Below are 51,679 nucleotides of genomic sequence, written 5' to 3'. Positions count from 1 at the left end.
TTTCAGACCGCCAGGGGCTATGGGAGGTACATTAAAATTGAAATGAAAACAATAAAATGAAAGTGCAAATAAGGTCCGTGTATCTTTCGTTAAATTGTTTTCCATTTCCTGCAATAGAAAACGTTTTGTAAGTTATCAGCAGTACCAAAGAATGTAGATTTTTTTTCTTCAAACGCATCAAAACACGAATACAGGGAATATTAGACTCGAATATATTTTGCTTTTAGTACACTATAAAATGATATTTGGTTTATTCATACCTAAACGTCACTGTTCTGCTGCGGTTTCGTAAACTTAATTTTAGAACACCGTCTCCGGACAACCATGTCCCCAACGTGCACAGATATCTCAGCATATGTTACCCGTCCTTCTTCCTTTTCAATTTTTTCCGTTCTATTGCAGGATTAGAAATGGAAAACCAATTAACGAAAGGTACACGGACCGTACATTTTGGTTATTATATTTTCATTTTAAAAACAGATATTAAACAATGAAAAACGGAGGGAAATTTTCATTTCATACTCCAAATCCATATGATGTTAAAACGAACTATATATTTGCCCCTTTAAAATAAAATATGATTTAAAAAAAAATAACAAACAGAAACAGTCCGTCGTTTTATTTTTCTCAAACCGTAGTTTAACACAGTGGACGAGGAATTAGTACCAAAAAAAAAAAAAAACAATCACTGCAATACGACAAGAAAAAACCGTTATTACATTGTTTTCATGTTGCTTGTCATCTCTGTTGAAAAACAGTGCACAGTGATTTGCTATTTAAATATTACATGCTGAATTAGTGTCAGAATTGAACACAATCACCTCGAAGTGTAATCAGCACACAACTGTCTTGCTTTACATCACGAGACACTTAAAAAACGTCTCATTGAAATACACGTGAGATTACTTTTAAACACAGACATGCGGAAAACGTGCCATAATGAAAAAATAAATATACATTGATTTAATGTCACTCTTTCTCTCACCAGAAAAAACAACACGTGTCGATTTCCATTTAATGAATGCTCAATTAGTGTCAGAATGTCAACTGTGTGGCGCTGTGAACATACTAAAGCAAAATACAAAGCAGGGATTGCATTTCAGCTGAGAGCAATGCTTTATTCGTGCCACAATTGAAAAGCAACCACTATCCAATCACAGTCCTCTACCGAATTTGGGGCGTGGTTCTTCAAGGCTCATGGATGTCAGGGGCGTAACCACGGCTGGGCCTGGGCGGGACAGTCAGCCAGAACTAATTCCCCGGGTGCGAGTTCACGTTCGCGGGTACTCTCATGTCTGACTGTTCTGCACAAACACATTCCTGTGTTCAAAGCTGGAGCGCTTTGAAACTGTTTGACGGATTATTTGTTTGAGACACGCGGATACTCCACAACTTCGAAACAGAGAACGCGCTTCTCATTGGCCGTCACCACTTATTAAGCCAATGAGCAGCCAGAGTTGGCTGTCCTTCATTCAGTGCTGTGGCCAATGGAGTCTCAGTCCCTCCTACAGGGGTTTGTTTTGCAATCAGCTCAATTGTATTGTATTCTACTGCGTGGCGCTGTGATCGCAACGCAAAATACAAAGCAGGGATTGCATTTCAGCTGAGAGCAGTGCTGTGTTCGTGCCACAACTGAAAAGCAATCACTGTCCAATCACAGTCTTCTATCGAATTTGGGGCGTGGTTCTTCAAGGGTTCTTTAATAAAGTTCATGGATGCCAGAGGCTTAACCACGGCTGGGCCTCGGCGGGCCAGTCAGCCAGAGCTAATATTAATAAATCTATTTTATTCCTTCATTTTTTTTATTTTTGTTTGATTTACTTTTTATTTATTTATTCGTTTTTCATTTTTTAATTTCTGTATTTCCTTCTCAATATATGCTAATGAAGGGGGCGTGTTTTTCACGTTCAGCCTCAGCAGTCGAGTCCAGAACAGTGCAGTTGAATCTAATAGAAGTGTCAGAGAGCCAGGTTTTACATCGAGATGCGCTATAGGTATATCAAGGCTACTATTACTATACCACCGAATATTACTGATGGAGCAAGACATGTATAGTTGATCTATGGCATCAGGCATCAATCAACAAATCATTGATGGACAGCCCCCTTATTATCATATAAGAGCAAGGAAAACATGGAAAAAAATAATTTGGGAAATAAATGAATGAAAAAAAAATAGTTATAGAAATAAAAGGAATAAATAATAAAATAATACATAAAAATGAGAAAAAAATTAATTAATTCAGTCATTGTTTGTAACCACTTATCCAGTTTGGGGTCACGGTGGGTCCAGAGCCTACCCAGAATCACTGGACGCAAGGCCCAGCCCTCCAAGGTGTGTTCCTGCCTTGCGCTCAGTGACTGGAGAAGCCTCTCGGGCTTGTATGTCATGTTATGTTTATCTTTTTATTATTTTCATGAATGGTTTCACGTGAATGTCAGGGGATTCACCAGGGGGACATTTTTTTCTGCTCATGATACACTTTTAGGTAAACATTTATTGAAATAATTCTATAAGTAAGAACAGGTAAGGCAGGTACTGAGAGCACAGGGAGCTGTAGATTCATCGAACAGACTGAACAATAATCTGTTTCAATCCAGCCCACATATTGCTGTGAAAATCATGTTCAGTATTCCTCATAAGTTTCAGAGATCTCCAGGTCTTTTTTTTTTTTTTACTATACATGCTGTTCTTACTTACTGCATGTTCTGAAAGTCATAGCCAGGTTTATACTGGCAGTGCAATTAATGTTGGCAAATTAGACCTTCAAATAAATCTTTGGCTGTTGTCTGTAGCTTCAGGAAAAGGTGATGTTAGTGAATTGTCCTGATGTTCAGTCCGGGTTCTGTGCTGTCTGGAGTGCCCTCCATTGAGCTGAATATTTTTATCTTTTGCAGCTCAATCATAACACGACTGGATCCTGGCCACTAGAAGTTTATCGAAAAAACAAGGTAAAGGAGTACAAACCCTATCAAGACTTTTTCATTCCTTATACAGTCATTGGATATTAACAATTCTTTTTAAATGTCAGACAGAATATTCCAGTCTAGATGAAGGTTGATGACCGTTGTTTTCTCAAGCGACTGGTAAGTTGTAAGTCCCACCATCCAAAATCACACATTGGCAGGTTGATTGGTGACTGAAAAGAGTGTGTGTGTGTGTGTGAAGTATCACAAAATTCAGCCAAAAGAATCAGAGGTGGATTGTTTAGGTGGCTGTTAAACCAGCAGTCGTATCAAGGTTGTGGATACAGAGGCCTGAAGGGCCATAACTTCAAAAGAGGACACATCCTGTAATTTACAAAGGCTAATTTTATATAGTTATGTGACTGTTCTTACAGCTGAACTAGGCATTTCAATGTTCATTTTGCATACTTTGCTGTAGCCTTCACAATGTGAAATGTGAATGTTTTTTTTTTTATTTTTTTTAATGTTGAATTGTAATGTGGGTAATGTAGTTATTTTATAATTACCTGTTTTGTTTCAATTCTGGGTAGGCTCCAGACCCACCGTGACCCTGAACTGGATAAGCCGTTTCAGACAATGAATGAATGAATGATTTGTTTCAATAAAAATACTGTAAAACAATATCTATCTATCTATATAATCTGCTTCTGTGATGTCTTTCAAAGAAATCATCATTTTCATCTAAAACATTGCAATGTTTAAGGTGGAATGTAAGATTGTCACCCATGGAGCAGATGCACTCAAAGAAATAAAAAATAATGAGCAATTAAGTTTGTTTGCAGCCTATAAAAATCCACTGTGCCCTGCTCCCAACACAGCTGTCTCAGACCCTCCGAGCTGTGTGACAGGGTGGGTCTACCCAAATTAGGAAGTGTGTCTGTCTCCATTATGCAATCTCTATCAAATCTGACAGCATGGAGCAATTTTAGCTTAATTTCTATGGAATGGAAGGGAATTGAGGATGCCACCCATGTTTTTACAGTCATTTGGTTGTACCATTGTGGATGAGATGGTGGGCCAAACAAAACCTAACATCACATTCCAGTATGGACAGCTCTAATATATAAAGTAAATCTTATGTATTTATGGGTTCTACATCTGTGTTTTCAACAAATTGGTAATGTAAAACAACGTATATATTGTGAATGTGGTACATTCAGGATTTCGATTTAAAGAAATTTCTCTCTCTCTTTGGGTGTATGCATATATTAATTTGTACACAAATGAAGTGGCATGAAACAATGTCTTTTCCACTAGACCACCTGCATGTCCAGCTTGTCAACTGCCTTGACCATCAGCCATCATTTTAGACCATTAGATACCAGCTACCAACATAAAAATTAATGAAAAACAAACACTATTTATTATGACACCGTTCTATGTTACCTAAAACATTAACAATACACATTTCAATTTTAACATATCACATAAAATAAAACATCAATTAATTCAGAAAAAAATATTTTATTAACAAATGGCCTGGTTACACAGGAACATGCTATAAATACATCACATTAAAATTATAATTTGCTACATAAAGAGTACATAATTAGCACAATGAGTGCACACAGCACCCAACAGTGATTTACTTTTTTTCTAACATCAGAAAGAGTTTGTGGATTTTTTTCTCAGACACACCTGGTTTCAACTCTGCAGGAACTTACCAAGTTTAGTTAATTTATTTGAGAATATCTTGAAATGAATCCTATGCTGTAGAAACAAAGCACTATTTTGTGAGGTTTCTCAATTGTGCCTTGATATTTCCATTTCTCAAAGAGGCTCTCAGAGCAACCTCCCTGTGCATTCGGACGAGCCGCAGCAGCAGAGCAGCAACTTACCCTCCACGCTGCCCACTTCATAACCATAATCCCAAGTTAGTTCTGTGCCAGCCCTAATCCGTCTAAGAGCAAGAGAAAATGGGGAAGAAATTTTACTCTAGATTGCACCTAAATGTTTATTTTCAAAATGCTTTTCAAATATATCTCTAGGACAGCATTAAAAAAACAACGTGCGAAACAAGGCTTCTACTCACTTGCTGCTAAAAAATGCGACCCAAGGAAAGCGGAGATCATGTGTGTCCACAAATACATTCTGGACAAACAAGTTAGGACTGCAGCTGTGCTGTTGAGAGTAGGAGAGGGATCAGTTAGTATGCATTCTCATAAGGTATGAAAAGGCTTTTTATGGGGGGAAAACATGTTATTCTTGTTTTTTTTTTTTAAATACATATTAAATACCATAGTCCTAAAAATGTACATATATACATTACACACACACATTTATACATAAGTTGCTGCTGCACAAATGTGTACAAGGGAGTCCCCTCTCAAGGAGGCACACAAGATAGACCAGAGCTGCCCAGACAAGGGCACAAGAGGATTCACCTGGGGTCCAACTGGTCCGTGTCAGATATTCAGGCCTAAGCACCACAGGAGGACAATTTGATTTCAAGACCACTGACACATCATCCAGTCCCTACCCAAAACACTCATAACTGACAGAATCTGACATACAGCTCACAAACATGCTTCACAGTGGCCACAGCCAACAACTTGAGACCAATCCCATCCAGAGGTTTGAATAATTCTCCCCATATGTACTTTAGTACTCGAGTACTAAAGTCCCAAAAGGGAGGACAACTCCTACGAGGTCTGAGCCCCTCTGCACCCTTCAAGAAGGCCACAATTTTCCACTCAGGATCAGACGGCTTGAGAGGCAACATAGGAGGACTGGTGTGGTATCCGCAACCAGATTTTCTAACGGGGAGAGGAGATCTTTCCGCACGATCTTTCCCAAGAAACACCCCTGAGCAATGACAGCATTAGTGGAAACCATGATTGTCTGGGCCAACATGGCACCACCAGAAGCACTATGTGAATTTCCTCTTGTATTCTGACGAGGAGTGAATGAAGAATGGGAAGAGGAGGGAACATGTATGTTCCGAGAACCACAGACTGCAATGAATGGTGTCTGACAAGGCAAAAAAGTTGAACATTTGTCTGGCTGAAACGTTTCCATATTTTCCCGATGACCACTGTATGAAGTTTCGAGTGGCTGGAACACAGTGTCTGGAAAGCATATCTGCTCTCTGATTGGATGTTCCCACTAGATGTACTGCCTGCAGAGATAGAAACTGCTTGTGGGCCCACATCCACAATTCCTCAACCAGGTGCAATAGAGGTTTGGATCTAGTTCCGCCATAATGATTTATGTGGGAGATGGTCATTAGGCTGTCTGTATGAACTAGCACGTGCCTGCCATGCAGATGTGGAAGAGAGAAGTCCAGCACCAGCTTTACAGCACGCAACTCGCAGACATTGATATGTTCCCAGGCATGGTCCACTGACCAAGTGCCCTAAACCCTTCTGTGCCTCCACAGAACACCCCAACCAGTTGCTGAGGCATCCGTCGTCAGAAATACTAGTTAAGGAGCCCATGCCTGCTGTCGACAGGAGGAAACTCAGAGAATGACTCAGTGCTACTAGACACTTGTTTTAAAAATGGCCCTTCACATGCCTGTGGTGCACAGGGCCCAATCTGAAGGATATTACCCAAATACGGAAGCGCCTCATATAAAGTTTGCCCAGAGCGATGACTTGAGCAGCAGCAGTGAGGAGACCCAGGAGGCGGAGTAGAACGAGGTACTGTACTCTTCTTCCTAGTTTCAGATGACCAATAGCCTGAACATGCTCCTTGGGCAGTGAGACCATCATTGCATAGGGATCTTCAGACCTTGGCCAGGAAGTGGTTTGAAGGCCACGAGCATGCATTTTGAAAATGTTCTTGGGGCTAGAGACAATCCGAAATGCAAGACTTTAAGTTGGTACACGCTGCCATGAAATGCAAAGCGGAGAATGTGTCAGTGTTTTGGAACGACTGGGACATTAAACTACGCATCCTGGAAATCCACCAGCATAAACCGCTCTCCTATTGTGATACTGTGGAGCATTCGAAAGGGAAGCACATTCAGATGTGAATTTAGGTGATAAAATTGGACGAAACCCAGTCCTTTTTTGGAACAAGAAAATAGGTTGAATAGAATCCCTCTGGCTGAACATGGGGGTCTACAATCTCTATTGCAACTCTCATTGCAAGTCTCCTTTGGAGAGGAGCTGAATAGAGGCAGATGAAGAAACTGCAGCCTGTAGCACAATGGGCCTGTAATGCAGCTCCTCCAATAGACCATATGACTAAACTCATGCAGTTGCACCATCAGCGGCGATCATGACTGGCACCTCCCTTGAAACGGGAGTGTTGTGCCTCTGGTCTAGCTCCCTGCACCTCAAACTGTCGCTTGAAGTCAGAGTTACAGGGGATGGTGTTGGATGACTGGGAGCTCTGGGGTGGCGCAAGCACTGAAAGGCTTCAGAAAGGGCAGAATGGCAGTCCACAACTTCTTTTACAGAAGGGCCAAATACATGGCCAAGGACTAGAGGCAACGATTTAACTGTTGGCCTACAAGTGTCACAGAGTGAAGACTGCACCACACTTGTCGTCCATGAAGTACGGACCACACCAGCCTTCCATGCCCACGACCCAGGTATCCAACTGACTGAAGTGCTGCGTTCAGCAGTTTGTTGAGCGATCTGTTATTCTCAAGGCCTTGAATCGAAGTGTGCAGAGCTAGCAACAAAACGGAAAGAGAATTCACAAACTTTGCCCTTCTGATCGCTGCATCATGTGCCTTGGAGAGGAGCTCATCTGAACATCTACACTCCGCACTGCGGCAACGTGAATTTGGGTGAAGTGCCTCATCTGGAGAAACCACCATAGAAGCAATGGGCGAGCCAACTGCTGGCATGCAATCAAGACCAAAAGCAGCCATATTTGTCACTGACATCAGTGCCAATTGTGCTGTGCTTGCTCTATTTCTTTGACTACTTAAACAAAGGCCAGCTGCAAATTCAGCAGCGAAATCATCCCCAGTGGGAACTGAGAAGTCATCTATCAGGGCTGCATGCAAAAGAACCTGCTGGTCTGCAAGTCCAAGTGCTCCAACAACACTAGGGACCGTTTCTTCTTTTTCTTCAGGGACCTCTCTGGGACATCCGTATGTCACTTGAGAGCCTTCTTTTCAGTCTGCTGTGGCACTGGCAGCATAGCATCACTTCCTGCTCCTAACCCTGCAAGTCATTCACAAAGTCTGTCAAGTGGAATAATAGCACAATTCATGCATGGGTTAACCAGGGCATTAAGAAGGTGCTCGAGCCCAAGACAGGAGGGGAACAAATCATGTCCATCTTCTAGTGAGCCTAGTGTGGAGCGTGACTGTGACCAACAGCCTTGAGAAAACATCCTGGGAGTGTTGCTGGAGAGAGTATATGAGCTGAACACAGAGTAAAAAAAACTCTAGGTGATGATCACAGTAGCGGCATTTCGACCAGCTTCAGCAGGCTGGAGTGTGCTACTACTACTTATCTAAATGTAATTATCCTGTTGGAGAAGAAAGAAATCCGATGCTGAGCCAACAAGCACAGTATAGAATGTAACAGCTCGTGAAAACTTTAGCTCCAACGAAGTGTCATAGAACTGAAATAATGGTCTGAGGCAAGGCAAGACGAGAAAAGAGGCAGTTTGCCCTGAGTCACACATGAATAATTTGGTATACATTCTCCGTCTAGAGCGCGCACGTACGAGGAACATCCACTCAGTAAGTACCTCCTTGGCGGTCAGGAGATATGAAACATAATCTCATTTTCACACAAATCCTGACCACGGCTAAAGAGGACCCAATTAAATACATGTGAAAAAAATATTATATTTGTTTGTTTATTTATTGAGAAAATTAATAAAATATTGTGTGTGGCAAAAGAGTAGCTAAACTTTCTCTGTGTCTGCAAAATCACAAAGGACACCAGTGTAATTTCTAAGTAATCCAACGTCTTTCTCACATTTGCTAATGTTAATGTTAATGAGTTTACCATCAGAAGAACCCTGGACAACAAATGGTATGAATTGCAGTGTTGCAAGAAGGCCAATATTGTCCAAAAGATAATTAATAAATAAATGATCTTGTATAATATTTTTGTCTTATTTCTTAATTTGGTTCTCTTTATCCATTTCTAGAACTGAAGAAACAGTGGCTATTTGTTTCTGTTTGCTGGTAAACTTCTCTACAGACTAATAAAAGTGGTAAAAATTGGCAGAGAGAAACAAAAACAAATGAGAAGTAGAACAATTTACTGGAGTTTGTCCTCTTGTATTTTACAGCTATGAAAGCTATAAAATCACTGTAAAGACACCCTGTACAGTAACTGTCCTGAGAGGACTCACTTCCCCCTTTTTGTCATTTTACTCACATTGATGTAGCGTCCGATATTGCCCTCCTGTTTGGTGTCAATAAGGTAACAGGAGTTCTCATCATTGAACAGACAGCGGGTGCTACGTCTGCGTCGTGGGGCTGCCTTCTCTTCAGGCTTTTCCATGGATGCTTCTTGCGGCTTTACCCTGTGGGTGGACTTGATAGCAAAATTGCGTGTTGATTTTCGGGCAAATTCTGTCACAGCCTCCCCTGGACCTGAGAAATCAAGGGACATATTATCAATATTATAACTTCCCAATTTGTTTGAAAAAGTACACAAATTGCTTCCAAAAAACAGAGAGCCTGACCCTTTTTCCTCATCCATTTGGCCATGGAAGGTGAGACCTCTGTTTGGTCCTTATGTTTCAGAGGTAAGGGTGTATGAATGTCTGTGAGTAAGCCTTCATTAACTGGATGAGCATGAAGGAGAGAAAACAGGTCAAATGTCAAAGTCTTTTATTTTTAGGCACCTTTCCACTAGGCAGTGCAGTACAGTTAAGAGCAGATTGTACCATATTTTTGTACACTGTTTTCTTACTGCACTTGTGCAAGTAGGCGGGGTTCTCTGAATTTTGTGATGATGATGACGACAATCGAGGTCTTTTAGGGCCCATAATTTACACATTGTCAGAAAAATGTCATGCAATCCAAGGATATATCTGAAAATCTATGTGATCTATCTGTTTCAAAATATAAGTCACAGCAAGGATATTAAACAATATCTAAAGTTTTCCATGTTTTCAGGAAACAGTAGCCTCTAATTTTATAATGAAAAAAGCTGGCTAAAGCCTTCAATCTTCCTAGAGTTTGTCAGCTAGTCAAACTGGGCATCTGACAAAGAAGAGCCTTGGTCTGGGATATAAGTGAGATGAACCCAAATTTTACTCTAAAAATCTCTTTAAAAAGGTCCTGTGCAGAGAGTGAAGAACCTTTTGGATGGACAGTCAGAGAGGTAAGACGGCAGAGAGGCCACTGTCAAGAATAAAGCATATGAGGAACTTAGTTTGCTAAATGGTATATAAAAGACATGCCAAGAGGAGTCAAAATATCTCTGCTCTGATTACAACGATATTATTTGCAGAACAAAAACACAATGTTTGGTTAAATACATGCACTATATATCACTCTAATAGCAACAATCATGCTAATATTATCCCTATAGTGAAACATGGCGGTGGCATAGGTAAAAACTATAGGGCACAATTCACATTTTCAAAAAACGAAATGAAAAAATGGAATCTCTCTGAAAATTAAGCATATGGACAAGCAATTTAATTGTCTATACTCTGCACAGTAGCTCAAAACAGCAATTGCTGTAAAAAAATGCATAGTATTTTCTCATTAGTTAGTTGTGTGAAAATAGAGCTTTTCGAACTAGTCCCTTGATTTTGATCCAGTCGACAAACAATTGGTTTTGTTGTGATGTTGTTGTAGAGAGTCTGGAGGTAAACAGTTATCAAAAAAGGTTCAACATTTGGACATGCTGTTGCCTCACTATATCAATAAATCGATGTGGGCGGAGTTTTATACATTCTTTCAAGTCTGTTTGAGGTTGTAACTCAAACAAATTATGCCCAATCCAAACCAAATTTTACAGACTTGAATAAAGCATGTGCAATATCACCAAAATCCACCAAAAGAGGGTTTTTGTGATATAGCGCCATCTAGGAATGCAGTGGCACCACTATTTAATCATGTCATCTGATACTCATATTGATCAATCTTGTGAAGTTTCAAAATTTTTGGGGAAGTGTTTGAGTTATAGGTCTCCCATGGGCCCACCACCTGTGGGAGAGGTAGTAATCTGGGTCTGGTGCATTGTGGATTGGGTGGGGGTGGGTGTCTGGGGCCCTGGCGTTCTGATCCTCGGTTACTGAAACTGGCTTTAGGTGCATTTATGTGATTTGTGGAATTCATGCTGGATCTCTGTTATTGGGAGAAATGTTATTAGGTCCTTAGGATTCGGCTGATACCACATATGTCCATGTTAGAAAATAGCCATAGAGCAGTAAGCACTCAAAAATATCTGTATGTGCATTTCTAATATGAATGGCTGTAAATGCTCATCAACAATATGGGAAAATAGTAAATTATTGAGCCACCAGATGGCACTACAAGACTAAATATTGTTAATCTTCATTGGGTTTGAGACCCTATTCAATTTCACATGTTATAATATATGAACATAAATTGTTTATCATGTTCAAGTAGAGTGCTCACCAGTCATAGCAAAAAATATATAATAAATTCCTTTTGATAAATTTTGACTTTCATTAACTTTTCTTACTCACTGTGAAAATAAGACACATAGCTCATTAGTGTTCATGAAGCCTTACTGGCCCAAACTGCTTATGGCCTCTTTGTGCTGATTCTTGCTTACACCAACACTGAAATTTGTATTGGCACTGAGAATTTGTGATGTATTTTCTATGCACATGAAAGCTTATACATAAGCCTACTTGCAAACTTAGCGAAACACGAGTCAGTTAGGCATCAATAAAGCTAAGGCCTCACTGTGCAGATTCTTGCTTCAATTGATACCTCGTTGACACATGGTATGCAGGTACTGAGTGATGTCCTGAATCAGATTCAATGGTGATGTCATATTAGAAAAAACATCTGCGATTTGCCATTGAGGTTTAAGCAGCTCTTTGACAAACTCAATGTTCAATCATCATGAAACTTTAATAGTGTGTCCATGGGGGCACTTCTTAATTACACAAAACATATCATAATCATAGTCACTAGGTGGTGCTATGACAACAACAAAAACTTTACACAACACCAAATTGTCCAACTGACATGCAGGTACTGAGTGATGTCCTAAATCAAATTCTATGACGATGATGTCATATACGAGAAAATATTGCCGCCATCGGTAAATCAGGTTTCCACAGCTCTTTTACAACCTTCCAATCATCCCAAACTGTAAGGAATACAGACTTAATACTTGGTCAAAAGGTAGTAACCCCTCCTGCTACACAAGCACAAATTCAGCTTGATTGGCCTTAAGGGGGCACTACAACAAAGCAAAATGCTTTCATTAAAAGATTTTCCACCCCATGAGGCATAGAGAAATTTAAAAAAAAAAAAATAATAATCCTTGGGTCTCGAATAAAACAAAGGTCGATACAACCACTAAGCTCCACCCACTTAGTTTTTTAAGCTAATTTGCATAATGTCTAAAACTCTTGCAAACTACACCCTGGATTTCTGCCTGATTCTTGCAAAATTGGTGTCAACAGATTCAAAAGACACTGAGCCTTATAATTATTAAATACACCTTGACATTTGTAAATTATATTGCTGCCACAAACCAGTAAATGTTTCTACATTAAACCATAATTGACTAATATGTTTGGAATTCATAAACGCTTTTTTTGATTCTCACAAAACGTAATATTTGACATCAAATGCTCTTCATTGCTTCTGTATATTTTAACTTGATTTGCATAATGTGCAAAACCTACTTCTGCGAACTAGTTCTGAACTACTTAATATATCATCACAGCGTAAAACCTAAGCAGCCTCTGTGCTTCCAGTATGCTGATTTGATGCATTCGTTGAAAGGCTACAGCATTGGGGGCAGCTCCACGGTTGCCTGTTGGGCAAAACTCAGGAAGCAAATGCTATCGCTGCTAGCGGATATTTATTTTTAGAATGATTAGCAAACAATTCATTGTTTCTGTCAACTTTATATTAAAACTTAACTATAAACAGTGATAACTGTTGTAAATTGCAAAGAAATACTTCATATATACAGCTACTTCGCGGTTCATCTTTCGCAGATTCGCTACTTTTTGGGTTTTTTCAAGGGGGCTTATGGCCACTATAATCGCCTAAAAATATCATTTTCTTATGGTATGTAAATTAAAAGTATTTTTTTTTATTATTTACATGTATTAGACTAGGCCTGTAGGTGACAAAATATATCATTTACAAGTATTTCTTACATGTATTGTTCATGTCCACATCTGAGTGAAATTGACTAAATCGCAGTTTAGGAATTACTCTATTAAAGAAACTGGTAGGATATTACATGTAGTTCCAGCTGAAAAACATTATAGAATGACCGTTTAATGCAAAAGGTGGGTTGTTAACAGTACAGTACAGGGAGGGTTTTAAAAGTCCAAATACTCGTTAAATAATTTAAAAATATATTTCCTCTCCTTCGCAGAAATTTGTTTTTCGCGGGTGGTCTTGGAACGCATCCTCTGCGAAAAACAAGGGATCACTGTATTTAACATCTTTAAGATAAGCCGTGAAAATTTTTAAAAAGCTCTAAAAATGTTACCTTTCAGAATCTTGACATTCCTTCGTGTGTTGTAGTCCCTTTGGCAATCAGTATCCCTGCGTTTAGATCTTACACCAGCTTCATCAGCGCTTACTTTATAATCTTCGTCATCCATGTCATCTTCATAATCTTCATAATCTTCCTCTTCAGAACTGTCATTTTCATCTTTCTTTTTTTCCTGCTTCTGACTCCTGGTTATCTTGTTCTTTTCGGTATTCTCTTGATTTTCATTATCCATTTCTAAAGGAACAGAAAGAGAAATGTAACAGAATATAAAAGAAGAACGAAAATCTGTGTATATTTTAAAAACTTCAGACATCCAACACTACCTTCACCGCTGCTAGAGTCCCCTGTGAACATGTCATGCTTCTTTAACGATCCTGTTGTCATCTTTACGAGACTCTTCTTTTCATGTTCGTCTTCCTCTGTCTCAGAGCAATAGGCTTCACTCTCATAATCATCTTTCAGTTTCTCCACTTCTTCAATGTAATCCAAATTAGCCAAGTACTCATTGTCACACTTGGCAGCATCCACACTAGCCATGTCATCGGTGACAATTTTACCTAGAGAAAATAAGCATAGAATAATAAAATAAATTAACTCTTTGTAAAAATAATTGTTTGAATACAGACTCAAAGTATCTATTATTAAAGACTGATCTCCCTTTGATGTTGCTGATAATACAATTCTCATAGGCTACAAAAATGTGTTGGACTTCAATGATTTAGCTCATATCTGCAAAGTAAGAATTACTGTGTTGATATTGAACACATGATGTTTGAGAGAGATCCAGTGACCTTTGGTGTCCTCTGGGGTTAGATTCTTAAAACAATATTATTACATACACAATTCCACTAGGCAAAATTGTATTATATTTGATGAATATCATATCCCAGCAATACAGATGTTACCTAGATTTATGTCGTAATCTTGGCATACAAATGGACATAGATCTCAATTACAGCAGTCATGACAAAGCAGTTACCAAAGCCTCATTTCATCATATTAGGAATGTCAGCAAGATCAGATTTCCTTACTAAATCAGACACGGAGAAGCAAAACATTATCTTTTTTTCCAAAAGTACCGATTACTTTACTGGACTCCTAACTGGACTTTCAAAATATACAAATCAAACAAATTCAGTTGATTTAAAATGCAGCAGCTAGAGTTCTCCATAGAAGTAAAAGAAGAAAACCGATTACTCACATACTTAATTCGATTTACAGGCTTTCCATATGCTTGATGTAAATTTAATTAGTACTTTAATTTGCTAAAAAAAAATGTATTTAATGGTTCAGGGGCCAGCCTGTCTACAGGATATGCTACAGCACAAGTCACTGTATATAAGTCACAACATTACCAGACCCCTGTTTATTAGTCCTGCCTAAAAGAAAAATAAATCAAATAGAAGTGGTCCGAATGAATAAAAGGTACTACATAAATAAACATGCTTTGTCTTGCCTTTTGATCAATAATGGTATCAACTGAGCTTAATCTTGAGGTACATTATACTTATAATTTCATCCTACCTGTGAAACCACAAACAAATGTTCCCTTGGAGATGTCATCCAGGCAGCGGATGCCCCAGCCTTTGTGCTGAGTCATGAAGACCTGCAAACGAAGCTGTTGACCATGCTGCACCAACCTGTTACTGCACATCCAGGGGTCACAACGGCACAAAGGGTTACATTCGTACACCCTGCAGAGGGACACAAGGGATAACATTAAACGTTTTGGCCACATAACTAATAATAACACTAATAATCTGTGAAAGAATGACAGTTGGTTCTCACCCAGTAGGGACATATCGGGTTAGTCGTTTGTGTGTGTATCCAGCAGTACCATCCACAGGACCACCTGTGAACAACGACGTGGCTTCTATGGTCAGTTGGTGACAGGAGCATTTTGACCTGTGACACATGAATATCCATGACAAATGAGAATGCAGTATTTACAAGTATTCATGGGTTGCAATGGCATAACCTTTTTTGTGGGCATCATACTGGGAACAGATTTTCTGATTTTAGAGTGCAGCACTAATGTAAACAAATGGGAAAGGTGGGTAAATTTATGACCCAGAAACACAATTTGTTTTGCTTAATTTGCTTAAAACACACACCCCAGGGAGAAACACACATGAATCTGCAGCAGTTTATTTAAAAGAAACAAACAATGATATTTACACCTTTCAATCACGATGTTATTCAGCTTCTCCGTATAAAACACACACAACACAGTGCTTATACCTTTCAAACATTGCAAAGCCTCGCTTTCTTTATATAACACACACAACTTATGTAGCGTTCACTCCTTTTAATCTATACGTAGGCGTCTGTACTTCTATATTTCAGAAATTTTTTGCTTGTTCAGGTAATTAGGCCAATATTTCCTCTCATTTTACTTCATCTCTAGTCATGGAGATTTTTAAAAGAGCAATGGGGCTTTTTGGGTCAGGTAAAATATAACATTAACTCTGTTCATTTAATGGCTGCAAGACACTATGATTGTAGACCTGGCAACATGGTGGGTTTGGACTATTTGTGATTGGATAGAAGACAGGAATACAGCCAGGACCTTGGACATCCATGCTGCAGCATTTCCCTGTCTTTATTATTAGTTTTATTAACTGTGATATGCACCAAGTAGAGTGCTACATTGGGACGTGGCAGAGCTGCTACTGAGTCAGGTAACCATACTCATATTTCTTTCATTTTAATGTCTAAATGAGAACTAAATGTTATGACAAAAACAATAAAACAATTTAAATATCACAATATTTTAATTTGTGTGTTTGAGTAATAAGTAGTTCCCAAGTATTGTGGCTACTCTGTACTTTGACATCAGCTGCAGCACATGAATTGCAAGTTACAAGCACATTAGACTTCACTGATCAAACAACATCCATTCTAAAATAATGCAGATGTGAGATATAATCAAAGCTTTGGTCACTTAGAGTAATTATTTAATTGAAAGTCAACATGACCGAATACTTTTGGGCAAACTGTTAATCTCCGTAATGCACTTTTGCATTTAGCAATTTTATGTTGTATGAAAAGTGCTATACAAATGCATTATCATTATTATAAATGAATTGTGAAATCATAAGCCGATTCTCTACTGCTGCAGCTGAGCTCATTGGGTCTGATCTATTTCTAAGATTTGCTAAAATTTCACTTAACTTTACCTGTACAAAAATATAAAATCTGTTGAGTCGACAACTATGGCTAGTTTTAGAATTAACAAGAGCTTTACCTTTGATGTTAACAACTCTGATATTTTAAATCGCTCTCTGTTAATAAAAACATCCAAGTTTGTTCATATTTAATATTAACTCTTTTAGAAATCATTACTGCAGACTTGCACCTGATATTGGGCTTTCAATAAATACTACTACTAATAATAACAACAACAACAACATATTTAATTTATATAGTGCCTTGCTCATACTTTTCAATAATACAGAGAGAGGGACACAAAAAAATCCATTCAGTTGTTTATATGCAGGAGCTAAAAAAAAAATTGAGAAAAGTGTGTTTTCAGTTGAGATTTAAAGAAGAGAGCAGAGAAAGAGATTGAGGTCAAGTGTTTCTTAATTTTGGGGCCATTATACTGAAAGATCTGCTTCTTGTAGTATTCAGTCTGAACTTGGGGATGAAAATATGTTAGATTACTTGACAAAGCTTATCATAACACAATGCCCTGTATCCTTCATGAAACATAAAACAAATATTACTGAAATTACTTTTGCACTGACCTGTCTCTACATCCATCTGTGCAGTCACAGCCCACCATGAACTCAAAGCTGGTGTTGATGGAGACCCCAGGGGCAGGCACCCTATGTGTTGTGTAGATCAGAGGTGTTGGAGAAGTGAAATCAACCTCATTCACGCAAGGCACAGGCACCACTTCTTTTCCCTGCGAGATGTCAGGCAAGTACACTTTGGGCCGGGTGGTCATAGAGGAGGGCGGAAGGGCTCGTTTCACCAGCACAAATGGGTCCAAACAGAACATGTCCAGAAAGAGGAAGTCACAACGTGTGTCCAACAGATAGTCCTGCACCTCTTCCATCTCGCACATGCTTCGCCCACATGGAGCACGATAGAACACATGGAAGGACATCTAAATAAAAATAAATAAATAAAATAAATAAGTAAATTAAAACAAGTATACAGAGGGAAATGAGAGGTTTTCAAATTAAAGAAATATTAAACATAGGAAAAAGTTCAAACATCAGATTATCACATATTTACAGTTATTTTCATATATTGCAGGGTTTTTTTTTTATTTGAACAAGAACTAAATGGCATTTGTCTCTATTATTTTGGGACTGTAATGTCACAGGTTTGATCCTCATGACCTGTAGGAAAACTGGGGACAGGAAGAGTGAAGAAACAGAGCTGTCTCCTCCTGGTATCTGTGCTCATTGCACCAGTGCACTGATGAGTGTATGAGTGTGCAAATGTATGTGTGACAAAGACAAATATATAAAAAAATTTCTTTTTCGTTAAATAAATAAAATCATTATGAAATCTTCCATTAAAACAACAGCTTAAAATGACCAATTTAAACTCACCTTGCCTTCCACGCGCCTTCTCGCTGTCATACGACGAAAGCCATGAAGAAGAGGGATAAGCAGTGGGTTCTGGCCACGGTGCTGGTTCTTTTGCTTAGGCCTCATCCGATCCACACAGGCTGGGCAGCACCAGTGAGGAATGTATTTAAGCCGAGATTCAACAACAGGGAGGGGAATGTTCTGGTAAAAATCCACCTCAACAGAGGCAGGACGTTTTGTGCTGTAGTAACACAGAACCAACATATTGCAATCCCCTTAGCATTTACAGTATATTTGGAAAGACCTTGTCTACTCAAAGTTACAAGCAAATTACAAATATATTTTTCCCCACTGGCAGCAGGATCTAACTTAAATAAATAAATTATATAAACTAGTTCTTGGACCCCCAGCCAGTAGGAGTTTTGATACATATGTCATTTGTTGCATTGTTTCACCAACCTTGGCTACTGAATAATTGTGGCAGTGAAACTGGCAGTAATTGTCAATGCCACATCTCTCACTGAGAAACTTGTTCACACTTCAGATATATTTTTGTGTTTTCCTGCTCAAATACACCAGCATTAGAAGCAGGTAGAACACCTAAATATCAACTCAAACACAAAGCTTTTTAGTGTGTCTCATGCCCCTTTCACACACCACTCCAGAGAATTTCTAGAGAAACTCCAGAGTATCAGTCCAGAGATGTCCGTTCACACATGCAGCTCACAGCTGGAGATAAAACACATGGTTTAGGCATGGTGCACAGCCACATACGCGCTGTCTCAGACTTTACCTGGAATATTTACTAGGGCTCGAGGGGGGATAATGTCCAGGTAGGGTCCAGGACATATGCTGCATGTGGTTGCGTTCACACATAAAGCTCCTCTGGGTAAACTCCTGAACATGTCTGGATTACCGTGCATGTGTGAAAGGGGTATAAGGTTTTGAACTAAGGCTAAACTGTACTATGCTATTCTTATATTGCAATTATTAACATATAAGAGGCATTTTCATAAAAAACACATCCGCCTATAAAACCTACCTTCTAGAGAGACCGGTTAAAGTGGGTTCTTTGTGGGGCATGACCTTTGATAGAAGCTTAGATGACGAAGAAATCGGCAAACTTATTCTGTGAAGAACGACCCTGGGCTGTTTTGCAGGGTTTAACGCAAACTTTGTGGAAACAGCCTGGGAGATATTTTGGGGAGTAGAAGATTTTAAAGCAACAGTTTGTGTGGTAGACCTTGCAGAAGTGGTAGCAATGGTTGTGATGGCAGCTGTGGTAGTGGCTGTAGTAGCAGCTGCAGCAGTGGTAGCTGCAGCAGTGGTGGTAGCTGCAGCAGTGGTGGTAGCTGCAGCAGTGGTGGTAGCTGCAGCAGTGGTGGCTGCTTTAACCGTGGTGACAGAAGCTGCAACCGTTGTGACAGAAGCTGCTGTGGTGGAAGCTATGTTGATGCTGTTCCCCTGGTTTGGGAGGCACACAACTAAAAGAGAGAAAAGCAAAAAGAGAAAAGGGTTGTGTGGGGGAAAAAAAAAACATTTTGAAATGGTTAGTTTTCTTTTCTCTCTTGCAAAAATCTATGATCTGGAGACACTACATGACTTTTAAAGTCAGGGAAGATTATAAATAGACTGGGTATTTCACACTACATGACTGGAAAAATCAGCATGGTGTTGGTGAGTTTATACTACATACGATACATCCAAAGTCGGGTTGAAACAAATCCAATGTTTGAACAAGACAAGCTTTTCCAACCGCCGTCTTCCTGCTCATTTGTTTGGTCTGTAACCATGACAATGGCACTTTCATTGATCTGCCTGATTTTTAATGTATCCGTCAATTGCAGAAAATAGAACAGGTTCTAATTCAAAAGCTGCAGTCCGTCAGTTTCTGACTCGGTATGAAGGACACCATTAATAAACGCGTGTTTGTTTTCAAAACTTGACATGCATTTATTATACCTAAAAATCTGACTCAGTGTGTAAATGACTAAACTTTTTTTATTCTCTGTTTGAATTACCACAGAAACTGATTTATATCTCAAGTTGTTTGGTTTTGCAGCACTTGAGTGTGTGTTTACATTCATGCAGTTAGCAATCTCCCAAATATAGTGCGGGTTCCTACCTAAATAATCTAAAAACAGGAAAACTAAGTCAATTTTACCCACATATGAAGCAGATATAAAGCAATATCTTCATCTCTTTTCATGATTTTCAATGTTTGAAGGGCTCTTTGCAATTTTTTCTGCCATGAGCAGAGAAAGAGGAAGCCTAGCATGTCTGGCCGAAACACACTTTTTTTCCTACTCCTTTTGCTGACCCTGGGGCTTCGTAATGTGCCATACTCTGACAGGGAGTGTCAAGGCAGGAAAGTGATGTCAACGCACACCCTCTTTTGCTATAACAACTTCCAATCCAACTGTTTAGGCTGAGTTGCACGAGCACAATTTGAATATCAGCTTTCTGTATCACATGTGACCATTTCCCAAATCATCTGTGTCTCAAATAAAGAAAAAGATTTGGCCCATTTTACCTCCTGTACAAAACCAAGCCAAGTGCATATGTTTAGTTGAGTGTTTTCTCTCTTTTTCTGGTGCAGAAACAATTTACATCAATTAGTGTTGCACCAATCAAAAAATCAGTATCGGCACTGATACTGGCACTTAAACACAGTATCCATATCGGCTACAGAGAGCACAGATACCATAGGTGCTGGAAAAGGCCCACTACTCACTATTCACATGTACATTTAGCGCACATGGCACTTTTCAGGATACACCCCATGAAGCAGATACTGACGTGCATACACACTACTAGATGCAGCTCAATTTAAAGTTGGGGCAGATTTTAAACAAACAGGGTATTTCACACTAAATGACTGTTTTTGTTGATTTTTATGGATACTGGAAATATATCATACAGCCCACTACACAACCCCAAACTCCCCAGCCAAACACGCAACTCGCATTTCCTTAGTGTCACAGATCAATACGGACGTACAACTTGTTGTTGTTTGTGGAGCTTTTTGTGTAGATCCTCAAATAAAAAAAACATGTATAAATGTTTTTGGGTCGTGCATGGGAAAACATAATCAGCACGGTCTCTACACACTGCAGCAGGAGCTGGAGACTAGCACATAGTCATGGCTACGTTCCACTATAAATGGTTCAGAAACATCGCAGTAGGGCCAGTGTTGCGTTATTTAAGGTGGAATGGAAAATTAGAAGAGAGTTAGCATAAAGGCTGTAACCACGTGTTGTGTGGCATAGCATGTTCTCCTACAGGCAATACTTGTTACTTGGGGATATGTGCATCCAGCACTATGTAATAAGCTGTAGTTTTTCATAATTTTACCATTTAATCCCTCCTCCACTATAGAGCTCCACTGCACACGCCTGTGTTTACTTTCTGTGCTCTGTTCTCACTGGCTGTTGAAGGGACTCGTTTAGGCTTGAGTTGGTGGAGAATTTACACTATGGCATTACGTCCAAATTCGGGATGAAAAATATCAACTATTTGATATGCTGCGACTGGTCTGAAAATACATAAAATCGGGCCAAAAGTCGTGTAATGTACCCCAGCCTAAGGCACAAAGAACACTGACTTCATTCAAGCAACCACAAAGAAGCACACTAACAGGTCAGCAGCAGTCCTTAGAAAATGCATTTGCATATGAAAATGCATATGAGGACATATATCTTCATAAAAGTGTAAAAAGCTGTTCAGTCAGGCATGTCTTCCTACTTGTACTTGTTACTGCATTGTGGAAATATACATTTTTTTTCATGCCTTTTTTTCAAATAAAATCTGTACGTATAGCAATATAAATAATTGGATTCTTAGCCATCTCTCTAGTAGTTAAGATAGATAGAGTTGGTATCGGTCCTCAGTATCGGCAGACACTTGAACATGAAATATCGGTATCAGAAAAGTGGTATCGGTGCATCCCTAACGCCAATGTTCCAAATGTGAATATAAAGAAGAAAAAAAATATTTTAAATAAACCTAACACAACTATCAGTAAACTTGACATGTCAGATTAAATTACATATATTCTTAGTTGGGAGTACTCCTAAAACACACATACACAACCTTTTTTTGGAGGCTGTTCCGTTTTCTGCTCAGTCATTCTCTTCTTGATTCTTTGGATGTGGTCCAATCTTTTCGAACCCTTATATAACCACTCCTTTTTGTTATCTTTCTGGAAAAACAAACAAACAAAAAAAACAGATTAATTTAAATGTATTACATACAAACAGCAGCATTACCATGTTCAATAGTAATATAACTAGAGCATGCCACTTAACACTGAATAGGACATTTAATAAATATAAATAAATAAATAAAAATAAATAAATAAACAAAACCGCTCTTCTCTCTTCTGATACCAGCCGCATGATCAAGGACAAGAAAGTTCAAGGATACTTTGTCAACTAGTCAATAACGTACTACAAAACTACCCAAAAGTATATTAGTTATTTTAAATTATTGTGGAAAAAATAATTCGTTTAAAGCCAACTTCTTACCGTGTAGCAGATCTGGATCAAGCTGCTATCCACCTTCGTGATGGTGCAATCCTCCCATTGACCATCACGCTCTGCTTTGCTCTCCTGCCCTACCCGCACCACTACAAACATGGAATTTGGATACGACTGAAGATATTCCTCCACTTGTGAGCGACACACTTCATCTTCAATGTCATCACATACATTCTTCACTATATGGACAAAGACAACAGGAGTATGCAATTTTTAGTTTTCACTGAGAGAGATAGCAAAAACAGGCATGATCAAGTTACAAATTGGATAAAAAAAATGAGGGGAGGCATGCCTCTCCATTTTCTTACATGGTTTGCACACCATATGAAGGTCTGGCAACGAAACATATGCTGCACTGCCATCATCAAAAAACACCATGAACCTGAAACATCAGCAATAGACATTTACTGGAAGAATGTATGAAGGATATTTCAAGGCATTCACAATACAAATCATGATATTTAGATTTAATGGCTATAATGGGTTGACAGTTTCCTAATTCAGTGAAGAAACTGAATTGATGGCAAGTAAAAACACCCTAAATGAAGTTATATGCAGAAAACATATAATTAAAATGTAGTCTATCATTTGTAAAATGTTTTTTGTAAGAATACAATTATTAAACTAGAATTTTAGAGGTTTGTTACTTGTTGTTAGGCCATTTTATGCCAACAATTTTTTTTTATTTAAATATAAATCAAGTTTATTATAAACTGATTTTAAATTACCACATTAGCTTTGTGATGTGAATATATATATAAAATAATATATTTAAATATTTAATCATAAAATAACTTGTAACAAAAAATAAATTGAATAAAAACTATGATTCAAATTTGTTATATTCATCATTTTTAAAATAAATAAACCACTGACATCCCATTTTATAACTGAAATGGATAATTTTGTTAAATCAAATTTGAATACAATTGAATTTACTGATATTCTGGACTACTGATTTCCTCCCGTAATGCATATTTTATGCGTATTTTGCATAAAATAAATAAATAAAGGTAAAGGATTTCACAACACATATTTGGGGCTGTTATGATTTCAGTTAAGCTCAAATGGGAATGTTTTGGAATAGAGGTATTTAAGACTGTTTCACTTGTGAATTATTTTGTAGTGTTTTCCTTGCTATTACTATAAACTGGTAGTTACAGACTCTAGATATCGGATAATTTTCAAGGATACAAGCAGTTGATCAGAGTTATACAAATATGGAGATGATACCCACAATGTACTTTAAATGAGAGGAGCAACACACGGAAGCAGAGCCTCAACAGCAGTCAGAAAAGCTCCTGATACAACTTTAGATCCTGAATGAGATGCTGAACACATCGTTCTGAAGACTGGGGTGTATTCAGTGTGTGCGTGTAAATTAGTTGCAGTAATAAAAATAAAAAGAATAATTATCATGGCTCCTACTGAAGGAATCCATTCCTTCTTCCTCTTCCAGAGTCTTCTTGGGAGTGTTAACGAACGAATGAACAAACGAACGAAAGAAAGAAAGAAAATAATAATAATAATAAAATAAAAAATAAAAAAGGGGGGGGGGTGCTCTGCTTGGTGTAAAGATTCCACTACATTACAAGAAAAAAAATTGTACTTGGTAGGAATAGGCTTTTTAGTGGTTCTGATGTCCATCTTAATGTACAATAAGTGAGCAATTAAAATAAGCCTATGGCAAATACCTCATACGGTTTTTGCGGTCTGGCATCTCTGCTATAACAGCGGCATGCAGCCAAGACTGGTCTTCCTCTTTGTAGCGAGCCACAACACGACAACCAACAAACAGATCCTTCAGCATAGGTGGTTCTGAACATGCCAGATGATGAGCAGATAACATACTCTTTCCTTTATCCCCGTCAAATTTAATCTTATATCGATTCCCAGACTCTGAGAAAGAGGAAAAAAAAAGAGAAAGATCAATTTACTAAACTCCAACCTGTTTCACTATTTATTGAACACAATTCACTGAAATAAGTTTCATGTTACACTCTCGTCAGTGACAGTGGTATGATCTCAGTTCTTCTCAGAATCTAAACAGCTTTTCTCCTGCACAATTGGTACCTGTTGATTTGATTTCTAAAAGAGTGCCTTGATGCCATGTTTTAGTCCTCCGCCTTCCAAGAACTGTCATGTTGATCTTCAGTGCTATCTCTTTCTGAACACGGGCAGGAGCTGTTTGGGACCCCGAGGAGAAAAAAGAAACAAAAAACAGTTTGGTGTGAACGAAGAAAAGTTAAATATTGAGCATCACAAAGGCTTCTTTCCAATGCATGGCCGAACTGTTCTTAAGGTCATTCTTAACAATTCAGTGGTGTTGCGGACCTGTTAGCTCAGTTATGATTTCTTTTTTCATTCCATGAGCAGGAAGTTCACAGGATCCTGTAATAATAATGTTAGTTAGCATGCTAAATAAACTGAGAATTATGAGGTTTTTAAATTCTTTTGTGTGCATGTGCAAAGAAGCACAGACAAATATTACACTCTGAATACCTTGCAGCAAAAAGGAAGGCAAGAGGACTCGTTTAGTCAAGGTATGTTATAGCTACTAACACGCCATATAATCATTTTTTTTAAATATAGGGAGAGGCTGTACTTTTGATTCAACTATAAATAAAAGTTGCAGAATAACTTCATGTTTGAGCAGCAAAAGACTTGAAGAGTCAATTAGCAGATCCCTACGTTATTTAAGCTCTCCCTGAATGATTCAGTGGCCTTGAGTATTGTTAGCTAACTGTGCTGGAAGTACCAGGCTCAGCACGGTTTGTAAGCATTCTGTACCAAACTCTGTTCGTGCAGAAATGCCACTGGAACGGTTACCATACATGCTCAGAACTGTTCAGCCCTGCAGTAGAAAAGTCTAAAGTCAGTAGGATAGTCAGTAGTAGATTCCTTACCCTCTTTAGCATCTGAAGGCTTAGTAGTAATTGTTGTAGTTGCGGTTGTGGTTCTGATAGTAGTGCTAGAGGTGGCTGTCTGTGTGAGGGGTGTGGACTGTGTTGTGGTGCAGGTTATAGATCTTGAAGGCTTGTTGACAGACACTGAAGTGGTGCTCTTAGCCATTTCCATAGCTGTAGATTCACCACTGGTCTTTTGGTTGAGCGAAATTACTTTTGAAATTGTGGGAACAACTGAAGATTTATTTGAAGCTACAGATGCTTCAAGCTGTTTTGGAAGTTCAATATTCTGTTCTGTAGTCATTTCGCTGATTATAGTTTGAGAAGCACCAACGGGTTCAGGTTTGGTTGGAGCTGTGGTCACTGAAGAGGATTCAGAAGTGTAACTGGGTGTAGGAGTGTTGCTTTTGGACAAAGCAGGACTCAATATTTGGGGCGATGAAACCCCACAAGTGGATAAAGGGGAATCTGTGGTCAGGATTATTGGTAGTGGAGTAGTTGAATGTTCTGGACTTCTTGAGAGGTTCCTTTCTGTCTTTACAGATACTGGTCTGAAGGATGCGTGAGGCAGGTCATTTGGTGATGGGCTGCTAATGGGAACGGGGGACTCTCTGGACTTGATGTTTGATAAAATAATGTTGGAAGGTTCTGAACTTCCAGAAGGACTAGATTCCATCTTTATTTGGGGGTTGACAGGTCGGAAAGATGTAGGTGGCATAACGTCAGTGGGTGGGGTAATACTAAGGGGTACAGAGGATTCGGTCTTGATGACTGGTAAGAAACTTTTGGGTGGCGCTGAACTTCCCACAGGTTTAACTGTCGTATTTTTGATCGTTTGATCTCGGACCTGTACAGAAGGCTCAGAAGACAAACGGGTGCCTGCAGACAACTCCTCAACCTGAGACAAACAGAAAAAAATCATGAAGAAAGGACATTTTCATTTCAGACATAACTGAAAATGGGTCTCAGTTTTGAAGCTTGATTCTTTTACCTTAGATTTCTCATCAAACGACACATCTGGAGCAGAGGCTAAAGTAAAGGATGTTCAGTGGAAAAAAAGAAAGAATGTTAATTTTAAAAAAATTATACCATCACAGCCTCTAAATTCTAAAATGATACATTTTTCACTTCCAGAATAACCCTAAAAATATTAAATTACAATAGATTAATCTTATAATAAATACAGTTTATATGAGAAAAAGACCATGTCTACTATTAGTTAATATTACATGCAAAACATTGAGTAGCAATGACCAAAATTATTGGTACCCCTGCAATTTTTTTTAGAAAATGTACCACTTCTCCCGATTGCAAATGCTTTGATGTTCATGTGTTTATTTCTTTTGCTTGCTTTGGAACAACATTTAAAATAAATAAATAAAAAGCTGAGAAAAAAAGGGAAATCCTACAAATCAGTCATTGTCTTACAGGAAGACCCATGGTGTTTAATGGAGACCCAGTGGCCCCTACTGGCTCCTACACTACACAGCACAGATTTCACAATGCCATACACAGGCAAGGCCATAAATAACAAGCAGACACACAGCAATGCAAAGCTAAAACCACTGTGTGAACCTCCAACATGTTGAACCATTTGGATTGTTTGTGTCTCATCTGTCTTTTTCTTTCTTTTTTCCACTATTATTTTGCTACATATAGGGCTGGTTGATACGGCCAAAATTTCTCTCTCTCTATATATATTTTTTCAGTCAATATGATATAATTATGAATATGAATAATGTACAAAGCTATATTGGCAGCAAATTTACTTGCCACAGGGGAGTTTAAATACAAATTAAAGGAGCATCCCTTGACTAAAAGGCTTTTATTTCATACAATTTTGAAAAAAGTGCTAAAAAAAGGTGCCAGTCCATTGAGTTCAGATTTGAATATATTTCTCAGCTTTTGTGTGTTGTTACAGTGACAAAACTGAAACAAAGATGAAAATACTAAAACATGTGTAATTAAAAGTTTTCAGAAAAGGTACATTTTCTGGGAGCGCAGGAGTGTCAATATTTATCCATGACTGTATAAATGAGATTACATTGTTAAGCACACACAAAACATACAGCCAAAGAGAGTTTGGTGAAAGTTAACTTACCACCCAAATCTATGACAACATAATCACCATTCGCATCCCCTGTGACATTATTACCACCTTCACCATTCTGATCATCAGCCTCATCTTCGGGGATATGAATCACATCCTCTGTTGGTTTGGCCTCTCCTTCTTCCTCAGAGTCTGTGTCTCGATATTCTAATCCCAGCTGTCCATAGAGTCCTTTTATCACAGACTCACACTCAAGGACCGACCTAATTCAATATAAAAGAGTGTTTGGTTCGGGCACTTCAAATTTGAGATGCTTTTTCAGAGAATGCGGGTACCATGAAGTGAAAAAGTGCCATTTGTTGCCAAAACTGCCAATGTGTATGATACTTTGTCCTCAAAATGTATTACAAATTGAAGCTATATCTTTAGTATACTATTAGCTTCATAACAGCACGTTGAGCTCAGACCCCAAAATCTGTTTTGTACTGAAATTTGTTATAACAATAATAAATATTTTATTTATATAGCTAATTTACCAAACTCAAGATCACTTTACACATGCGAATAGATAGGAAAATACAAGTAAAAATATATAAAAAGATACTATTGACAGGTTCATACTGAACAAAAGGGAATAAAAACTAATTACACAGGAAAAAATAGAGGGAAAAACAAATGACAAAACATACTACTGGAAAACACAAAACAAAGTGATGTAATTTAGCTAACAGCAGTACAAGATGGGTAAGTCAATCGGGTCTAAGGTTCTATGGTTCAAAGGCTCTTTGAGTACTTATTCAAGAGTAGTGGTCTAGCCAGACGTTGACAGTTGGTTTGGTATTGGCCAAAGTTTATGCCTGCGATTATCCCAATAACAAAATGTTTTTGAAACAGTCTCAGTCATGTCGTGGGAAACAATTTTATTACTTTGTGTTTGTGGACAAATATCCTTAAATGATGATTAGTTAAATTAGCATTTATAACTTCATACACATTGTGTGAACTCTTGTACCTTATATGCATTTATATGAATGACTAACCAGCATTTACATTATGTATTACTTACACATGTAGTTAAACATTTTTTGATCCTGCACGACTAACTCTATGGCATGATAACTCGCGTGATATTTACACATTCTTAATTCTTAATGTCTAACCTTGAACAGATGTGCACTCCAGGCTTTTAGCACACTGACATCAATCATAGTGTTGGCCCAGGAGGGCTGAAGTGTAGGTGCATGTTGTTGACCTTGAAAGTGCATTTCTGACTCCCTAAATCTTAGTCTCTCGGGAGAGGAGTGTTGGGAAGAGAGGCCCATTGTCAGCCTGGCCGATAACGAATGTCTTCGGGGTCACGGCATGCAATTGAATCTTGCACGTGAAGAACTGAGTACTAACACGTGAAATTATGCATATTAATATACGCTAATCAGCCAGAAAACGCCTCACCGGCAGGGTTTACATCAATCGGGGTATAAATGTTGGAGTCAGATCTTGAGAGGTCAGAGCTTTACTTGGGAGGAGTATTACGCTGTTCTCGATGTATTGTTCTCCTGGATCCAGTATTGTTAAATAAATACTTTGATTTGCTTTGAACTTCACTCGACTGGTGTCTGTGACTCTTCCATAAAGAACACGCCTCCCCGAAGAGGGAGGGTGTATTTTGGACCTTTTTGATATTTTCTAAATTTTAATTACTCGGTCCAAAAGAACATTTTTATCTTCAGTCACACTCCTATATAAAGTCCTCAGTGTAAGCGTGATGAGGCTAAAGACACTTACTCGCACGCATTACTGTATAGAAGGCGGGTGTACGTGGACTCCCTCTCTTTCCTCTTCACCCAATCCTCCACCTGCGCCAGCTGTGCTCGGCGCTGCATCAGCAGTTCATCCTTATTAACCTCTTCTTGCACCCACTGCTGCAGCTCCTCCTCAGTCATGTTCAGCTCCTCACTCTCTTCTTCACTCTTCATCACGGTGCTGAAACACTGTAATGAATGATTAATCCAGTTTGGATTTTTTCCCCCAGGTACTATGGTTTTATTTACATTCACCATTATCAATATTACATATTAAAGGTGTAAAGGGTTAGTAGTGGTTTTGATAATAAATAGTAAGTAATGACATTATGACCTTTGGTTCCTACCCCATCACTAAATACATAGGTAAGTCACTCTACAGACAGTAAAGTTAACTTGACTACAGGGAACTATAGGAAAAAGCAAGCAAATAATCAACATGGACTACTCCAAACATGTTCAATTTTATTTAAGGGCAATATTAAGCCTTAGTTCTGGACTATTTATGTGCAGGTAGTAGAGTAGACTGTAACTGTACAAGACCACTCTAATCTTCCAGTGTACACCAGATTTAACAAACACAAAGATAATGACAAAGACTGAAAGACAGACAGACTGACAGATAAACTACATAAAAAAGACAGACATAATGACCAAAAAACACAAGCTTACACAGAGACAAACCCACTAACACTGACATATACAGACACAAACAATTTAACAGAGAAAGACACTAACGCAAAGCAAAATGAGAACAGTGCAGGAAAATACGTCAAGTGTGCTCTCCCCTTAATTTCTCACATTTTAACCAAGAAATAGAGTCTTATCATTTAACTACTGATGCATTTTATCACTGCGACTCGATCACATCAAATGATCGGCAAAAAACAATGTCTGCGTTTAAACTATCCAACAGAAACCAAGTTTTACTAAAAAAGAAAAATACAACACAGATATCAATATAAACACATTGCAGCTGTTTCAGCAATTAAAGTTAGTGACCAGGGTAAACAGAGTTACCCACCACAGTTACAGAATCTGCTCAAATCACAATAGAACATCAGGACTGATTCAGCTAGCGCTAGCTAACTTTCTAACGTTAGCCGTTTCTCCTGTTGAGAACAGAGCAAAGCTAAATATCTACCTGTGGGATAGGGTTTCACTGTTTAAATGGCACAAAAATGGATCTAAACACCTAGAGGACACTACATTAAAGGCACAGTATTTGCGACTTATCAAAAAACTACAGATAAACTCACATCGCGTATTGTGCGCACGGCAGGCGGCAAAACGAACAGGCACTGCCGCTACAATCAACATGTCATTCCAAACACACATGCGACCTACATACTCCCCCTTTGGGAGAAAGCCTACCTGGAAAACGTACGGATACCTCCGAATTATTTTAAAACATTGTGAGCGGTGTTTTAAATCTAGTTACGTGTTCGACCGTACCTTAAAGCTGCGTGTTGTAAAGCGGGAACTCGAGCGGTCCTGTAGCACTCGCGGGCCGAGGGAAAGTAACTAGGGAGGAAAGAATCAACATTGTGTTTAGACTCCGCCTTCGCCACTCATGGGGTCACGGCGCGAAACAGTGTTGAAGGCGAATCCGAACCTGTCCTATTCACTATGTAGTGCACTATATTTTGGTTCCGCCATTTTGTTGTAGTGTCCAAAAACAATGTACGTTCGGAGTTGCACCCTATTATAAAATAGTGCCCTATATAGCGTATCAGTATGTAGTGTTATTTGAATTCTCGGTGATAAATCTTACTCACTAATGTTCAATAGAAAATGCACACAAAGCACTACAGATTGGAGATACAGAGGAAAACCTTGTCCATAATGGCGTACTTGTGCTGCGGCAGTACACAACTGCCTGAGGGTGGATGAGCTGTGTTCCATTTCGCAGATCTCTGCAGCCTTGGCCTAAGTCCGCTGGATAGGAGCGCGCTATTTCCCAAAATTCCTTGAGATGCATATAGCGACAAATGGACAATTTTATTTACGTCTGTATCAGTTCAGTCTATATATAAAAGTCGGTATTCTTTATCATCACAAAAACAACAGCTACAATTTAGATGTGATATAAATGCATTATCACAGAGATTATTTATGCTGAATATCTGAAAAAAAAATATCTGAACCAAGTCACTGTAACCACATCACCAAATTAGCTATTGTAAAGCACATGTAAAGCCTACAAATCCGCAGTATTTCTCAAATCCTTTGTCTGTCACCCCTGGCTACTACACATAATATTTGTTCAGCCTTTGTATCGCACTGCATTTATTTTTATGATACGTTTGTTGCTTGCCTCTATTACTACTACGTATCTATACATTCATTCAGTAGGCACAGATCTACTACTACTAATACTACACCATGTAACTCTATACATCATCTTCATTCAGTAAGCACAGACCTATAAACATTTTTAATACCTTCTTTTATCTGTATTAACCCTGATTATTTATTCATCATTGATAATGAACATCAAAACACCCTGACAATCTAATTTTCAGTGCATTTCTGTTTAGCTTTGGAAAAGTGGATATAACAAAAATGACAACTTTTTCCAGGAAAATTGGTAAAAACTATTTATTTGCACCAGTTATTTTCAAGAGTTTTACATTATTTTAAAGAAGTATCCACTTCTGAACACTGAAATGAAATAGCTTTCAAATGCTAAGTTGCCTGTTCCTGTTCATCATCAAGTTGACAAGAGCTAGTTTTGTTGAGAGGATCTTTTGATGACATAATTTCCTGTATCTTCAGGTAGGTTTCACAGTCTGGAGGGAAGCAATTCCTCTGGGGAAAAAGAATTAGCAGGATTCGGATTAGCTCTTTGAAACATGGAAAGGATTTTACACAGGAATTTTAAGGGATTTTACACTATATAACAGCCTTATTAAAACAAATAATTTACCCAATTGCATGACATTAATATGTAAAATCCTGTTAAAATTAAACCAAGCATGCACAAAAACATATAGGCCTCATAACAGTAACAATACAGCAACCGTTTGTGGGCACAGCTTGGATAGATCAATTCCAGGACATCAAAGGAAAATCTCACATTGAGAGAAAGACGCAAGACACCTCCTTCACCCTGGCCAGCAACAGATGACAAGAACTTCTGAAGGGACTCATCTGTCAGTTTATTACCTTCATATACACAAAGTAATATTATAAATTCAAGTTTTAGCATGTGTTTCAATGTGTTTTAATTTAAGCTGGGTATGACTGACCTGAAATGTTCAAAGAAATAAGTGCTGTGTTTCCCGGCTGAATAACTTTTCCATCAACATGCTGTATCCCAGGATGCAGCAAAGGACTTAATGACTCAGTCATGTCACCTGTCTTATAGTTACACAAATATGTATATATGATTGTTGGAGAACTTTTGTTATCTTTATTGTATTTCTGATTCTGGAGAACTATGGATGAAAATAATCTTCATATTAATTTACATCTTTGTAAGGTTTACAGTAATAAGGTCATTTTAAAATTTAAGGGCACATTTTATACAATTTCAATTATATTCACAATTTCTATAATATTCTGCAAGCACAAATTTAGTTAGTGCCACAATATTGTTTTTGGTGCCCAGAATATTGAAATATAACTCCGGAGATAGTTGTATAATTTTAGGAGAATCTGACAGCTCATTTGCAACATTTCCTAGAGAGTACATGTAGGTACCACATGAAATATGAAATTAAAATTTGAACAGCAATATTACTTTGACATTGTTGAAGCAAACTTGTGAAGAAAAAATAGACAATGTCACAGTGTTGTGTGTGCAGGGTGATTGCAATAATCAAAAGGCAGATGAACACACCTTGTGTACACTGCTGCTCTTTTCCTGGAGTCCATAGTTCATAAAACAGGTCACAACAAAGGACATTAACTCAAAAAAGCCACAATAATTACTTAACATATTTTTTGTGCCTGTGTGCTGATCATTTTAATGCAGTTCTCTTACCTCTAGCTCTGATCCTGATGGACGTTTGTCCTTCGCTCCTGACTTTCCTCCTCGACCACGGGAGACTTTAGTGTCTGAGACTGTGTTTATAAACAAATAAAATGATGATAAAAGCAAGATTATTAAACTCTATTGCCACCAAAACCAGATCTGTAAACCAGCATTAAACCACACTAGCTGATGTTTGGTAAAAAAGCATGGTGATCTTAGGATTGTGTGCAGAAACCTGTGCTTCTAAAATCTATCTATGAAGCTCCTAATGAACAGTTCTTGAGCAGATTTGTTTTTTATACTTTCAGAAAAAAAAGGTTATAAAAAGGTTAAGGACAATACGTTATTGTCACTAAAGATACAACAATGGTTTTATAGTCCAGTTGTGTTCCCTAAAGGTACACAACATTGTCTTCTTTAGAAGGAGAGGTAAATATTTGTAAGCTTTCATTATAGCTAAGTGTAAAATAAAAGAACATAATATTAGTGCTGGGAATCAAACTAGGTGTATGAAATCAACTTTAAAACCTAAATTATTATAGAAGGTACAATTATTATCCCTAACTAAAGGTAATGAATATGTATTCTTCAGGGTCCACCACAGTTTTTCTGAGAGTGTAGAGATGGTGTGGAATAAAGATGGGGTGGGACAAAATATTGATACAGCAATATATCGTGTAGTTTTTGTTTGTGATACATTAGATATGTGGCATCACATATTATCACACATTATCGATATGTGGCATCAAATATCAATATCTTTACTGAAACACAGGTGCTTAAATTCCTTAAGATTCGGCCTCCAGTTTGATTTACTAAAGAATGGCATACTACATACTACTCGCATACTGAATTTGGCTTAAAGTAGTAGGTTTTATTCTCTCTTGCTCTTGTGGGAGGCATTTATCGCATTTATCTCCCTCTCCGCTCCTTATCTTTCCTGCTTAGCTTCTCTGGCCTTGTCTTGTCTACCCTCGGAGTCTCTCTTAACACCACTCTTCGAATTAAAATTAGAGATGGAATTGATCAACTGGTCTCTCCGAAGCTTGGGCACGGGGGAGCCCACCTGCCCTGATGGAACGACGCCGGCTGGATATGCCATGGATTGATGGGAGAGGTGGCGTGTGGTATGTCTCGCGCCTCTTTTCATTGAGGACATTGAAGATGTATACTTATTTGGATTTATGATCGTGGGCTTTCTGCTGATTGGATTAGGCGGTGCCCTGGTTTATCGGAAAGTTGAGTCAGTTGTAAACAGTCCAAGGAAACTGACCAACATGATTGATGGGATGGGCAGAGCCATTGGCGCACAGACTGGGACTGTGAGTAGAAGCTTGGATTCCATCAAGGAGCAACTAACGGCTTTGAACTCCAAGATTGAACGTTTGGAAGACCAGTGCAATAATGGAAATCCAAGAATGGTTCTCCAAGAACCTTGTCAGCAGAGGGAAGCATGAAATGCTCTAAAATTTCCTGGTAGACAGCTGTGCTGACTTTGGACTTGATATAACACAGTGGGCCAACACCAGCAGATGACACTATTTTTTTACCACACTTTTCCCCTCCACTTTCCATTAATATGCTTGGATACAGCAGGAGGATGCCAATAACTGCCTTCTAGACATCTGTCAAGTCAGCAGTCTTCCCTATGACCGTATAGCCTACTGAACCAGACCAGACTGTAGTGGAGTATGGATCAAATAAAGAAATGAAAAGTTCTGAATGAAAGACTCTCCACTCTGAATAAGGATTTCTTGGGACAGAACCCTACATTCCACAGACTGCGTGTGTGGAAAGACTCTGCACTCCCCCACACACTCACGCACACACATAAGGTCTACATCAAAGACTGACCAGGACGCTTGTCCTTGACCCCCTCCTCGTCTTCAGAAATGGAAAGATAACAGGCCAGTTTATGACGCTTTTAGGCAAAAAGAAGATCAAACAAAGTGGTGAAGACCAGAATTAATGAACCTAGTTTATGGCCCTCGGTGTCAAGATGGCAATCCTTATCGTATGCAAAATCACACAGATGGCCAACAGAGTTGACCTTGAGGTGAACTCCCATAGCTGGCTCAAACCAAACTAATAGCATGGACCAACAGTGCCCCCAAGTGGACGTTTGCGAAATCACGTTACGGACAATAACGGACGCATCGAGTATTTATAAATGTGTTTATGCAATATGTATGAATGTTACTCTCTGTTATCCTCAAGTGAATGTCTACTAACTAATGAAGTGATGTGTATTACTGTTTCAATCATGAAGGAAAATTTCTGTCTCTGATTAGGAAAACGAATTAGTTTCTAACTTCTAGCATAATATTGTAGTGGGATGTAATCGTAAAATACCCAAGATATATATACATAGATATTTGATATTAATAATCCAGGACACTCATTGTGCTATACCACAAGCATGTATAAGTAATTTTTACTTTATTCAGTTTCATGTGTATACGTGATTCTTTTCTCTCTCTGAAACGTGAAACAAGTCACGTGAGCCTCAGACCCAGGATCCAATCAAAGAAAGGAGACCTCCCAAATGGGCGTGACTGTGCCACATCTGAAAAGGGAGTGCCCAACTCTGTTCACTCTTCTCTGGTTGCTCTCCTGCTACCCTCTTCTCTTTCCGCTACGCTCCTCACGTCTCGCTCTCTTCACTTCACGTGCGACGCTCTTCCTTCTTCTTTACGCCGACGAAACTACTCTTCAAAAAGACTCTAACGAAGGACCTCACTCAACTTCCAAGGGACGCCTTGTGCTAGTTAGCAGTGTGATTCAGAAACTACAGAGTAACGTTGAGTAATTCTCAGTAATTTTTTCTTTGCTTATTTGTGTTCATGTTTTGTCGCCCAATCCAAGTTTAATCTCACGACTGATCAAAGCAGGTGAAACTTATTTTGGCCAAAATAAGATACCACACCTGAGATTAGTTGATAGCGGATATGTTAGCGTTATACCCTGACTTCTGAGGGCATCGCTTCTGAGGACTTAAGTAACGAGCGAACGACTCTTCAAAGTCTCTTGATAAATTTATACATTAATTAAATCTCATTTAGCAACACATTAGTCAAGTCATATCGCCTAGCCTATCTTTAAATTCGAACCGGTTTGACATGCGTTGATCCAGTGAGAATTTCTAGGATCGTGCTATGTTTAGTAAATATTCTCTTTTCTCTTAATAAAATATTTCCATTATTTGCAATAACAGTGTGTGGAGTCTGTTCATTAAGAGTCTGAAAATCCTGAAGAACTCATGTAGCGATGACAGTATTCACTCTCTAACTACTTGTTAATGTTCTTGTCATTTAAGTCAATCATAACAATAACAATTATTATCATTAGTCAAAACGTCATTAATCAGAACGAGTTCGAATAAGGTCAAACGCTACAAGACCTATTGTAAAGGTTTAAAAAACCTTTGCAGGTGTTTTGTGTTGATTATTATAATTATTATTTGTGTTATTATTGTACATTTCTGAGATACTGACTTATGAAATAAGCTGTTTTATGAAATGTATGTTGCATTATTCTGTCTTTACTCTTTCACATACTGAGTCTTTAGTAGGAAAGGAATTTAATGTGAGTACACAGGAGTGCAGCTTGAAAGAGTTACACTCATGCATCCAAGTTATCAAGGATGTTTTTTCTGTTTTAACGAGCACGAGATATAGCTGGTTCATAGCTCTAATGGATTGGCACTGAATATTTTACATCTTATCTTGTGTATGATTATAATAATATGAAAACATGCTGTTCTGAACAACAACACAGACCTCCTACTCCTTGCACACTGAAATGTTTAATGTTTTAAAAGTTCTTAAAAATTCTCAGATATATTAACTCTGAGGTAAAGGTGAGGTAACTGGTATTTTGACTGTATTATGCTATGTTGTATGCCAGAATTTGTTACCAAACTGCATATTACATACTGGTTGCAGTATGCAGTACATACTAGCGCAGTATGTAGTATAGTAGTATGTCATTCCGAATACAGCCACTGCTTCATTTCTCCACGTGGTGGCGATACTCAAATAAATATGGTAAACCTGTGGTGAAGAAAAAAAAAAGTAATAAAGCCAACACAAGAACATGCATAGCCACCTTGTTTATAATCATCCTGGACTGACTGTTGAGAAAACATCTAACGTTACCATAGGGTATGTGTGTTAAAGGGACACAAGCAAGCTAAGCTTTGTACTTAGTTGTACCTTGTACATTCCTGATATTTGCTTATTTCTATGTATTTTATCCTCTTAGTTTACACAGATTCTGTGATGTATCGTAGAGAATTGTATTGCAATGTATCAAGTATTATAGAATCACAGTATCAAGACACTAATGATGTCCAAATCAAGTTTTTTTGCCCCCAATCTCGATCTGAGTATTTTAATATTGAGTATCTGCCAAGTCCAGATCCAATACTTATACCAAGTCCAGATCTAATACTTATAATTTCCTAGAAAATGCTGTTACACACTGCACACTTCAAGTATACAAATCAATACAATATATCTATACAAACATATCTATATAAACTATACAAATCAAGTGCTGTGGGAATTAAACGAAGCCATAAGCGATTTGCAAGACACACACCCGGATGGACTGTTTATTGTTGCTGGAGATTTTAATCATGCAAATATCAAGAAAGTGTTCCCTAAATTCCACCAGTATGTGAACTATGCTACAAGAGGAGCGAACATGCTGGATCTTGTTTACACAAGCGTTCCAGACGCGTACAGGGCAGAGCCCCGCCCCCACCTCGGATACTCAGATCAAATGTCTGTTATGCTAATTCCCGCATACAGACCCATCGTCAGGCGATCGAAACCTGTTCTGAAACAGGTGAAAATCTGGCCATCAGAAGCAATCTCTGCTCTTCAGGACTGTTTCGAGTGCACTGACTGGGACATGTTCAGAGAGGCTGCAACTTACAGCAACACAATCAACCTGGAGGAGTATGCATCATCAATGACCAGCTACATTGAGAAGTGCATCGATGATGTGAACATCTCCAAGACCATCACCATCCGCTCCAATCAGAAGCCGTGGATGAATGCAGAGGTGCGTGCGCTGCTGAAGGCTAGAGATGTCGCTTTCAAATCAGGCGATAAGGCGGCCCTGAGAACAGCGAGGGCCAAACTCTCCCGAGCTATCAGAGAGGCAAAATGTGCACATGGTCAGATCATCCACAGCCACTTCCAGAGCAGTAGAGACACTCGGCGCATGTGGCAGGGCATCCAGAGCATCACCAGCTACAAGACTACACCACCTGCTTGTGACGGAGATGCTTCCCTACCAGACGTGCTGAACCATTTTTGAGGCACAGAACAACGTAACGGTGAGAAAGTCCACCCCTTCTCCCAGCAACCAGGTGCTGTCTTTTACTGCAGCTGATGTGAGGAAAACTTTATGCAGAGTCGACCCGTGGAAAGCTGCTGGACCAGACAATATTCCTGGCAGAGTGCTCAGGGAATGTGCAGACCAGCTTGCTGATGTCTTCACTGATATCTTCAACATCTCTCTGAGCAGCGCCGTTGTTCCAACATGCTTCAAGAACACCACCATCATCCCGGTGCCTAAGAATTCTTCTGTGTCCTGCCTCAATGACTATCGTCCCGTTGCACTCACTCCTGTCATCACAAAGTGCTTCGAGAGGCTCGTCATGAGGCACATCAAGTCCCTACTTCCCCCCACACTGGACCCTCTACAGTTCATGTATCGTCCTAACCATTCAACAGACGATGCCATATCCACCACACTCCACCTGGCACTCACCCAGCTGGACAAAAAAGACACATATGCCCGAATGCTGTTCATAGACTTCAGCTCAGCATTCAACACCATCATTCCTCAGCACCTGATCGGGAAGCTGAATATACTGGGCCTTAACACTCCTCTCTGAAACTGGATCCTAGACTTCCTGACTGGGAGACCTCAGTCAGTATGGATCAGTAGGAACACCTTCAGCACCATCACACTGAACACTGGAGCCCCCCAGGGCTGTGTGCTCAGTCCACTGCTGTTCACACTGCTGACCCATAACTGTGCAGCGTTGCACACCTCAAATCATATCAAGTTCGCTGATGACACGACTGTGGTGGGTCTCATCAGTAAGAACGACGAGTCAGCATACAGAGAGGAGGTTCAGCGGCTAACTGACTGGTGTGAAGTCAACAACCTGTCTCTGAACGTGGACAAAACCAAAGAGATGGTTGTAGACTTCAGAAAAACAAGGGGTGAGCACTCGCCACTGAACATCAACAACTCTGCTGTGGAGATTGTCAAGAACGACAAATTCCTTGGTGTTCACCTAGCGGATGATCTCACCTGGTCCACTAACACCAGTGACATCAGAAAGAAAGCCCAGCAGTGCCTACTTTCTGCGAAGACTGAAGAAGGTTCATCTCCCACCTCCAATCCTCACCACTTTTTGCAGAGGAGTCATCGAGAGCACCATGACCAGTTGCATCACTGTCTGGTTTGGGAACTGTACTGTGGCAGATCGCAAGTCCCTCCAGTGGATCGTGAGGACAACTGAGAACATTATCGGTGTGTCTCTTCACTCCGTCACAGACATTTACACCACTCGCTGCACCCGCAAAGCACTCAGCATTGTGGGAGATCAAACACACCCTTTACACACACCTTTCAACCTACTGCCATCTGGAAAAAGGTATCGAATCATTCGAGCCCTCACATCCAGACTCCGTAACAGCTTCTTTCCACATGCTATCAGACTCCTTAACATCTAGCGATTGAGACTGGACTGAAGTAGCGCGCACGCACACACACACACACACACACACACACACACACACACACACACACACACACACACACAACTTCACAAAACACTGGTTTGATGGACTGAGAATGATATACTGAAAATGAGTGTACTGTTTACACATATATTGTTTACATCATGGTTACATCCAGTTAATGTTTACAGCAGAAATACACCTTAAATTGCAGTGTCTCTCTCCCTCAGCCCCCCCCCCCCCCCCCCCACCCTGTACTTATGTTTTTTGTATTGTCTTGTATTATCATGTTGTACTGTATGTATATTGTTTTGTATTTTTCTTAGCCATGTCTTCTGCACTTTAAGTGTGTGCACAGTTTTATGTATGCACTAGCTTTGCACTAGTTGCACTTTAATGTTGTGTATTGTTTTATGTAGCACCTTGGTCCTGGAAGAACGCTATTTAGTTTCACTGTGTACTGTAAACACTGTATACTGCTGAAATGACAATAAACTTCTTGAACTTGAAGTACATTCTAGTTATTGAATCAGCCCAGTGTATCTGCTAGACACTAAATATCTCACATTAAGAAAGAAATCACCTGCATCCAAGCAGCATGTCTCAAACAAATCATGGTCTTAATAGTCTTGCCTCATAAATACAGGGTAAAACGTATCCAAAATGGGTCCAAAACACCACACGACATTTAGTGTCCAAATACGGGATGGTTGGTGACTCTAATCACGTCCCGTACCGCTCCATCTCTGAATCGTGCGTGGGATCGTGCGTTTGTGCGGAACAGTCTGAAAGAAGTGTCCTCCCGCTAACAGTGGCCAGCAGTGTCAAATCACAGCAACATTTACAAAATGTGCTATAGGAGGAAGAAGGAGTGTGAGCTTGCCGCCTAGAGGAAATGGAGGATCGGACTTAAGATCGAGCTCAATAAAGCCGATAGAGATCAGTAAAATAATGCTGTTATCAGTGCCGGTACCAATATTTTATTATGAAATCCCCTGTGATTCACACCCCTAATGTGGACCTCAAGCTATAACTGAGGATTGAATACTCTATTACTCTATGTGCTTCCCCACTTCTCGTTGTTCTATAGTTTTACAGCTGACCCCTTGTTGCTTCTAGGTTATACTTCCCAATTACAGCACATACAACAGACTGAGGCTGCTTTAACGGTCCAGAAATAGCAAGTGATTGAACAAACTCTTGATGGACATTTATGAAAGTGTAAGGTTAAGTCACAAAGGTCTTCACTATACCATTGTACTATTAGGTTTTGTCTACAGTGTATTGCTATTGCTTGGCTGCATGTTAGATTTAATGCACCTATTTTTGTTGATTGATGCTAAAAAACGGCAAAGACACTAAAGGATCAATTGAGATGACAGTGTACCAGGATTTTACTACCTTTCTTGCCCAACTTGGGCTCTTCTTTTTTTCCTCCAATGGCCACTGACTGACTACCTGGCCTTTCTTCTTTCTTGGGAGCATCCTGCAAATGTAGATATTACATTCCAACTTCCATCACTCTGATCTACAACAAAGTATGTAACAGCTGCAATTATAAAAATGTCATCTGGAATTTTACCATATTTAAATCATACAATTATTATATGCAGTATGCATGCGCTGTTTGCCTGTCCAACAGTTGGTGTGTTCTCCCCGTGTCTGCATGGGTTTCCTCCCATGGTCCAAAAACACACATTAATACGTGGATTGGCAACTCAAAAGTGTCCATAGGTGTGAGTGAATGTATGTTGCCCTGTGAAGGACTGGCGCCCCCTCCAGGGTGTATTCCCACCTTGCGCCCAATGATTCCAGGTGGGCTCTGGACCCACCGTGACCCTGAACTGGATAAGTGGTTACAGATAATGAATGAATGAATGAAGTCAGGTTGAGCTAGGGGTGTGGCTACTGCTAGCAGAAATGTAGTAAATGCACCATGTAAACATACAAAACAGTAAATTACACACAGAATGTGGGTTTAACAATCAACACTCCATTAATATTCTTCCTATTACAGTTAGTAGTTTAGGTTTTGATATGACTCTAAATGCATAAACAAGTCCAAAAAAACTAAATGACAGCTTATTTAAGGGGAACATATGAAAAAAAACTCTACATTTTCCATGCATTAGAACTTAATTTGGGCATCTGGAGCCCCTACAAAAAAATTGTGAAATATGACAAGCTACTCAGCTATTTGTGGTCCGAAGATGGGATAAAATTAAACATTCTGATTTAAAGTGCAGATTTGTTCCACCTCTTCATGTAAGTATCTATCATAACAGCATTGGACCCATGTTTAATGTGAGAGTGCAAAGATGAGGTTAAAGGGAGCAAAACATACATTCAGTGCAGAACAAATAAGAGTACTGAGTAAATATGATTAAACAAAAGAGAACCAAGGAAAAATATCTAAAAACCAGAGTTTCTGCTCCTTGCTTGTCATGTTTGGGCAGAAATGTGGATTATTATCATTTAAAGGAATAGGCCAAAGTAGTCATTCTGAACAGTAAAAGGCTTTTTAGACTGTGATGTTTGATCCTTGTGGTATTTAGAGCAAAGCATGTCACAGATGTTCATTAAGACCCCAGGGAACTGTGTTTTTTTGTTTGTTTGGTTTTGTTTTTTTTTTTACAATTTTATCTGTTTTGTTTTATTAGTTGATTATATTGTGCAGCATTTTGGCTGACACTCGTCTTTTATATATGTGCTATATAAACAAATATGACTTGACTTGTTAACTTGTGGAAAAGGAGTATAGTATGTCCCCTTTAAAAACATGACAAATAAAGTCTTAGAGAAAAAAAGTGTCAGTACCTTTTTCTTTGAGGTATTCTTAGATCCCTTCATGTTTTGATCCAGTGATGAACTGCTATGAACGGAGAGAGGGTGCTCAAACTTAGAGTCTGAACTAACTCTCTGAGATGGCTTTAAAAAACATAAGACGAGAGAGGGGCAATGAGACAATGTGGTGGAAAGAAAATGATAGAGGTAAAGTAGACAAATAGCAGAATTAATATGCTTTGAGAGTTGGACCATATCAAGTCCTGAAATATGTCCCTACCTCTTTCAATATTAATTAGCATTATGGTAGCCAATGTATGTTTCTTTTAGCTGGCATAACAGATATAACCGGTTGTCCAGTGGCCTTAGCAGTAGTTAAAAAGTCTGGTGCTTGATTTTCAGCTGAAGCTTGTCCTAGTCTCACCCTCACAGCTTGGTTGCATGTGTATGATTAAGGAAGTCTATGCTAGTTACCAAATAAAACCAGTAATTGCCAAATTCAGCACAAAACTGTTTAAAATTGCCATGTGTTTCCTCACTGATTGGTCTCTTGAGATCAACTGCTGCCTCCTCTCAACTATCTCTTCATGTGACAGAGCAAAAGGGCCAAGCACCTAAAGAAATAGGCAGAGAAAATTTGCTGAGAGCATACAAAGAAAGACATATCAATAGTGTATTTATTAGTATATTTCTGTTAATGTGATCAAACTTGACATTTTGGTAGTAAATATATTCAGAGATTTTGGTATTAGTTTCATATAACTCGTTAAAATCTCCCCCCAGAGTTTTGCTGAGTTTAAGTGTTGGCCCTAACTTTGGGAGATTGCCAGTTTGATTCTTGGGGATGCCTCAGCCGTTCAAGATTGGTGTGCTTCCTCTTGGGTGGGTAGAATGGCCACTGATTCTACCACATCATTCGGTTTAATGCTAGCTAACATGAGTGTCATTTAGCTAATATAACAGATCTGAACAGTTAGTGTTCTCCTCCAAACATGTTTGGCAGTCCAGTGACCTTGTATTAGCAGCTTTTTTTTCTCCTGATCTACATATTGTACCCTATTCCCTATGTGGTGAGTAATGTAGGGTATCCACTTGTAAAGTGTGACGTCACATGTGATGTTTTGCCATTTCTGGGTCCAATCGCGCCTTTGGTCCCATCTCATACAATCATTAGGCATGTGTTTATGGTTTGAATAAAGCAGAATATCTCAATCAATTATGTTATATTGGTTCAGGGGTTCATTAAAAGGAATAATGTTACCCCAAAATATTACACCTACTTGGTGACTCAACAGCTATTATTATTTGGTTAGTTAGTTAGTGATTCAGTTTCAAAATGAATACAGTATATAAAAAGAAGACAACAATAATGGTAACATATTAAATTAATAGACATGACAGTCATATATATATATATATATAATCTATTTTTTTCTTTCTGTGGTGGTTTGGTATCATCTAAATACAGAAGTAAATTTTACAAAAGAAAAAATTTAGCACAAAAAAGTTTATTTGAAACTGTAATGGTATTTATATTTAAAAATACCCAATCCCAAGAGTGTTACTATACAAAAGAAAGTAATATTGTTTGTTTTTCTCCTTAAGCATGCTAATAGAATACTGAAATAGATAGATAAATATATCTTTTAATATTTTAATTCTAAGATATCCATAGTAGACAAAACTGTAAAATGAGGAATCCAATAAATGTATCAATAATCATTAACTCTACCTGTGGCTTACCCTGATCACTTACATTATCATAGGCATAAGGCCTGTAAAAATGTACCTCAGCCAAAGAGAATGCCCCTGCATCTGTAATATGATTGTAGGCTAGGGAGAGGCACAGCAAAGTGCGGTTGAGACGTAGACCCTGAAAATAAGATCAAATAAAAGTGACGGACATGTTGGTATTTAGTAGATGTAGACAAACTACTGTAACATCACATTACATTAACATCCTTTAGTACAGAACTGTGCAGCTAAAAAATAAAGTAATGATGTCTGACCCTCTTAAGGCTCAAGAGTATATTTCTATAAACTTCAGCACCTGTGCAATAAACTGTGCACCTCTGTCACCAATAGAATTGAAAGCCATGTTGAGGGTCAGGAGATTCTTGTTGGCAGAGTATGTTGTGGAGAGAGCTGAACCAATCAATCGTGCGCCGTATTCATCTATATGATTGTTTCGCAGTGATAGGTGGGCTATCCTAGCAGTGGCAGGGAACAACAATTGTAAAGTTGAAAAGCATTTATGTAGTGTTAAATGGTACAAAAATTCCCCATAGACCATGTCCACATAAAGACTCCAAGTTTAAAGTCCATTTTTATTTAGAACATCCCACTAATTTAAATTACAAAATTATAGTAGTCAAAATACAAACATAGTTGTCTACATGCTACAAACAAACTAACATTCATAAACTACATGACAGCAAATTTAACACTATTGTATCTTTATACTAAGCTATGCTATGCTACTTATAAGCAACTACTCCAATAGTAGACTGCTAATAACAAAAGCATTTGACATCCAAGTGTCATCTTTTGTCATTTTATGGTAACTTATATAAAATATAACACTTGTCATTTTATTAAAAATATATAAATATACATTCATTATCTGTAACCGCTTATCCAATTCAGGGTCGTGGGGGTCCAGAGCCTACCTGGAATCTTTGGGCGCAAGGCGGGAATACACCCTGGAGGGGGCGCCAGTCCTTCACAGGGCAACACAGACACACATTCACTCACACTTTTTGAGTTGCCAATCCACCTACCAACGTGTGTTTTTGGACTGTGGGAGGAAACCAGAGCACCCGGAGGAAACCCACGCGGAGAACACACCAACTCCTCACAGACATTCACCCGGAGCGGGAACCGAACCCACAACCTCCAGGTCCCTGGAGCTGTGTGACTGCGACACTACCTGCTGCGCCACCGTGCCGCCCAAAATACATACAATACATTTTAATTTAAGTATTAATAAGCCACATCCATAATTATGGAATGTGCTTAATTTGCAATTTCACAATCATTTTGCCACAGAACGAGTGCAGTAAAGGGAATAATGTAAATAAAAAACAGAGAGGCCCTCTTCCCTCTTTACAATTTGAATTATATTTCAAACACACTCTCATATTAGGTGAGTAACATTTTCATCATCATCATCATCATCTTTTCTGCTTGTCCATTTCAGGGTCACATCCCATACTCCTCGAGCACCTCCCACAGAATCTCTCAGGGAACATGGTCATATGCCTTCCCCAAATCCACATAGCATGTGTAGAGTCGAGTAGCAAATTCCCACGCCCCCTCAATCATCTGTGAAAAAGTAAAGAGTTGGTCCATAGCTCCATGACCAGGACGAAATCCGAATTGATTCTGCAAAATCCTAGGTTCGACTATTGAACAGATTCTCTTTTCAAAGCACCTTGGCATAGACTTTCCCAGGGAGGCTGAGAAGTGTGATGCCACAATAATCAGCACACTTTCTCCGGTCTCCTATTTTAAAAATAGGAACCACCACCCCTGTTTGCCAATCCAAAGGCACCGTTTCCGAGGTCCATGAAATATTGTATGGGCGTGTCATCCAAGACAGCCCCATAGTATTGAGTGCCTTCAGTAACTCTGGGCTAATCTCATCCACTCCTTGGGCTTTGCCACTGCAAAGCTTTTTCACCACCTCAGTGACTTCAGCCAAGGAAATGGAATCTGACACCCCAGAGACCTCTTGCCCTACCTCCTGCACAGGAGGCATGTCTTTCGGGTTAAGGAGTTCCTCAAAGTGATCCTTCCAATGACCAACAAATACACTCAGTCAAGTTCAGAGTTTTACCATCCTTGCTGAGCATCCTTGGATGGTGTCCCTCCTCCCCCTCCTGAGCTGTCGGACTATTTTCCAGAACCTCTTAGAAGCCGCCCGGAAGTCATTCTCCATGGCCTCTCCAAACACCTCCCATGCTCTGGATTTTGCTTCAGCAACTGCCACAGCTGCAGCCTTTTTCGCCTGCCGGTACCCATCTGAATCGAGAGTTTCCCGAGCCAGCCAAGCCCGAAAAGCCTCCTTCTTCTGTTTGACAGCTTCCCTCACCCCCCGGTGTCCACCAACGGGTTCTTAGGTTGCCGTCAAAACAGGCACCGACAAACATTTGACCACGGATATATGCAGCCGTTTCCATGATGGAAGTCTTGAACAGGGTCCATTCAGACTCCATTCCCCCTACCTCCTCCGGAACATGTGAGAAGTTCTCTCTGAGGTGAGAGCTTTTCCCAGCACACCCTCACTATACTTTTGGGTTTACCAGGTCTGTCCAGCAGCTTTCCCCGCCATTGGATCCAACTCACCACCAGATGATGATCGGTTGACAACTCAGCCCCTCTTTTTACCTGAGTGTCCAAAACATATGGCCTCAAGTCAGAAGACACAACAAAGTCGATCATTGACATTTGGCCCAGTGTGCTCTGGTACCAAGTACACTTATGAGCAACGTTATGTTCGAACACGGTGTTCGTTATGGACAAACCATGACTAGCACAGAAGTCCAACAACAGGTGCTCGCTGTCGGACACTACCCCAGGCCTGGCTCCAGGGGTATGACCTGGTAACCCTCTCCCGGGCAGGGTGCACTGAGTTCTAATGGTTTTACTCATAGGGATGTTTCTTGGATCATGTTTGTCTAGATCTTCATTCCAGACCTGTTCGCCCTTGAAGAACCTACTGGGAGCTAACAGCTCCTGACGACATAGCCCTTGAGGTCATGAGACCACACAAGCCCTTCTGCCTCGACTAGGCCCTGATCCAGGAAGGGTGAGTAACATTTTGATTATTATTTTGATACTGTTGTTGCATGATCACATGGAACGTGTTAATACAAAGGGGCAAGTACATCCATCCATCCATCCATTCATCCAGCCATTATCTGTAACCGCTTATCCAGTTCAGGGTCACGGTGGGTCCAGAGCCTACCTGGAATCATTGGGCGCAAGGCGGGAATACACCCTGGAGGGGGCGCCAGTCCTTCACAGGGCAACACACACACTCACACATTCACTCACACACTCACACCTATGGACACTTTTGAGTGTCCACGTACCAACGTGTGTTTTTGGAGGAAACCGGAGCACCCGGAGGAAACCCACGCAGACACGGGGAGAACACACCAAACTCCTCACAGACAGTCACCTGGAGTGGGAATTCAACCCACAACCCTGGAGCTGTGTGACTGTGACACCGTGCCACCGGGGCAAGTACATTTTCAATTAAATACATTTTTAGTTTATTTATTATTTAATAAAACTACAACTGTCATATTGAATACTATGCGAATTACCATATAATGAGAAAAAAAGGATGGTGATCCTGACCATTGAAGAACAGGGTGACATTGGGGCAAACAAAGTATGCAAAGCAACAGATGGACTCCAGTCTGTAATTGTCTGTAATTATGATGTGAGTCAGTGTTTAAGTCTGTGTGAGAGAAATACTTACATACTGTCCTCTCCCATCAGGATGTGATAACTCTGTTCTGGAATTGGGTTTCCCTCTAGAATGACTGTCCTGTCACAGACAAAGGAAGAACAGAGAACAAGTAAAAAAAATATATATATATATATTTTTTTTTAATTTAAATTAAAGCATAGGTCCTTAAAAATGTAACTGGTTGGTTTCTTACTGAATATTGTTAAGTTTTATGATGTTTTGGATTTACAGATTATTTAACATATTTTATTTAATTTCTAGTATGAATCATTTTGACTCAGCATGCATAAATCACCTGAGGTTTGCACAAATAGAAATAGTGTTTTTCAAGGAGGTCAAAATGTGATCAGTCAGTCTGGCCTGCCATATCCTGTAAAAACAGATAAATTAACCAACTAAAGTAACTTAAATGCTATTTCAACAAAACATATTGAATATCACACTTATATATTCAACTACTCACTTTAGACTCTGTAAATTGCTCAGAGATGGTAATGTTTTACTCAGTACCTGAGCCACCATCTCATCCACTCTCCAACCTAAAGAGTAATACAAATCCCAGAGCTCATCTTAAAGGATCTCTCATGCAAAGTCTTCATTTCTAGCAGCTAATATGAAAAATGCTGCATGTATTCCTGCCCTTGCAATTTGCTCTTGCTCCTATTAGAACTGTAAAAATTTAGGCTAACATTGAGATTTTATTTTCACTGTTTTTTTTCCTTAGATAAATGTTTCAATAATAAAGATTCAAGTTTGGTATTCTTTTATACCCACTCAAGGCAATAACAAAATGTCCCATCTTTTGTAACATTTGCAGCTAAAGCCTACTGAAATCTTGTAAATTCTTTATTCTTCCAGGTGAATATAAAGTCACTGAGCTATTACATGAACATTTCTTTTTCACATCTACCCCTATTTTAAATCTAGTTGTAGCAAATGACCACCTTACCAGATATGATGATTTTCTTTGCATTCTGAGAGTCCTCATTCTCTGTCTCTACATGAAGACAGGGCTTAGGACACCAAAGTTGCACAGGGCTCCCAGGTGAGATTTGGGTTAGGCTTTCCTCTAAACACAGATAGATAAAATAGTTGTTTAAATCTGTTTAAATACTGTTTAAACATGCTTGGCCATTTTTTTAACATTATATTAGTAATCGAAAGAAAAGTATTTTGTTTCTGGAGAGTTGCCACTTGAAGAGTTTAACTCCATACAAATTCTAAATCAAATAATGAAGATCTATAATTAATCAGAATATTAGCAACAATTTAGATTTAGGCACAGTTAAAAAATTTAATTGTGGATTGGCCAAGATGAACTTTGCAATAAATGTTACAAAATATTTACTACAGAATGTAACAATGAAAAATACCTAATGTACAGTGCTAATTACACAACTGTATTAACACTACATGGAATAGAAAAGTATCCATACCCATTGCATTGTTGTCTGTAGGTGTAACTGCAGGAATTGGCTGTCTCAGCTTCACAATAGGGATTTCACTCAAGCCGACTAAGGCACACAGCTCTGGGAAGTCCATCTCCAAATTGCCGGAGCACTGGTAGCTATCTTTGAACAGACAAGCAGTTGAACAGAGGAAGCTTGAACAAGACACCTAATTATATATGGATGCTTACGGAGACAGGAGGCTTGGAACAATACAACAAACACAATAAGGAACAAAGTTAAACAAGTAAACGATTGGATAAAGCATAAAGACATAAAAAGACTATAAACACAAAGCACACAGGAAAAAAATCAAGAAGAGAAGAAAAGAAGAAAATCAGGCACAGAGGAAGAATAAGCAGAAACAGGTTGAGATATGGCATTACCTTACCTATGGTCTGGACTGGACATTTATCCTCAAAGATTAGTCCTAAATTACAGAAAAAAAAACATTAAAGGGTAACATTGTGCAACATTAAAGGATTAAAACTGTATTATAATTTAACACTCAGCATTGATCTAACACTGCTGATTTTTTTGTGCCTACATAGATGCTTAATTGCATGACTCACAACTGTATGCAAATGTTTTACACTCCTATTCTTAGTAGTATTCTCTTTCCCCTAGTTTAGTAATGTCAGTGCTTCCAAACTGGTAGTGAATGCTAGCACTCCAATTTCAGTGTGGATAGGTTTGGGTTTAGCTAGTTAACATGCTAAAATAAGATGGGATATCTACCATTTGTTAATTTACATCAGTTCCTAATGTCCATAGGATCCTTAAGCCATTCAGATTAAGATCACCCAGGATCAGCATTTCTGAAGCCAGACAAATGGAGGCTTATAGATTCCAACTTACAGACCTTAACTTCTCATAACTGATAACTTGAAATAAATTTTTGTGAATCTGTCTCTGTCGACTATCATATAATTAAAGAGGCAAATTTCATGTGAACAAGAAGTCACACACACATTTTAAAAATAATAATTTGGCCCATATGTCACAAAAGAGAGCTGTCCCACCTCTGCCCATGGCAAACTGAACGAGATTTAGAAGTGCCCCAAAGAGTGAATTCTGGCCGACATGTGACCCCTATTTAGGGCTTATGTGGCCCTCATGAGGTAAAATGTGGGAAGAGGGCCAGAACAGGGCCTGAAAAGTTACCACTGATTTCTGTAGAAAAAACAGTAAAAAAAAATACACACAAACCTGCGATTTTTGACAAGTCTTCTTCGACCCCTGAGCCTCCTTTCTCTTTAGACGCCTTTTCCACACGTTTCTTCATTTTTGTCAATCGCACTTTTTACTGAAAATTAGTCACGATAGCTTTCTTCCATATAAATAAGAAATAAAACATCTCTTCGCTCTCAAAAAAGATTTAAACTTAATGGATCTTCCTACAAAAATGCCAGGACTCTATAAACGTTGCGTGTATATAATGGTGTTGCTGTGAATGCTTTTTCTGCATAAAAGCTCACTGAAGTCAGGGCTGTTTTGGATGTGACCTCTAGAAAATAAATGGGTCTTCTTCGCTGTAGTTCTGTTGACGTGGTTACGATAGCAACAGCAGCCCCAGGGTTGGACCCTTTATTAATGTTTTGTCGCCCCCTTCTGGTCACCACTATATTTTTGAAAAACTGGTTTTGGATTCGATCACTGTTTGTATTGTCCATGGGAGCATCGAGAAAATAAATATTTGTTAATATTATTTTAGTTGCTTTATTTAACTAGAAATGTGGTGCTAGCAGATCGTACTATAAATAAACAATGTGTAACGGTCACTTTAAAAGACTTTGGTTTAATTGCTTG

The 51,679-nt window shown here is 39.0% G+C and overlaps 2 protein-coding genes across 11 annotated transcripts; both read right to left on the bottom strand.

Moving 5' to 3' along the window:
• Positions 1 to 4,448: 4,448 nt before the first annotated feature.
• Positions 4,449 to 31,358, bottom strand: setdb1a (SET domain bifurcated histone lysine methyltransferase 1a). Of its 6 annotated transcripts, none has more exons than XM_066673851.1 (21): positions 31,265 to 31,358; positions 29,394 to 29,599; positions 27,660 to 27,871; positions 26,550 to 26,587; positions 25,559 to 26,456; positions 24,726 to 24,836; positions 24,347 to 24,551; positions 22,961 to 23,034; positions 22,641 to 22,831; positions 22,207 to 22,315; positions 19,157 to 19,598; positions 18,136 to 18,355; positions 17,317 to 17,681; positions 15,356 to 15,472; positions 15,092 to 15,261; positions 13,891 to 14,124; positions 13,562 to 13,801; positions 9,576 to 9,677; positions 9,266 to 9,483; positions 4,999 to 5,087; positions 4,449 to 4,866 (listed from the first exon to the last, which is right to left on the bottom strand). In XM_066673851.1, the coding sequence occupies exons 1-21, from the start codon at positions 31,313 to 31,315 to the stop codon at positions 4,749 to 4,751; spliced, it is 4,410 nt and encodes a 1,469-aa protein (XP_066529948.1). In that variant the 5' UTR covers positions 31,316 to 31,358; the 3' UTR covers positions 4,449 to 4,748. The 6 variants fall into 6 exon arrangements, with proteins under 6 accessions (XP_066529948.1, XP_066529950.1, XP_066529954.1 ...); XM_066673853.1 differs by lacking the exon at positions 31,265 to 31,358 and adding an exon at positions 30,866 to 30,962; XM_066673857.1 differs by lacking the exon at positions 31,265 to 31,358 and adding an exon at positions 30,785 to 30,802.
• A 667-nt stretch (positions 31,359 to 32,025) lies between these two features.
• Positions 32,026 to 51,413, bottom strand: lrrc71 (leucine rich repeat containing 71). 5 transcript variants are annotated; one of them, XM_066673858.1, is made up of 17 exons: positions 51,080 to 51,413; positions 50,262 to 50,300; positions 49,859 to 49,993; positions 49,372 to 49,491; positions 48,886 to 48,961; positions 48,718 to 48,792; positions 48,432 to 48,500; positions 44,991 to 45,150; positions 44,730 to 44,813; positions 43,480 to 43,554; positions 42,974 to 43,084; positions 41,558 to 41,642; positions 33,399 to 33,478; positions 33,255 to 33,278; positions 32,662 to 32,773; positions 32,490 to 32,578; positions 32,026 to 32,221 (listed from the first exon to the last, which is right to left on the bottom strand). In XM_066673858.1, the coding sequence occupies exons 1-17, from the start codon at positions 51,153 to 51,155 to the stop codon at positions 32,099 to 32,101; spliced, it is 1,533 nt and encodes a 510-aa protein (XP_066529955.1). In that variant the 5' UTR covers positions 51,156 to 51,413; the 3' UTR covers positions 32,026 to 32,098. The 5 variants fall into 5 exon arrangements, with proteins under 5 accessions (XP_066529955.1, XP_066529958.1, XP_066529957.1 ...); XM_066673861.1 differs by having other exon boundaries at positions 49,859 to 49,989; XM_066673860.1 differs by lacking the exon at positions 51,080 to 51,413 and adding an exon at positions 50,893 to 50,973.
• Between the last annotated feature and the right edge of the window lie 266 nt (positions 51,414 to 51,679).

This window comes from Hoplias malabaricus, chromosome 6, assembly GCF_029633855.1.
Source record: "Hoplias malabaricus isolate fHopMal1 chromosome 6, fHopMal1.hap1, whole genome shotgun sequence".
NCBI classification, from domain to species: domain Eukaryota; kingdom Metazoa; phylum Chordata; class Actinopteri; order Characiformes; family Erythrinidae; genus Hoplias; species Hoplias malabaricus.
Note: the sequence above shows the minus strand (reverse complement) of the source record. Positions and strands in the feature narration are given on the sequence as shown.

What these genes read in the sequence shown, in the direction of transcription:
- lrrc71 (XM_066673858.1), bottom strand. Translation starts at nt 51,155, where the DNA reads ATGAAGAAACGTGTGGAAAAGGCGTCTAAAGAGAAAGGAGGCTCAGGG. An exon ending in GTGCACAGTTTATTGCACAG is followed by an intron (nt 44,814 to 44,990) that starts GTGCTGAAGTTT and finishes TCTTATTTTCAG; the next exon opens with GGTCTACGTCTCAACCGCAC. An exon ending in TCTTGCGTCTTTCTCTCAAT is followed by an intron (nt 32,222 to 32,489) that starts GTGAGATTTTCC and finishes CTTTTTCCCCAG; the next exon opens with AGGAATTGCTTCCCTCCAGA.
- setdb1a (XM_066673851.1), bottom strand. Translation starts at nt 31,315, where the DNA reads ATGGAACACAGCTCATCCACCCTCAGGCAGTTGTGTACTGCCGCAGCA. An exon ending in CTATACAGTAATGCGTGCGA is followed by an intron (nt 27,872 to 29,393) that starts GTAAGTGTCTTT and finishes ATATTGAATTAG; the next exon opens with GTCGGTCCTTGAGTGTGAGT. An exon ending in CAAATGGATGAGGAAAAAGG is followed by an intron (nt 9,484 to 9,575) that starts GTCAGGCTCTCT and finishes TTGATTTCTCAG; the next exon opens with GTCCAGGGGAGGCTGTGACA.